The sequence below is a fragment of the Alligator mississippiensis genome, chromosome 7 (genome assembly GCF_030867095.1).
Source record: "Alligator mississippiensis isolate rAllMis1 chromosome 7, rAllMis1, whole genome shotgun sequence".
NCBI lineage: Eukaryota > Metazoa > Chordata > Crocodylia > Alligatoridae > Alligator > Alligator mississippiensis.
In genome coordinates, this window is record NC_081830.1 from 5,803,265 (window position 1) to 5,875,353 (window position 72,089).

Genomic DNA, 72,089 nt, shown 5'->3' on the forward strand with positions numbered 1-72,089 from the left:
CTCTCCTAGTAAGAAACCGCTTTTCTCCCCAGCACTGCTCTGTACGTCCATGGATTGGGACAGGGTTATCTAGGGCCACACCTGAGCCCATCACTGCAGCATCTCAGCATGTCACAAGCCTGGGGGAGGCCAGGGAGAAAACTGCCAAGTGGGAGAACAGGAAAGTGGGTCTGGGGGGAGTGATGGGTGAATGCCAAGAGGCACAGGCTGGGCTCCAGCACATAATACTGGGTGCCCGAAAAGGGGAGAAGCAAAGACCCAAACCAGTGCTGTCTGGGGCCTGTCCAGTGCCTTCCTCACCAAACCTCTCCCACAATGGTGAGACTTGAAGAATCGTCCCCACAGCACTGGTGGAAGCCTCTGGGACTGGCTGGGGTCAGAGATGGAGCCTGTGTTAGGTGGGCCACTGGTCGTATCCAGCCTAGCTAACACCAAACCCAGGACAACACTCATAGCGCAGGGACCATCAACGCAGGGCAGGGGGCTCAGGGTACCTGGGAGCATGGTCCCCAGTGCCTAAACCTGCACTCCTGGGGCAGCAATGCAAGGCCTGGCTTAATTCACTGCTCCTGCACACACCCAAGTGAGGGACAACCCTCAGCCCCAAAGCTCCCAAACACGCTGAGCAGCGACACAGAGTGGGCTGAGAGGAAGGGGAGGAAGCAGGAAGGATTCATGTAAAGAGCAGTCAGTATCTTTGTGGAGACCGCACAGACAGGACCCCACATGCAGACCTCGCATTCAGCCCCTCTGGCCCAGCCCTCCATTGCACTGGACCCTCCTCCTCCCAGGGAGGGGGCTGGAGGGCTGGAGTAGAGCGGGGCTCCATGAGAGCAGAGAGATGCAAATCCAGTGCTGCAGAGGCCTCATAAATGCTGACACCCTCTGGTCCTGCAAGGTTGGGGGGAGCAGGGGGTGAGCAGAGGTCTGTGCCATCCCTGCAGCTCAGCACCATGCTATCCTGGGGATCTCTCCTCTTTCTCCTCATTGCCCTGTCAGGTGAGTCCCCAGCCCCCTGCCACACCCCACACGTCCCCGCACACCCCCAGTGAACAACTACTAATAATCCTCACCTGATTCAAAGGCCAATGGAAAATCTGCAGTGAGTGGCCCCCTGGCTCCATGGGCTTTGGCAAAGGCTGGCAGAGACAGGATCCTGAAACATGCTTTTTTCTCCCCAGGTGCCCAGTCCCAGGTGCAGCTGCTGGAGTCTGGAGGGGATGTGAGGAAGCCTGGAGACTGTCTGCGCCTCTCCTGCAAAGCCTCCGGGTTCACCTTCAGCAGCTTCTCCATGCGCTGGGTCCGACAGGCTCCTGAGAAGGGGCTGGAGTGGGTCGCAAGTATAAATGCTGCTACTGCTAACCTCACCACATACTACAGTGCTGCGGTGAAGGGGCGATTCACCATCTCCAGAGACGACTCCAGCAGCACATTGTACCTGCAGATGACCAGCCTGAGAGCTGAGGACACGGCCCGGTATCACTGTGTGAAGCCCACAGTGATCAGAAGCCTGCTGTGCCCAATACAAAAACCTCTGTGCAAACCTCCTGCCAGCTCAAGCCAGCAGGGCTTTGCCTTCATAAAATTGGCAAAAGACATGTTCGAAAACTCCTCTAGGTCTTTATTTGTTTCTCCAGACTCCTCATTTGGATGAAACTTGTTTCCTGCAGTAATGGTCCCAAACCCCGGAAAGATCTTTTTAGGCTCATTTCAGGCTCACCATTAGGAAAAACTAGTTCACAGCTAGGGTGTCCGGACTGTGACCATTACTCGTAGTTTTCCCCAAGGTGCCCTGGTGAGCAGTTGCTCACCGAGCCCTAGATGAACTCTTCTGATGTAGCGGTAAGCTGCTACCAAGTCCACTCTCAGCCGCCTCTTTTTCAGGCTGAAGAGTCCCAGGTCCCTCAGCCTTTCCTTGTATGCCTTGCCGTGCAAGTCTCTGATCATAGGGGCAGCCCTGCTCTGAGCTCTCTCCAGCTTTACCATGTCCTTGCTAAGGTGCGGAGCCCAGACTGGACGCAGTACTCCAGCTGCGGTCTCACCGATGCTGAGAAGAGCCGAATAGAGCAGGAGATTCACTTCTTTGCAATGGTTTTGCTGCAGACACATCAATTGATGCATGCCAGCGTAGTGTTGGCCCTGCTGGCTACAGCATCGCACTACTGGCTCATGTTCATAATGAGCTCAATTATTAACCCCAGGTCTGTGGTGGCAAGTGATGTGGGATCTTTAGTCCTGATGCCTGATGAGAGACACCAGTTGCACAAGCACCCATGTCACAAGTTTTGTCTGTCAGCAGCTAGGGGTGCAGGGCCCCTGGACCCCCCTGCACTGATCTCCTTAACAGCTGGCAGGCTTCGTGGCCACAGCAGGGCCTAGCAGCCAGGCCGGCAGTAGTTTCCCTCCCCTCCGCCTCAAGACAGACACAGTAGCACAAGCACCCATGACACGAGTTTTGCCAGTCAGCAGCCAGAGGTGCAGGGACCCAGATCCCAGACACCTGCATCCATCTCCTCGACAGCGGGCAGGCTTCATGGCCTCAGATGGCGTGGCATGTGTGAAATTTTGACCCTGCTGTGGCTGAACACATACACCACACAAGTGTGGATCTCAAGGCAAGGGGTGCCATTTCTTGGAAGCCCCTGAAACTATATTCTTGAAAGTTGGCATGCTTTATTCTCTCAGAAGAGGGAATTATTTCTGCTGGTTTTGTCCAAATCTGGTTATACATGACAAAGTTATAAGCTGTTTCAACCTTCCCCTTTATAGCCTATGGGTGAAATGTCGAAACAGCGTCAAAATATATTCGGATGTATGAATGAATTAATGAGGAGTGAATTGTAAAAGCAGAGTAAGCTATATGTCAGCAAAGAAGTTACCAAATGGTGAATCATGCTGAAGTGGCTAAAGAACTCAGACTGTACCAGGAGAAGATTAATCTTATCTTTTCTGTTCATCTTTAAGACAAGGTTTGCAACATCTCAAAGCTAGAGGCTCTGGACACAGCACACACCAGCGATAATGGAAGGATGTTGTAAAACAGAGTGATTGAACAGCAACACTTCAAGACAACGACGCATGAGCCGAACCGCTTGTCAGCATGGAAAAGTACTGAGATTTTAGACAAAGAAGTTACAGAGTCAGGAAAGGTGGACCAGTCACCCAACACCAACTTGATAATCCCTATAAAGGGGAGAGACTGAGCAGTAAGAGGTGGGGTAACACTCTGCGAACTTCACTGGAGAAGTCTGTCTCCCCCATTCCTGATCTCATGCTAACTAGGCTGCCCACCTATAGTATTTGAGCAACAAACTTTGGTAACTATAACATCTGCACAGTGATTTGAGTGAGTGTGTGTGTATGTATGAGTGCTCTTTAGCATATTATAATCAATAAATGAAGCATATTGCCTTATCTCCCTCATAAAGACTCGCTCATCATAAGAGCTAATTGGTAATTTGTGCAGCACTCTCACCTCCCAGATGGACACCTTCCTCTCCAAACTCCTCTTCCCTCGGTTCCTCTAAGCTACAGGACAGGAGCCAGCCCAAAGCAAGAACCAGCCTCCCTGGGATGAGTCTGATGGACCAGCTGGACCTGATGGGCAGGTAATGACTGCAGCTGAGAGGTAATTAGGGCCTCATTAACCCTTTCCAGCCTACTGCTCTTCCAGCAGTCGGGTCTCCATCAGAGCACAGACAAGGTGTGTGTTTATGCACAGGATGGTGAAAGTTGTCCCCTTGGCCTCTGCAGGACCAGGTCCCACCTCCTCACACACTTCCAGGGACTAGGCCCTTGCAGCTCCAAAAAATGGAGACACCCTCCCACCAGCCTCTAATTGCTTTGCAGTGAGAGGGCATCCTCTAGCTCAGCACAGCCTAGGTAGAGAGGCAAAGATGTCCAGAGAGACTCAGTGCCTGCCATGTCAAAGCTTTCTGCAGCATATGGGACAAGGGCCCTCGGGGCAGAGACAGCCCGAACCAGGGACGTTCCTGTGCCCTTACCCCGACCCTGCAGAGACTCAGGCTGAACCAGGCTGATTCCTCCACCAGGGGGCAGCACCTCCCCCACCCACTTGTCACCCCCCGCCCCCCACACCCCCACGCAGCTCCTGTCCCACTGCACCAGCACACGGGGACCCCGGCTCCTTCCCACCAGCAAGGGACGGCACCACACACCCTGCACTGTGTTTGCTAGGCCCCTAAACAGCCTCCTGCCCCTTTCCCCTAAGCATTCCCCACTAGGGATGCAGACACAGCCCCTGCCCACAGCCTGCAGCCAGGCACGGCTCAGCTACCAGGGGCTCTCACTACCCTGGGAGGCAACCAAATCCCCCAGTGTCAGAGAGGGACACAGCGAGAACCCCAACCCCAGGCACTGGGCTCTGAAGAGTGGTTTTACTTTAGGGCTTCGGCACTGAGACCTTAACCTGGATCCCAGGGCAGGGAGTGCAGACACCTCTCCCCTCATCTTCCTCTCCCAGCTGCAGGGCAGGAGCCTGCCAGGAGCAGCCAACAGCCTCCCTGCAGCCTGCTGGAGCAGCTGGGCTGGAACAAGCTGGGAGGTTAGCCCTGCCTGTGCTGCTCCCCCTGGCCTGCCCCTTCCCTCCTCCAGCCTGGCCTGCACAGGGCATGTTTCCGCATACAAGCTGCTCCCCTGCATCTCCCCAACACCTAGTCCCTGTCTCTCAGTCCTACCCAGCCTGAGCGCTCCTTGCAGCACAGGCCTGCTGCGCTGATGCCATCAACTTTTCTGCTGGGAGTGAAACCCCCAGCCAGAGCACAGAGACAAGCAGCAAGGTCACTGTGTGCGCGCCTTGGCAAAGGGTACAGACATGGACCAACAGGCACTGCCTATAGCAGAGGAGAACATGTACACACACATAGAGAAGCAACACACACACACACTCATGCATACACATATAAGCCCCTCCATATTATTCCTAGTTCAGACCCTGGCAACCTCTGTCTGTGTAAACTAAGCTCAGCCTAGCAAACCTGCCCATGTAGCTGCCTCTGGAAACTCAGTGCCACTGCACCCAGGAGCTGAGCTTCCCTCTCCGGCTGTGGTCTCTGCTCCTGCAGTGCCCTGCTCTGCCCCCTGCTCCTCCAGGCCCTAATCCCAGGTGAGGGTTGGGGGCTGCAGACATCTCCACATATTGCACAGGAGACAGGCAGCACAGGCACACAGAGAAGGGCAGGCGCTGGGCCAAAGGGAAGCAGGTCCCTTACAGGCAGCTAGTGTCTTGGCCAGCATTTCCACTGGCTGTGCTCAGTAAGACAGTAGGCAAAGCAATGCACCCCCTGCTCTACCTCTGGCCCCTGCCATTCACTGTAATACTTGCCCTACCCTAGGTGATTCCCAGGAGTACGCGGAAGCCCCATCCTGGACCTGTATCCTCCAAGCTCCATCTCTCACTCCAAAATGGCCTCCCCATCAGCTTGTGCTGCCCCACACCCACCCCACCTGCTGCCTTTGCATCTCCTGCAAGAGCAGGAGCTCCTTGGGGCAGGGCCCTGATGTCTGCTCTGGGCCGGTGCAGCACGAGCACAACAGAGGCTGGACCAGAGCTGTAGCCAGTCAGAGCTGTGAGGACAAGGGAGGACCTGGCATGAGCAAGGGGAAAGCCACAGACATCCCCCGAGAGCAGGGATCAGCAGCAGCCATTGCACTGGACCCGGGGAACAAAATGCACACAAACAGGCGCACATGCATGTGCATGCACACTGATTTACAGCTTCTCCTGATCCGTCCCCCATCCCCAGACCCAAGAAGGGGTGTCACGATGGGGTTCAGGGCTTGAGCTGCCAGCCTAATCCTGAGCAAGCAGAAGCATGGGGCACCATGACATGAAGCAGGACCAGGGTGGGGGGACCTCTCCTCCACTCCCAGCCCAGCCCTCTGAAGACCTGAGCTGGTAACAAGTAGGTAGCTGCAGGGGGGCAGGAGTGAGGGGACCTGGTGCCCCCAGGGCAGACCAGGAGTGGGGTAAGGTGGGGCTCTGAGCAGGTCTCAGGGGTCGGTGAAGCCCAGAGGGGGCTGACTATCAGGGACAAACCTCTGCACTGGGGGCCTCAGTCCTAAGCCCTTCAGGCTCCCAGGCTCCCCCAGCTAGCACTGGCACCTCAGGGAACATCGCTAGGGCCCAAATCCCTACAAAACCCAGGACCCATACCCTAACTCAGGTTACTGCCACCCGGGCACGCACCATGACCTGCTGGGATCTGGCCTCATCCCTGCCAGGTGCCATCGTCTCCTGTTCACCGGGAAATGGGGATGTCTTATCCCAACTAAGGAGAGAAGGCCCAAATGGACCAAGGCTGAGGATCAAGGGCCCCTGAGATACTCGTGCCCTGTCATCAGGAGGGGGGAGAAGAGCAGGGAACTGAAGCCAGAGTCCTGCCCACAGCCTGGTTCAGCCATGGATCCAAGCACCGGCCCTTCCCCTCTGTCTGTGCTCATCCCACCCCCTTCTTCTGTGCAGAGACTCAGAGCCCTGTGCAGAGAGAGGAGGGCCCTGTGCTGAGCACTCCCAGCCCAGGGCTGCTCACACCCTCCTGGCACCTGCATGCAAATCCCTGACCAGGGGCTCCTGCTTAAATACAGCTTCTGGGCCGTGAAGCCTCAGTCCATGCCCGGCCCCTTCTTGCCTTCTGGGAGTCCCCCTTGTTCTAGGGCAACAGAAATGAGATCCTTATTTTTCTTCCTTTCTCTTGTCTCTTCTCTCCCATGTAGGTTATGGGGAAGGTTGGTGGGAAGCCAGAGCGCTGGGGCTTCCTCCCTGGACCTTTTCTTCACCTACTTTCTCTTTTCTTTAGGTGTGCTCTCTGCTGTGCAGCTGGTTGAGTCTGGCCCAGGGGTGGTGAAGCCTGCAGAGACCCTCACCCTCACCTGCACTGTCACAGGTTCCTCCTTCAGCAATTACTATTGGAGCTGGATCCGGCAGCCTCCTGGGAAAGGGCTGGAGTGGATGGGGTACATACATGGAAGCAGTAGTAGCGCAAGCTACAACCCATCCCTCAAGAGCCGCATCACCATTTCCACGGACAACTCGAAGAACCAGCTCTCCCTGCAGCTGCGCTCTCTGACAGCCGCAGACACCGCCACGTATTACTGTGCCGGTGACACAGTGACACAGAGCAGAGCAGGGGCTGCACAAAAAGGGGAAGCCTGTTCTTCTTAATGTGGTAAAATTACAACAGCCCAGACAAGGAAGTTTCCACCTGAAAACCTCACACACATGGAGGGAAACTCTGATAGGATCATCCTTGTCCATCTGAGGGTTGTTATATTTGGACTTATAACATTGCAGACAGCAAAGGCCTGACAGCTTCGCTGGGCATTTGACAAGACAGAGGTTATCAAGCAGTACAAGTCTCATGAAGGCTTCACCACAGAGTATTTGGGGCCTTGTCAGCACGCCGTAGCCAGTGGCATCCCCCAAGGCTCTGTCCTTGGCCCGGTTCTCTTCAACACCTTTGTCAATGATGTGGACATTGGTGTCAGAAGCGCACTCGCTAAATTTGACAAGGACACTAAACTTTGAGGCACAGCATCCACACCTGAGGACAGGCTAGTGATCCAGGATGACTTGGATAAACTCACTAAGTGGGCGGACATGAACCTGATCATGTTCAATACTAATATATGCAAGGTACTTCATCTCCGAGCGGGGGTGGTGTGACGCCTCAGCTCTGTGTTCTTGGGCCACCCTGGCACAGGGTGCAGTCTGTCTGACTCACAGAGGACTCACCCCCTTCCCTCCCCTCCTCTACCTAAACGAAACTAATTAAGATGCAGTGAGAGACGCACCTAAAACCCTCCAGATAAGGGTGACAAGAGTGAAACAACTGCCATAAATCTCATTTGCATCCGAGATGGAACCAGATGACCATTCATTTACATGAGAGATGGAAAACAGAAAGCCTGAAGCAGAGGCTGCAGTGAATTCTGGGACCAGAGAAGCAGAAGAGCGCTGCATGATGGGGAATCTGTGCTTCAAATGTTAATCAACCCATGTTCACACACCCCCAGCTCAGCATTTATCAGACCAGTTCTAATCTGGATTTGCTAAGGACTTTTCCCCCCCCAGACACACACACACAGCTATAAGTTTAATAGGCATCTCGGGCCGTACATTCCCCGGTCCCACTATGGGAGGCCTATTTAAACTTGATTGACTAAAACTCGGTTGCCGGGTTAGGGACTGCTGAGGCAAGAGACCGAGTCCGAGGGGGTATGGGCAACACTGGAACAACGATTAAGGGTTCATCTCAGCATCCAGCCTGCTGGAGCCCTAATCCCAGGTGTTGTCGTATCTTTCCCGAGACGACTGGTGGGAGTCCTCTCCACTAAAGGTTATGAGCACCCCAATAATTGTCTTAAGTCTGTTAAAAGACTATAGTAAAATCTGGAAAAGTCATGCTAAGCTTAGGCTTGTGCACAACAAGTAAAAATCCAAAATCCTGATGCTGCATCTATCTATTGTTCCTGAAGAAACCATGAGATATCCCATCAGTATATCTGCCATCCATAGGAATTTCAAGCTGGCTCCCAAGTATTTGGGTTACTCCCTAATCTTAAGTGTTTCCTGATTATCACTGTTTCCTGAGATGGTCCAAACCAGATAACCCCTTGTCAATAGAAAAGACAATGATTTACACTACTGAGGGTGCTTCAAAGCAGCTGAACTGAGGGTCTAAAAATCTGTAAGTGTGTGTGCTGCAAGAGAGAAGAAAAGAAGGAGGAGAAAAGGAGAAGGAGAGGAAAAGGAAAGAAGAAGAAAACTCCTGTGCTGACACCACCCCCTGTCGTTCTTGGGACGCTTGAAGAGCAGATCGTCTCTCTCTTCAAGGATTGTGCTACGGACTGTGCCTGTCAGCTTTGCAGCCTGAGTACCGTGGACTAGGTGAGACCGCAGTGATCGCTCTCTCTATCTCTTCTCTCCAGGCATAAACTTCTGAACCTGAACTGTATCAGTTAAGCTTGAGCTAAGTTTCCCCAAATACTTAGTGAAACCAGGGTAGTATTGTCATTGTTTGTGTTTGTTCTTCTTTTGCATGTCTATTACTACTAGTACTATTATATATTTCATATGCTTAGCAATAAATAACTTTTAGAGTCAAACTGGTAGTAATTGGGTATATTTTTCCTTCTCTGCTTCCCTTTCCTCCCGTGCTCTGCAGCAACGCTTCTTTTACCTATGCTAAAGATCCCTGTGAAGCCCAAATTATTGTGCGGTCTGCTCATCAAGAGGCCAAAGATTGGGACGTGCCGAGTTTGAAACACATCAGGGGATCAGCTTGTACAGGCTGATTGACCCAGTTTGACTCAGACGTGCCCTTATGAACTGAATGCTGGCCCATGAGGGTGTCAGCTGGACACCCAGCCGGATTCAGAGGGATTCTGTGCACCGGTGTGCTTGTGTCTGACTGCATTTTATTGTTGCTCTTATGAACTGATTCTTGGCATATGAGGGTGTCAGCCTGTCCATGCTGAGCAGCCCGGCCAGGTCAGGCGTGTCACGTTAATTGGTGTGTGTTTGTGTGTATGACTGATTTGGTGACTGGAGGAACCCAGTCCCATTGAGACTGAGTCCTGCAAGATAGCTCCACTGGGGGCGAGGGCTTGCAGAAGGGAGAAATACAGCTCTGTATAGTAACACAAACAGCACACTGACAGAATCACCAAGACCTTAGAAACCATCCCTAATAAATGAGCACTCCCCAAAGTAATGGGCAAATTTGGTAACACAATGCCGACTTTGTCTCCAACACTGACACCCCTGTCCTGCTCCAGACACTACGGCCCCCTCTGCTCAGCCTGACACAGCTGGAGATAGCAGCTGGACCGGACTTTCCCAAGAGCTGATCCTGACCAAGGCCTCCCCTCATCCCAAGAGAAACACACTTTATATGGGTGGTTCCCAGGGTCTCCAACAGGAAAGGAAACTCTCTCCAGTGCTAATGGAGGCACTGAGGGACTCAGAGGATGAGGAGGTACCAAAGTTAGATCTCATGCAGATTCCACCTTACACAAGGAGAGGAGATCCTCCTTAGTCCTGAACCTTCAGTCACTGCCCAGCACCACCCTTGGTCCCTCCTGCCCGCTGGGGACTCTCCCCCATCCCAGGATAATAAGGGTGCAATTGCTTCGGCTTCTTCTGCTCCTCAGTTTTGCCCCCACCTATGGGTGTCCTGGGGGCCAGAGCCATGGCTTGGCACAAGGGGTAATGATCCCCTTTCTCTCTGTCCCTTTCCACAGAAGTCTTTTATGAAATACAGCTCATTGAGTGCAGCCCAGGGATGCTCCCCGACAGCTGCAGACACCAGCACATTATTACTGTGCCAGGAGAGACATGGTGGCACAGAGCAGGGGAGGGGCTCACCCAAAGGGGAAGGAGGCTGAGCACTGCTCCCTTGGGCCCATCCCAGGCTCCTGTCCTGCACTGACTTCCTGCACAGTAGTGACCAAGTGCAGGAGCTGAGACCAGTCCAGGCCCCAAAACCCAGAGCTCCGCTTGCCCCTCCTGCACTGCCCATAAACCCTCCTGGGTGATTTCTGTGAGGTCAGCCCTCATTAGTCCATCCCATGTGGGGAAAGGCTGGGAGGGGGGAGTCTCCCAGAGATGGCACCCCAGAGCTTGCACACACAGAAGACACAGCACTGCACACTTACAATAACTTCCTCTATACCAGAAACAGTGCCTGGGACAGCCCCAACACACACCCACTGTGCTCTGATCTCAGGGCTGCAGCAAAAGCCACCATCCCAGGCACACAAAAGCAGCTGCTTTGGGGTACAGCTGGCCCCCAGAGCTCCTCCCTCGACACTACAGCTGTACTGGGAAGAGCAAAAGTGACTCACCACATCCCCAACACATGCCTGTGCCTACCAAGGAAATTCTACCAGAGACTAGTTGGGAACCAGATTCAACACGTTGCAGTGACCAACTAGAAAGTTGAAAGAAATCCCTTTCCCATTCCTTGTAGCTGTCATCCATTCTCCCACCCGGCACCAAGAACAAGGGGCAGCAACACTGGCCCGGTCCTGTAGGGAGCAGACCAGGAAAGCCAAGGCTGCAACTGAACTCCAGCTAGCTTTGAGCATCAAGGACGATAAAAAGTCCTTTTTCAGATATGTGGGGAGCCGGAGGAAAAGCAGGGGCAACGTTGGACCCCTGCTGAACCAGATGGGGCAACTGACAACTGATGCCCAGGAAAAAGCCAACCTATTAAATGGGTACTTTGCGTCAGTCTTTCATCAGCCCCATGGGATGCCCATGCCCGCTACAGGGCCGGGAAGTCCGGGGGAGGGTGATCCCCTGCCCTCCATTAATGCTGACTTTGTGAAGGAACATCTTGAGAAGCTGGATACCTTCAAGTCAGCCGGCCCTGACAATCTTCACCCCAGGGTACTCAAGGAGCTGGCGAGCATCATAGCCCAGCCCCTGGCACGGATCTTTGAAAACTCTTGGCGCTCTGGTGTAGTGCCCGAAGACTGGCAGAAGGCCAACGTGGTGCCTATCTTCAAGAAAGGGAGGAAAGTGGATCCGGCTAACTATAGGCCCATCAGCATGACTTCTATCCAGGGGAAGATCTTAGAAAAGTTTATCAAGGAGGCCATCCTTAATGGACTGGCCGACGCCAACATCTTAAGGGGTAGCAGCACGAGTTTGTTGCGGGTAGGTCTTGCTTGACCAATCTCATTTCCTTCTACGACCAGGTGACCTATCACCTGGACAAGGGAGATGAGATTTATGTCATATATCTTGACTTCAAAAAAGCCTTCGATCTGGTGTCCCATGATCGTCTCTTGGAGAAACTGGCCAATTGTTGCCTTGGGTCCCCCACGATCCACTGGCTGGAAAATTGGCTCTGGGGCCGGACCCAGAGGGTAGTAATTGATGGAAGTCACTCATCGTGGTGTCCTGTGACCAGTGGGGTCCCCCAGGGCTCTGTCCTTGGACCCATACTGTTCAACATCTTCATTAATGATGTGGACACTGGAGTCAGAAGCGGACTGGCCAAGTTCGCTGATGACACCAAACTTTGGGGCAAAGCATCCACACCAGAAGACAGGCGGGTGATCCAGGCTGACCTGGACAGGCTCAGCAAGTGGGCGGAGGAGAATCTGATGGTGTTCAACGCCGATAAATGCAAGGTTCTCCACCTTGGGAAAAAAAAACCCGCAGCATCCTTATAGGCTCGGCAGTGCTATGTTGGTTAGCACTATGGAAGAAAGAGACTTGGGGGTCATCATTGACCACAAGATGAACATGAGCCTGCAATGCGATGCTGTAGCTAGTAAAGCGACCAAAACGCTGGCTTGCATCCATAGATGCTTCTCAAGCAAATCCCGGGACGTCGTTCTCCCCCTGTACTTGGCCTTAGTGAGGCCGCAGCTGGAGTACTGTGTCCAGTTTTGGGCTCCACAATTCAAAAAGGATGTGGAGAAGCTTGAGAGAGTCCAGAGAAGAGCCACGCGCATGATCAGAGGTCAGGGAAGCAGACCCTACGATGACAGGCTGAGAGCCCTGGGGCTCTTTAGCCTGGAAAAGCGCAGGCTCAGGGGTGATCTGATGGCCACCTACAAGTTTATCAGGGGTGACCACCAGTATCTAGGGGAACGTTTGTTCACCAGAGCACCCCAAGGGATGACGAGGACGAATGGTCACAAACTACTACAGGATCGTTTCAGGCTGGACATAAGGAAGAATTTCTTTACTGTCCGAGCCCCCAAGGTCTGGAACAGCCTGCCACCGGAGGTTGTTCAAGCGCCTTCATTGAACACCTTCAAGATGAAACTGGATGCTTATCTTGCTGGGATCCTATGACCCCAGCTGACGTCCTGCCCTTTGGGCGGGGGGCTGGACTCGATCTTCCGAGGTCCCTTCCAGCCCTAATGCCTATGAAATCTATGAAACACTCACCACCGTTGCTCAGAGTGCAACTGGGAGAGAAACATGCCCAGACCAGAGGAAGGGCCCTTTGGGCTAGAAACTGTGTATAAATTGTTTCCCAAGTGTGCTTTGGGTTGCAATACAACATCTTACAACAACAACAACAACCCTTGCCTCAGACTTTCCCTGGACCTTCCAAGCTACAAGTCTCCAGTCTTGGTTTCTGCTCAAAGAATACCCACAAAAAAACAAAACAAAAAAACTGCAGCAAACAGAACTGATCACAAATCCTTGCTTTTCTTGCTACTTAGCTCTGGCTGCACTTCATTCCTCCCCAGACATTATGAAGTACCTTGGGGCCCAGGAGTTTGTCCAAAACCTCACTGAAATGCAGTATAAACTGAAAGTCCAGTATAAACTATCACCAGATATCTGCTGTCCAGCAGCCAAGTTCACCTGCGCCTGACCGGGGTCCAACCTGGAGACACAGCCTGGTATTACTGTTCCAGGAACACAGCGAATGAAAATGCGTGAGAGCCTGCACAAAAACCAGCCCTGCAGCACCTGCCTGCCCATGTGCAGCAGCAGAGGCAGCAGCTGCCAGCCCCGTGCTCTGCCTGCTGGGTCAGACACATCAGGCCTGTTATATCGCTTGAACCAGCCAGGATTAAATCCAGGGAAGGAGGCTCAAAAGTGACCAGTAGGTCAGAATCTGATATTTAGAAAGGACCCAGGAGTCCTGTCCCAAGCTCCATCGTGCCCCTGCTCTGCCTGTCCTTCTGGCAGGAATACAAGGCAAAGACTCCCTAGTCTGGCACCCAGGACTCAGGCATTGGCCAGCAGACTGCTGCGCTGTTACAGGACTAGGGACACAGCTCTGTAGTCCTGATTAGCACCATCCAATTAACAGCTGACCTAATAGTCTTGTTCCAAGTGAGGAGATTCCTGGCTAAGGAATTAATCAGGTGCGTCTATCACCACCTTATCAATCCAGCAACTGCTTGTACTATGACTAAATAAGGTATCCCATACACTGTTGTGTAAATGAAATAAATTGAATGGTTTATTAATAATATAACAACAAATAAACAACAGGTACAGTAAGTAACAGTACCAGGAGCAAAACCGACACCCAATACAACTATTCTTACAATTCCCCAAACCTATACCTAACTGATCTCATACCTATTTTAGTATTTAATCACCACAAACATTAGGACCTCAGAATCAATAACAACTCAGGGAGAGGTATGAGCTTTATTATGTCAATGGTAAACCTTATTCAACACTGGATCTCCGCCGTCCCAGAACACAGGGAATGTAGATAACACTGAAAGTGATGATCTGATGGCATCTTACTTCCTGCTTTAGGGAAGGGGGGAGAAAGGAACGAGTGATGAGCAGGTGATACATACCCCAGAGGGCTCTTACTTCAGTGCTATGCACACCAAGACAGAAACTGGGAGATCACAAGCAGGAGACCAGCAGCAGTGCAGATGGTTGGAGTCTCAGGCTTAGAGCTCATTGGGGATGAATGCTAGCTCTATGACAGCCTTGCTGTCAAGGCTGTGCTTGTCTCGTCCAACCTCCACAGTCACGGCATAGCCCAAGGCACAACACCACACAACGATCACCCACACCAATACACCACAAAGTCACTTCCATCTCGTTCATTCACCACGCTTCTATTGGTCTCTCTCTCTCTCTCGCACAGGTACCAAAAAACAAAGCCAAAGAGCAAACCATGAAATCCACCAGCCGCACCACACATGTGCTCATGCACAACCAGGCATGCTATCACACACTCGTGTGCTAAGGGTCAATCAACAAAAGTCTTTACAGGGGCAGTGCACCCTGCATGCCAGGGCTCTGCACATGGCACACCTTTGTGCTAGGTACTCTCTTCCAACATCTGATCTTAACTGGGCATGCTCTCAAATAAGAGCTCACCTCAGGCTCAACACATCACCACTTAGACCAGGAAGCCAAACAGGTGAGGCTAAGTAACAATGCCATAGACTCAGACCCATTTTTTTTTTTTCCCCAACACTGATGCAAGCCTGTCTGCTCAGCTTGACACAGCTGGACATGGCAGCTGGACTGGGCTTTCCCAAGAGCTGATCCTGACCAAGGCTTCCCCTTGTCCCCACAGAAATGCAGTATATATGGACGGTTCCCAGGGTCTCCAGGAGGAAAGGAAGCTCTCTCCAGTGCTAGTGGAGGCACTGAGGGACTCAGAGGATGAGGAGGTACCAGAGTTAGATCTCACTCAAATTCCACCTTACACAAGGAGAGGAGATCCTCCTTGGTCCTGGAGTTTCAGTCTCTGCCCAGCAGCAGCCTTGGTCCCTCCTGCCTGCTGGGGACTCTCCCCCATCCCAGAACATTAAGGATGGGATCACTTGGGCTTCTTCTGCTCCTGGGTTCTGCCCCCACCTATGGGTGACCTGGGGCCAGAGCCATGGCTTAGCACAATGGGTAATGACCCCCTTTCTCTCTGTCCCTTTCTTCACAAGTCTTTTCTTAAATCCAGCTCACTGAGTGCAGCCCAGGGGTGCTCCCTGACAGCTGCAGACATGACCACATTATTACTGTGCCAGGAGAGAGATGGTGGTGCAGACCAGGTCAGGGGCTGCACCCAAGGGGGAAGCAGGCTGAGCACTGCTCCCTTGGGCCCATCCCAGCCTCCTGCCCTGCACTGACTCCCTGCTCAGCAGCAACCAAGTGCAGGAGCTGAGCCCAGCCCCGGCCCCAAGCCCCAGAGCCCTGCTTGCCACTTCCGAACTGACCAGATCCTGCCCAGGTGGTGTCCATGGTATGGAGGAAGTTACTGTCAGTGTGCAGTGCTCTGTATTGTGTGTGCAGGCTCCTGGGTGCTGGTTCTGGGAGACTCTCCCCTCCCAGACCTTTCCCAAATGGGTTGGTCTAATAAGGGCTGAGCTCTGGGAAAAATCACCCAGGGGACAGCCCGTACACACACCCACTCCGCACTGACCTGAGGACTGCAGCTTAAGCCACCAGCCCAGACACACAAAGGCAGCTGCTGGCTACAGCCAGGACCTTAGGCCCCCCTGTCTGCTCCCCACCACTGCAGCTGTACTGACAAGCGCACAAGAGACCCACCATATCCCCAACATCTGTCCACCACAGAAATCCCAACAGAGACTAGCTGACAACCAGACTCAACACATTGCAGTGACCAACTAGAAAGTTGAAAGAAATCCCCTTTCCCATTCCTTGTAGCTGTCATCCATTCTCCCACCTGGCACCAACAAGGGGCAGCAACACTCGCTACCTGTGCTCAGAGAGAGTGCAACTGGGAGAGAAACATGCCCAGACCAGAGGAATGGCTCTTTGAGCCAGAAACTCTCTCACACGTCTCCCAACTGTACTTTTGATCAAATACAACATCTTAGAACAACAACATCGCTTCGGATTTGGCCGATTCTGCGGACAGCGATTCAATTTAGTGATTTGGATCACTGTCCTGAATTGATTCGGCCACTGCCGAATCAGCCAAATCTCGGAATCTACTCTTCCAGCCCCATCAGTGGCTGCCCACCTGGCCCCACCTCCTGGCTCTTAAAAAAAAAAAAAAAAAAAAAGCAAAAAAGCTAAGGATTCACCAGCTGCAGCCAGGTGGGGCGGGGTGGCAATCCTTGCTGCCCCCCACTGCATGGGGAGCTCTGCCCTAAGGGAGCTGCAGCAGCAGGTGAGTGCGGTCTTTCTTTTTCTAAGAACCAGGAGCTGGTGTGGGTGGGCAACCATGGTGGGGGCTGAGAGAGTAGGTGGGGGCTGGGGTAACAGGCAGTGGGTGGAGCCTGGCGGGGGTCCCCCCTTGGTCCCTTCCTCCCTCCTCTTCCCCCCACTCCCAACCCGCTACTTACCAGCATGGACTTCAGGTCCAGCTCCCTGCTGCAGTAAACAGTGACTGCCCAAATTGCTGAAGCCCTCCAAATCTTTTCTGAAGAAGTCCATATGATTCAAATTGATTTGGCCCATTTTTTGGTCTCCTGCTTCAATTGAGATTCAGAGATTGGATGTCAAATTGGACCGAATCTCCTCCGAATTGAATCGGCACCTGAAGCTTCACACAGCCCTAATACCTATGTGTCCAATGCCTACCAAGTACCTTGCCTAGCTCCTTCATAGCCAGAGTTATCAGTACTTCTCCAACATGATGGGCATGAGTCCAAGACGACGGGCAGGGGGCACGTGCCTGTGGGCTCATCTGTGCTTGTGCGTTGGGAAAAACCACACCAGGTTGAACCTCAGCTCCTGCCCAGCCCTTGGCTCCCCATTCTCCTTCCTCATCCCAGGGCTTTGCCCCTGCAGTTCCCAAGGGGACCACATTGCCTTCCCACTTCAGAGGCAGATCATGCAAATGCTTAGGCCAAGTCCTGCTCAAACCTGGCACCTGCCCTGCTCCTGCAGCTCTGCATGGGGAAGCCACTGCTTCAGGCTCCCTGCATATTCAGCCCGCCCCAAGAGAGCTCCCCCAGCCCTGACCCATTGCACTCTGCCTTCAGCTCTCACAGGTTTGGGGTTTCCCCAGTGCTCAGCAGGGATGCCTAGTTTTGGGTCTTGGCACTGAGGATCCATGTGTCCAGGCTTCTCATCATGTCTCTCACTGCAGCGGTCAGGGTGCAGGGTGAGCTCAGGGAAACGAGAGGTGCTGTGAGGAAACCTGGAGACTACATGCACCGCTCTTGCAAAGCCTTTCCACCAGCCTGCTCTATCTGCAGATCAACAGCTTGAAAACTGAGGACATGCCCCAGTATCACTGTACCAGATGCACCGCATGGGAAAGGCAGGTTGAGCCCAGACACAGAACTGCCCTTGCACTCTCACACATGGTTCCCTTCAGAGGACATGGCAGGCAGGACAGGGCACTCACAAGCACCCTGCTGTCACATAGCCCGTGCCCCCACTGGGTCTCTATGCACAGTAGCTGACAAAGGAGTCTCAGCAACTTCTGCTGGCCAAGCCCTCACCTGTCCCCTCCCATTGGCATTGAAGGCTCCCCGATCCGCTAACACCCTGTTTTCAGGGCTACAACTGAAGGAATAAATAGCACAATCTCATGAAATCTTTGGGAATGGGCAGCATGTTTGTGTGCATAGAGGTGTGTGCATGTGACAGTTTGCGTGCATGCATGTCGTGTGTCTATGTGCCTGAACATGTGTTGGTGTGTGCTAATGCATGTTTGTGTGTCAACGGCGAAGAACCATGGGCCCAGGAGCGGGTCTGAAATGAGACTGGGACTGGAAACAAACTAGTAGCAACAATGAAATAACAACCAAACCTACAGACCACGGAGGAGCTGACACCATTCACCTCTGCCCCGACTGCATCTTTGAGGACGGACAGAGTCTGTTAGCCACCAACGTACGACACTTAGGGGCACCCACCCAAACACCACACTTCAGCACAAACATCCTCACATCTTTTGAACCACCTGCAGAAAAACCTTCACATCTCACCCCCCTGCCTGCTCCCACCCCAGGAAGAGACACAAAGAGGGTCACCCCTGCAGACGCATCACATGGAAAATTGGAAGCTGCCTTGAAGGACTCTCAGGATCTACTGGAGCTGTTTCTCAATTACTAATCATGCAGGGAGCAAGATTTGTATAGGACACGTTGTTATCAAATTAACCCGATTGTTTAAATCACAAGCGAGACTTTATAAATTGGGATAAGGCAAGATGCTGTGTTTATTGATCACATGAGTCAGACATAGAGGTTCAGAAATACCATTCATACAAACACACACAAATCATTACACACAGGCATACAGACACAAAAATAACATTTCATTCACACAGACACCAGATATAGCTACCAACAAGAGTTCCTCAATATCAGCCCTGGGTGGCCAACCTGGGCTTATTGAGTAGATGGTGACGATTTGAAAATAGCACATTTGAAGATACCAGCTGGAGCGGGGTGAACACATGCATCTGTGCTCCAATGAAACAGCAGTAGAGAAAGAGACTCACCCAACTTGGCATTTTCAAAGTGTTCTTTTATAGGGATTGGCATCCTTTGCTTTGGGGTTTTTCCATACCCAGCTTCTGTTTTTGCGGTTGTTCTTCTTTTGTCTTCAGCTTATCTTAGCCTTGGACGGCTCATCTAGATGAGCGCGCGTGTGCCAAACTTGCCCCGTCTCAAATCCCTTTGAGGTGGGGCAACAGGCACGTGTGGGAACGAAAAAATGACACAGATATTCTCCTTGCACAGAAAGCAAACTGGGATGGAAGGGATAATATCAGGTGACAGGCCAATGAAGACAAAGAGATCACAGCCTTGAGATGGGCCTCTTCAACCTCGCAGCACCTCTGTGGTTAACCCAACCCCGGGAGGGGCGGGGGGGATATAAAGTCCCAGGGCAAGGGGAAGAGGAACCTAGGGCAAAGATTGCACCCAAAGCTGCAACCAGAATCCACCTGCTGGCCTGGGGCCCTTCAGCAGACAAAAGCATCAAAGCACCTGTAAATACAAGTTTCCTCTGACTGCTCACAGTGATTTCCCAGAAGAAAGTATCCCCACCTGGCTAGTCCAATACTAGTGGCCTCCTACAGCAGAATTCACTCTCCTCCCCCGGGCTACTCCTGTGGCTGAAATGAAGTGTAAGTATGTTGAAGTATGTCTACAGCCTGCTTCTGTCTTCTGATGTTTCAGCCACTGGCCACTTGTGAGGGCTGTACTCAAAGTCCACGCTTCCCTACCATAAAACCTCAGGCCCACAACAAGGCACTAGGTGTCAGAGACAGACATGCATGCCCCACCCACTACTCCTCTGCTCCTCCCCAGCCGTCTGAGCTCTCCAAAGAGGATGAAAATGATTTTTCTCCATAGTCAAGTCCTGTTCTCAGCAACACAGGGATAAATGCAGAGGTGACTCCCTAAAATATACAGAACTCTTGTAGACATTAACAGAGCATCTGGGAACAGAGATCGAGACAGCAGTGCAGGCCCCACAGCCTTCACTGTGAAACTAAATCTGTTATTAAAGTAACATGAAGATGTTGAAGGGTAGCTAGAAGAGAATAACTCACTGGAAACACAGGTAATGCTTGGACTAGAGCATGACTCCATCCTCTTACAGACGCATCTAACTTGTCTGTCCTTCTCTCCATCTCCTTATTTTCTCTTCAGTCCTGAAAGCAATTGGGAACCTGGTCCTGTCCTTCTTGCTGAATCAAACCCAACACAGCCTGTGGACATGCAAAGGGGTCAGAGAGACCCACACTTCTGTTGCTCCAAGATTCAAGGAAAGGGCAATTCCGGGTGTCTGTGGGCAACCTCCTGTTTCAGCAGACGAAGCCCCGTGGGCAAGGCCTGCTGTTACTGTGCAGAAACACGTGAATGGGTCCGTTCCGTGTATATCGAAAACCCCAGCTTCATGTGTCTCTTCTGCTGCAGGGCACGGCATCCACAAACCAGCAGCCTTGAGCCCAGAGCTGGAAACAGGCACTGCATGAGCGCAGATCTGCTGGACCATTTCATGTGGGCATCCATTCCCCACCAAAAGCCCTTTTGTTACACAAGACCCTTGAGGATCTGCAGGCCAGAAATCACTCCATTGCTTCTGCTCTACCAGGAAACAGGGAGAAGAGACCACAACAATTACCACATCCAGGAGGAACAATAGAAAGGCGGTGGCAGCCATCAGCAATTAGCATCTAGGTGTGAGCATCAGTAACCAGCCAAGGAGGTTGCAACGGGTCAAGAGAACTCTAGTGTCCCCTGCACGGCTTGCCTGTGAAGAGTATTTTCATGTCCCAAGTGAGGGCATAAAATCTAGCACTTCTACATTCATATCCCTGAGTTTTACCTTCTCACGCCCTAGTACTAGACACCTGCGCACAATATTTGGCCAGCCTGACTCACACTCCTCTCCCACTAAAGTCACCTGACTCCTGTGCTGTCTTGAACCAGCCACTGCTACAGCCATCCTGTCTGCACCCCATGGGGCTTGAGACATTTATGGGATAATGCCAGTACCGAGGAGCATCATGTAAATGCTTTAGTAGTGACCACATGCAAATGAGGCAGAGGAACTCCCCTAATAAAGGAGAGGCTGACCCACACGGGAAAGCAGCCAGCAGCACACACAACTCTTTGTCTCGCAGCCCCCACAGGCTTAATTTCTTCCATTCTCCTTTCTCTGCAGGAGCCAGTTCCCAGATCCAGCTGACACAGTCCAGACCAGAGGTTAGGAAGCCTGGGGAGTCAGTGAAGCTGAGCTGTAAAGCCTCAGGCTACACATTTACTGCTTATAGCATGAACTGGGGAAGTGGGTGGATCAGAACAGGATGCAATTTAACAAGGATAAATGCAACGTGCTGCACCTGGGGAAGAAGACTCTCCAACACACCTGTTGACAGCGGGGTCCCAGTCTGAGCACCACAACAGTGGAAAGAGATCTCGAAGTCCTGGTTGACGCAAACATGAACATGAGGCACCTGTGTGACGAGGTGATAAGCAAGGCTAACCGCACTCTTTCTTGCATCAGTAGGTGGATCACAAGCAGCTCTAGGGAAGTGATAATTCCCCTCTACGTGGCATTGGAGAGGCCGCAGATAAGAGTATTGCATCCAGTTTTGGGTGCTGACTTTCAAGACGGATGTGGATACCATTGAGAGGGTTCAGAGGAGGTCTACTTGTATGATTGCGGGCCTGCAGCTAAGACCATATGAAGACAGACTCTTCAACCTCCACAAGAGAAGGATGAGGCAACCTTGCATCTATGTATCTAGCTATATATCTAGTTGGATCTCAGGTAGCTTACTCACAGGTATCATCCAGAGACAGGTGGAGAATCCCTCTGGAGGCAGGCAGTTCCTTGCTCATGAGTTTTGAGAGAAAGAGCCAGTTTCAGATGGTCCAGCTCTTCTTCGTTCCTGAATATCCCTCATGGCTACTGCCCCACTCCTCCCAGGCAGTCCTTAAATTATATAGCCCTTGTGACCTCATTCACCTGGTCCGATGGAGGCCAGCACCTGTTGGCTGTCAGCTAACCAATTTGAAATACATCACTAGTTGCCAGGCAGACTCTAGCCCACCAGGAAGGAAGTCCCTCACCCAGGTATGTGATGCCGGTCACGTAGGCAGAGGGAGCAGGTTTCCCCGCTCCCTCAGGAGTGTATCCAGCTCAGGTTACCTAAAGAGATACGGTAAAGGCGTGTGTCCTCTCTCTGCTGGGCCCAGACTAATCAAAATGGTCACAGAGCAGTTTTTTGGGGAGTAAAATAAAGGTGGCTTTCTGCCACAGGCTCCGACCCCAGACTGAAGTGGAGGGGGGGAAAGGCCCCAACCCCCACTGAAATTGGCAGGTGGGAGGGGGGAGAACAGCCTCCGCCCCAGCCCCAAGTGGCAGAGTGGAGGCGGGGAGCGACCCTGGATTGAGGCAAGGAGGAGGGGGGAGGAGGCCAGATGCAGGCCTCCCTCTCTGCCTGCAGCCTCCGCTCCTGTCATTCTTGACAAGCAAATTGCTAGTAAATACATAAGGGGTTTTGCGTCAGGAAGCTGGAGACCATCTGTTCACCAGGGCACCCCAAGGGAAGACAAGGTCTAACCGTCACAAACTCCTGGAAGAGCATTTTAGGCTAGACATCAGAAAACATGTCTTTACCATCCGAGAGCTTGAAACAGACTTCACCCACAGGCAAGCACCCACCCCGGACCCTTTTAAGTAATGGTCGGATGCTTATCTAGCTGGGATACTTTGCTCATAGCTGACTTCCTACCCCTGGGCCAGGGGGCTGGACCCAATGATTTTCTGAGGTCCCTTCCAGCCCTAATGTCTTTGAAATCTATGAAACCTCCTACAGCTCTGTGTACAGACCCAGGAAGCAACATGCAATACTCACCACATACAAAGGCTAATGGAAATAGGCAGCTGGTCTGTCCCTGGTCGGGGGGAGAGTCAATTGGGGTGATCGTCCCAGGCCCTGCACTTTGGGGGCCCCCGCGGAGCTGGATGAAGCAGCGGTGGTGCCAAGCTGCGCAGTGCAGCAGCTCCACGTCCAGTTACCTGCTACCCGCCACCCCCAACGCCGCTTCTTACGATCCGGGGCACATGGGATCAGAGTGGAGGCAGGGCCCCACATGGGCGGATTTGCCACAGGCCCAGCACGCTGCTCGGTTGAGCTCTGATCGGCAGCGAGTGGCACCAAAAATAATGCACAGTGGGAAACACAGAGCACCCGGTCCCTGCCCAGCTGGGCAGCAGGGACCTGGCCAGAGCACCCACCCAGCTCCTTGCAGCAGCCGGCTCAGATGCAGCCAGCCGGGAGACGCCAGCTCTGGGGAACTCCCCAGCGCCTCACACAGCCAGGACCAGGCCTGCATGCGCCGTCCCCAGGGAGGCTGGATGGGACTTCTCCAGCACTCACACCCTGGGAAACACCCCCAAGCTGTGGCCCAGGGAGGGGCAGTGCTGGGCTGCAGCCTTCGGCTGGCGGGTGCTTGTAGTCAGACCAGGACAGTCCCACATCCCAACAGCTGGGGCCAAGTGTGATGGGGGTGGACAGGACACTGGAGAAGAAACTGGCCATGCTTGAAGTGGGTGCTCCAGGGAGTCTCAGTGACTCTGTCCTGCAAAACCCACCATGCAGGCCTGGGCACGGGGCTCCCAGTTCCCTCAGCCACCTCAGCCTCAGCCGCTCAGCCAATACTGGGTAATGCAGCCTGTGCACAGCTGCAGCCCCTGCCGGGGGCAGAGCCCTGTGCCTCAGCTGCGTGCCCCCTCCCTTCATGGGGAGCAGGGCAGAGAACAGCCCTAGCCTGGCCCAGAGCACCAGGGGCCCAGCGGGGCTGTGGGCAGTCAGGGCTTGGTGCTGCAGGGGGATGGATGCAGGAGTCAGGAGCAAGCCAGGACAGGAAGCAAGGGGGTAGAGAGCAGTCAGAAGAGCCAGGGTTGTCACCTGGATCCAGACAGAGGAGTCTGTCCTGCTATCCAACCCAAGCTTACGCAGGAGCAGGGGCCAGCTGGGGACTCTGGGAGATATCAGGGAGTGGGGGTGGGCGGTGTCTGGCATCTTTGGCTGTTTGGTGGTACCCCCTGACCCCCCCCCTCCCTGAAAACTCACTGCCTCCTGCTCTGACATGACCAAGCCCATGGGCCATATCTCCATGCCACACAGCAGCAGGGCCAGTCCTGAGCATACCTGCAGAGACCAACCCAGGGACCTGTGGGAGGAGCTGCAGGAGACCCCAGCACAACAAGAGGATGCTGATAGGACTGGACCCAGCCCCAGCCTCCTGTGGCTTGCACACACACAGGGCAGGATGGGGCTCCCCAGCCCTGGGCTCTCCCCAGCATGCAGCACTCAGGGGCAGCTTCTCCATGAGCCATACCCTGCAGGTAGAGGGGAAAGGTCCTGGGGAAGCCTGAACTACTCCAGTAGGCCTACAGACACCCAGGTGCTGGGGTTTCATGCAGCTGTGTAGGACTAGGCTTCAAGGGGTTAACCACCCTGGGCCACTCAGGTTTTCGACATGAGTCAAAATACTTAGGCACCCAGGGTTTGTTGCCCCCCTCCAGATCAGGATCTGTGCATGACAGGATGCCTGGTGAACCTGGTCTGTCTCCTATCCCAGAGACCAGACGAGTGCACATCCACATCCTGTGATGCAGTCGGACACACCAGATCCATGCATGCAGTATCCCCCTGCCCACATAGGAACCAGAGGGCAGAGACACCCAGCTCATGTGCATGGACAGAGATAAGCACAAAGCAATTATGAAGGACCAACTGCTCTCTTAGGAAAGGGAGGGTTTTTATGCTCTGTTTTTTCCTCATTTCCCTCATTTGCCCCGTTCAAATGATAGCCAGTTTCTAGACACAAAGTAAATTCACAGCATTTAACCTTCATGCCCTGGTATTCCTTCTACCTGAATTAAAAAAACATCCAGTTTCATTAGGTTTCTGTATTCTGGTGGTATCGATCCCTCAGCTGCTATGAAACAAGTTGTCACTTCTACCAAAGGTCAGGGACCCTCTGAATAAAGTAATGCATCTCCAAGTTGCTGGGGCTCAGTCCACTCATTGTACATTGGAGTAGCATGGACCCATCCTTCACTGAGAAACTGGAATTGTCCCTGGGAGATCTTTCCCTGGCAGGACTCCGGGATATTTCCATGGACGATAGGGGAAGTCACAGACCATGGGAGGTTTTACCTTGATAAAATCCAGCCAGAGACACAATCTGGAACTCCTCTAGATCTTTATTTGCTTCCCCAGGCTCCTGGTTTACTGTGCCATTTATCTGGTACAATAACACAGCCAACTCCCCATTTCCAGGTTTCCCCATGGCTCTCAAAACCCCTGTAGTCAACAGCCAATCTGCCTTGTGTGAGATCTGTGAAAGGTCCTTATAAAACAAGCACATGCAAATGTTGTTCCCCAATTTCCTACTTAACGCATGGAAGGTTCCTCCTTAAACACCAGCCCTGGCTCTGTGCACCTCAGTGTCTCCCCAGAGCTGCCGCCTCCTGTCTGCTGGGGACACCGGGCATCAGCCACAATGACCATGACACCAGCACTGGCTTTGCTCATCCTTCTGGCAGCTCCACTGGGTAAGCGCCTCCTGTCTTGTAGGACAGGGGGATGCAATGCCAGGATGAGAGAGAGACGATTAGAAGATTGACCACTTGCTAATGCTGTATTTTTGATCATTAGGTATCCTGGCTCAGGTCACGCAGAAGGAGTTTGGCCCAGGGGTGGTGAAGCCTGGAGAGACCCTCAGCCTGACCTGCACCGTCTCTGGATTCTCTCTCACTAGCTATCATATGCAGTGGGTTCGACAGGCAGCAGGGAAAGGGCTCGAGTGGGTTGGAATAATCTGGAGTGCTGGAACCACTGGTTATAACAGCGCTCTCCAAAGCCGCCTCACCATCACCAGAGACACCTCCAGCAGCCAAGTTTACCTGCGTCTGACCGGGGTCCAACCTGCAGACACAGCCCAGTATTACTGTGCCAGGAACACAGTGAATGAAAATGCATGAGAGCCTGCACAAAAACCAGCCCTGCAGCACCTGCCCGCCTGTGTGAGCAGCAGAGGCAGCAGCTGCCAGCTCCGTGCTCTGCCTGCTGGGTCGGACACATCAGGCCTTTTAGATCACTTGAACCAGCCAGGGATTAAATCCAGGGAAGGAGACTCAAAAGTGACCAGTGGGTCAGAATCTGGTATTTAGGAGGAGATCTGCTGCATCGTGCCCCTGCTCTGCCTGTCCTTCTGGCAGGAATACAAGACAAAGACTCCCTAGGCTGGCACCCAGGACTCAGGCATTGGCCAGCAGACTGCTGCGCTGTTACAGGACTAGGGACACAGCTCTGTAGTCCTGATTTTGGTTCTGGATTTAATTAGCACTCCAGCACTCACACCCTGGGAAACACCCCCAAGCTGTGGCCCAGGGAGGGGCAGTGCTGGGCTGCAGCCTTTGGCTGGTGGGTGCTTGTAGTCAGACCAGGACAGTCCCACATCCCAACAGCCGGGGCCAAATGTGACTGGGGAGGACAGGACACTAGAGTAGAAACCAGCCGTGTTTGCAACGGGTGCTCCAGGGAGTCTCAGTGACTCAGTCGTGAAAATCCCACCATGCAGGCCTGGGCATTGGGCACCCAGTCCCCTCAGCTACCTCAGGCTCAGCCCCTCTGCAAAAACCAGAGCATGCAGCCTGTGCGCAGCTGCAGCCCCTGCCTGGGGCAAAGCCCTGTGCCTCAGCTGCGTGCCCCCACTCTTCACGGGGAGCAGGGCAGAGAACAGCCCTAGCCTGGCCCAGAGCATCAGGGACGCAGCATGGCTGTGGGCAGTCAGGGCTTGGTGCTGCAGGAGGATGGATGCAGGAGTCAGGAGCAAGCCACAGCAGGAAGCAAAGGGGCACAGAGAAGTCAGATTAGCCAGGATTGTCACCTGGATCCATACAGAGGAGTCTGTCCTGCTATGCAACCCATCCTCCCACAGAAAACAGAGTTTAGCTGGAGACACTGAGACAGGCAAAGGCAGGTCCTCCAAGACCCTTGCGGTCCATGGTGGGGGATGCCGGGGGGTGTCTGGCATCCTTGTGCAGCCCTGGCTTTTAACACAAAGGGGTGATGGGACAGCTGCTTCTCCTCAGGGGTCATGTCCAGTCTGCCCTAAGCAGGTCCTGGGGCCAGGTCCTGGGGCCAGGGAGGGACATGGCTACTTGGTGGTACCCCATGACCCCCCACCCTGAAAACTCACTGCCTCCTGCTCTGACATGACCAAGCCCATGGGCCATATCTCCATGCCACACAGCAGCAGGGCCAGTCCTGAGCATACCTGCAGAGACCAACCCAGGGACTTGTGGGAGGAGCTGCAGGAGACCCCAGCACAACAAGAGGATGCTGATAGGACTGGACCCAGCCCCAGCCTCCTGTGGCTTGCACACACACAGGGCAGGATGGGGCTCCCCAGCCCTGGGCTCTCCCCAGCATGCAGCACTCAAGGGCAGCCGGGCCATGAGCCATACCCTGCAGGTAGAGGGGAAAGGTCCTGGGGAAGCCTGAACTACTCCAGTAGGCCTACAGACACCCAGGGGCTGGGGCTTCATGCAGCTGTGTAGGACTAGGCTTCAAGGGGTTAACCACCCTGGGTGTTTCAGATTTTCCACATGAGGCAAAATATTTAGGCATCCAGGTTTTCGAGTCCTCCCCCAGCTCAGGATCTGTGCATGGCAGGATGTATCTGTGATGGACCTCACCCTTCTCCTATCCCAGAGACCAGACGAGTGCACATCCACATCCTGTGATGCAGACAGACACACCGGATGCATGCATGCAGTATCCCCCTGCCCACATAGGCACCAGAGGGCAGAGACACCCAGCACACGTGCATGGGCCAAGATAAGCACAAAGCAACTATGAAGGACCAACTGCTCTCTTAGGAAAGGGAGGATTTTTATGCTCTGTTTTTTCATCATTTCCCTCATTTGCCCTGTTCAAATGATAGCCAGTTTACCAGACATGAAGCAAACTGACAGCATTTAACCTTCACACCCTGGGATTCCTTCCATATGAAATAAAAACCATCCATTAGATTTTTTTTCTGGTGGTATCGATCCCTCAGCTGCTATGAAACAAGTTGTCACTTCTACCAAAGGTCAGGGACCCTCTGAATAAAATAAGGCACCCCCAAGCCTCTGGGGCTCATTCGACATTTAAGTAGCATGGATCCTTCCTTCACTGAGAAACTGGATTTTTCCCTGGCAGGACTGTGGGATATTTCCTTGGGAGAGAGGGGAAGTCCCAGATCATGGGAGGTTTTGCCTTGATAATATCCAGCCAGAGACACAATCTGGCACTCCTCTAGATTTTTATTGTTTGGCTCTTGGTTTACTGTGCCATTTGTCTGGTACAATAACAAAGCCGACTCCCCGTTTCCAGGTTTCCCCTTGGCTCTCAAAACCCCTTTACTCAACAGCCAAATCTACCTTGTGTGAGATCTGGGATCTGTGAAAGGCCCTTATAAAAGAAGCACATGCAAATGTGGTTCCCCAATTTCCTGCTTAACGCATGCAAGGTTCCTCCTTAAACACCAGCCCTGGCTCTGTGCACCTCAGTGTCTCCCCAGAGCTGCCGCCTCCTGTCTGCTGGGGACACCGGGCATCAGCCACAATGACCATGACACCAGCACTGGCTTTGCTCATCCTTCTGGCAGCTCCACTGGGTAAGTGCCTGCCTCCTGTCTTGTGGGACAGGGGGATGCAATGTCAGGGTGAGAGGGAGACTGGTAGAAGATTGTTCATTTACTAATGCTGTAGGTTTCTCCATTAGGTGTCCTGGCTCAGGTCACACTGAAGGAGTCTGGCCCAGGGGTCGTGAAGCCTGGAGAGACCCTCAGCCTGACCTGCACCGTCTCTGGATACTCTCTCACTAGCTATGGTGTGAACTGGTTTCGGCAGGCAGCAGGGAAAGGGCTGCAGTGGGTTGGAGCTATCTGGAGCGGTGGAAACACTGGTTATAACAGCGCTCTCCAAAGCCGCCTCACCATCAGCAGAGACACGTCCAGCAGCCAAGTTTACCTGCGCCTGACCGGGGTCCAGCCTGCAGACACGGCCCAGTATTACTGTGCCAGAGACACAGTGAATGAAAATGCATGAGAGCCTGCACAAAAACCAGCCCTGCAGGACCGACCTGGATGTGTGAGCAGCAGAGGCAGCAGCTGCCAGCCCCGTGCTCTCCCTGCTGGGTGCGAGACATCAGGTCTTCAGATCACTTGAACCAGCCAGGGATTAAATCCTGACTGGAGAGGGAAGAAGAACGCCTCAGGACCTGATTGAAGACTGAAAACTGTCAGGTTTGGGGGACTTCAGGGGCGGAGCCCTGGGGCATATCAAAGGAGCTGCGTTCCCAGCAATAAGGGTACAAATGCTTGGGCTTCTTCTGCTCCTGGTTTCTGCCTCTACCTATGGCTGCCACCAAATCCCCACAAAGTCTTCTCTTCTCTAGGTTGAACCTTTCCTTTCTCTATCAGCCTTTCCTTGTGTGGCTTGCTCTTCAGGTTTTTAATGGACTAGGGATCAAGCGATCCATTTTCTGTTCCCAGCTCTGCTTTGGACTTGTTCTGTTATCTTGGACAATTAATTCTGGTCTTTTCTCTCCTATTCTTCATGCATGTGAGGTGAAGCAGCCCAACCCCTGAATGATCCTTCTGCAGAAGGGCAAGGACCAGGGAGTGTCAGTTGCTTGGCAGGACACTCCAAGATCTTGGGCAAGAAAGAGATATTTCTGATGCCAGCTTTACTACCAGTTTTACTGAGGAATCCAGGGCTTTATTAAGCCAGGTGTTGTGCTTGCTCTTAGGAAGAGACAGTCCTGGTTTTTTTTGCTTGCATCTAAAATGAATTAGGACAAATAAGGGCTCATTATTTTCCACAGCAGGGAATGAAGGATCAGAGAGTTAATGCTGAAATGTTTAGACTTCCTTAAGGACTTAGTTCCTGGAGTGTGGGAGATGGGCCACTGGTGGCCTACGAGGTCATAGCAAGTGGTCCACAGATACTGATTTCAGTTTTGATGTCTGATGATGAAGGTACATGGTTGAAAATTGTTCATGGGGCCAACATTTTGGGAACTGCAGGCCTAGGGATTTAGAATGGGTAATGAATGGGACAAGGGCATCTTACTTCTTCCCAAACTCTCCTCCAAGGTGCAATGCCCAGAAGTTACAGACAAAGTCTAAAGAATAGCCAAAGTAATCAAATTGAGTGTCTTGAGTCCTTGATAGGTCTTGAGTTGTCCTGAGTCTTGAAATGTCTTGAGTTGATACCACAAATCTAGTTTACATGTGCCAAGGCCAGAACAAGCTTCTTTATTAGACTAACAACAACGAAGATGTGCAACTTAAGGATAAAATTATCCACACCACATGTCTGAATTTTGGGAAAGTGAAATTCATACAGGAGCTTAATTTAAGATAACAGGTGCTCAACACTTTCTGAAAAAATCATCCCTTCCACCATTGTGTCTTTGTTTGAGCACTTGATCTCTTAGACAGTCTCAGATATTCACCAACTCCTGGAAACCAGAAGCAGAGCCTTTAGACATACATGTGTCTTTATTTAAAATAATGATCACAATAAATTGAGTGAGGACTGTGCTACATATCAAGAGAGCAGAGTGTGAAACCCATGCAGTTAAACTCTCTGGTGTAGTTTGTTTAATTCCTACTGAAGGCAAAAAAGTTATACTACCAATAGCAGTAAAACAAAAGCAGACTAAAACCAAGACATTTCTTAACATGAACACACAAAAAGTCACATGGGAGCTTCCTCCACAGGTAAGTGAGCGAGAGGGGACCATATATAGAAGATTTAGGCTCAAAACTTCACTGACAAGCAGTCATAATTTCTCGTGATGGGTATATTATAAAAGATATGGAGAGGCATGACTAGTTTGTGTTAGGCCTGAGGATGCTCTCCTGGGAAGAATTTGGATTCTCTATTCTACAGCAAATGGGATATGATTAGATGAGATGTAAGTAGCCCATGCTAGAAAATACTTCCCTAACCTTGGATATTAACCTAGAATCATAGAAAATTAGGGTTAGAAGGGACTTAAGGAGGTCATCTAGTCCAATCCCAGCTCAAAGCAAGGACCATGTCCAACTATATCACCCAGCCAAGGCTTTGTCTAGCCGGGTCTTAAAAAACCTCCAAGGATGGATCTTTTACCACCTCTCTGGGCAACCTGTTCCAGTGCTTTGCTACCCTCCTAGTGAGAAAGATTTGTTTCTAATTGCTAACTTAAACTTCCCTTAGTATAAATTGGACTAAACTAGGCTTGAAAACAAAAGGTAGACTTGAATAGCCTTTAATACTCAAAAATAAACTTGTCTGGCTTTCTAGAATAAAACACTGCAATTGCTTCATTTGTATGCTTTTGGTGAAGGCACAGGACATCTTTTTGCTCTGTATTCGTACAGCATCCATAGAACAGCTGGGTATTTCTACACAGCACAATAAGCATGCTACCATAACACATCTTCATTTAAACTAGCAACACTCTGGACAAATATAGCATTGGACAGGTGGTGTGGCAAGCTTTAATGTGTACTGCAAATCTTTACAGGCCAAAGTGCATAACCTGGTTGCTAGTGTCTGGGTTTCAACGCTCCGGTTATCTGTTCTAGCTAGTATTATTTAGCAGGTACTATAAATCACACTGTCATTTTGCTTTGCTTACACTCCTTAGGATGAGGGCTTCCTGACATGACTAGTTTAAAGAAGTAGAGTAGCTTAGAGTACAGTAAACTGGAGCAAGATAGGATAAAAAAAGATTGTTATTTGAAATAAGATTTGAAATTGGCCCAGGATTCCCTCAGGACCTCTTTCACTTTCTCATTCCTCAGGCTGTATATGAAGGGGTTGAGTAGAGGGGTCACCACCGTGGTCAGCACGGCCGCCACCTTGTCAAAGTCCAGGGAGTAGCTCTGCTCAGGACAAACACACGTGAAGATGGAGCTGCATAGGCAATGGTGACCACAATGATGTGGGAGACACAGGTGGAAAAAGGCCTTCTTTCTCCCAGTGGCAGAGGGGATGCTGACAATGGTGGAGATTATGTAGCTGAGCACTACAATGGAGGAGGAGATGAAGGCCAGCATCTCAAAGAAGTGCATGTTGTCACATGAGGCTTGGATCAGGGGAGCAACGTCACAAAAGAAGTGGTCCAGGATATTCACATCGCAGAATGGCAGCCGGGAGAGTTCAATGACTGGGGTGAGAACAGAAAAGAAAGCTCCAGCCCAGCACCCCAGCATCAGGAGCAAGCAGACCTTGTTGTTCATGATAGTAGTGTAGCGCAGAGGGTAGCAGATGGCTACATACCTGTCCACAGACATGACCGCCAGCAGCATGAACTCTACCGTCCCCAGCAGGAAATAGAGATAACACTGAGCGACGCAGCCACCATACGAGATGGGCTTGCTATGCATCATGAAGTTTATAAGCATCTTAGGGGAGATGACTGAGGTGAACAGGATGTCCAAGAAGGACAGGTTGCTGAGGAAGAAGTACATGGGGGTCTGGAAGCGGTGGTCAGTCCATATAATGCTGATGATGGTGAGGTTCCCAGCCAGGGTCATTATGTAGGTGACCAGGAGGACAGCAAAGAGAAATACCTGGACTTCCAAGACCCCAGTGAACCCCAGGAGGATGAATTCATCCACGGTGGTTTCATTTTCCTTTTTCCCTTCATGTTTTTCCTGCAGAAAGGATAAATGAATTCTCAATTACTTCAGGCTCAATAAACACAACAGCAGAGGCCAATCCCACTATTAATGCATCACTCTGCATATATGCACCATTCCTTTAGCAGCATCTACCAAGCAGCTGGATAGCTGACTGCCTATGCCGTTAAGGGCTAGCTGTTGACCCATACAGTATACCATTCCCTTACACTCTTTTTATACAGAAAGAAATCTCCCTATGTTAATAATAGAAATACAATGTTATTTGAAATGAGGAAACCACTGCAACCTCACCTTATTTCCCCCACCTACATTGCACAATTAATTGATTCAGGTTTCTCCATTTATCCACCCATCCATCTATTCCTCCATCCTCATTCACAGTCATCTATCTGTTCCCATTCAATGTTGATAGGCAAGCCTCTCTGGGTATATACAAATGTATACTGTAGTAGTTTTAAATGGGCCTCTTGAACTTCTTGCAAAGGCAAATAGGAGAGCTAGGCACTGCAGTTGACTTTCAGAAGGTGCCCCGCTAATTTCCATGCCTTTCATGCCTTTGGAAGTGGTTTTCCATTATGGGAAGTCTCCAGGAGAAAAGCCCTCTGGTTTATCCAAAGGCCTGTTACATCACAAAAGTAGACAATACCCACTTCGGGCACACATGGCACTTTCAGACAGCACAGAACCAGCAGGAATATGGAGTCTTAGCTGTAAAGGACAAATCCATGCAAAGAGTAAGGCAGGAGCAGGGCAGAGAATAGCACTCAGGTGTACTGCCTGCCTTGCCTGCCTGCCTCCCTTCTCAATATACCAACCTCACTCCCCTCCTGCAGCCCAGGACTCTAATCTAGGGCCAGCATCTTGCATTTGTTCAGGTATTCTCTTCTAGGAAATACAAGCACAGATCAATGCTAGGTTTAGAGATCTCAAAAAGAGAGAAGTAAGAAAAGTATGCTTAACTACCAAGTGTTCATTTCCATAACGCTACTACCAGTTTCTGTGATATCACACTTTCTCCCTTAGCTATTTCCTACCAGCAATGGAGAAAGACAACTGATACACATCCCACCAAACAGAGCCATTCACAAATACTTACAGAAGCGATTTGCCACAGCTTGTTAGAGTCTTCAAGAGTAGTAAAATTCATAAAACCTGGGTTACCTAACAACTGCCTGCAGTAGTGGATTGCCCCTTCCAGTCCTATGTTCCTTTAGGTATTTCTTCATTTAAACAAAATGCACTCTCTTTGCTCCACTTCTGTAAACTAAACTATTGAATAACTTAAGCTCCTAAAACTGTCTATGATTTGATAGCTTAATTACTCTTTGCATCAGTTCAAGGTGTGGGGAATGGAGGACCTCTGCAAAAGTATCCAATTAAAAGTTCCCACTAACCTACAGGTCACTGGATATTTATTATTTCCATAATATTTTATTTCTTCTGAAAATAGACCAAAGATCACAAATGTATTAAAAGCTGTACATCCACCAGCGACATGCAAAAACTAGGACAAGTTAGATGCTATTTTCTATATTCTAGAATAACTAACTGTCTGGAGAAGAGCTGTTTCTGAAAAGGATCTAGCTGTGAAATTACTGCTAGGATGAATGAGGACTTACTGTCCAATCTGACTAGGATGAAGTCCCTTCCTTAAGGGCTGAGACTTTCCAAGGTGCTGTGGGTGCTAGGTCCCTCTTGCAATTGGACTTGCGTTCTAGGTGTCTAAACCTCTTAGTAAAATTTAGCATCTAAAAACAGCATGAATAGTTTTAACCTCAGCACTTATATCCATAGACTGCAAGGCCAGAATGACCATTGTATTCACCTAGTCTGACCAACTATAAAAACAACCCAGAAAATCCTATGCAGCCACTCACAAAAATACCTAAAGAGTGTATGACACAAAGATAGCAAAATTATGGGACAATGGGAGTGACAGGGTGATTTTATAGTCACCCCAATGCAAATGCAAGTTCCTCTTTCCCTATTAAAAGCAGCCTGGAAAAGGCCTTTTCTTTTGCCTTTCCCCTCTGGCAATTTTGTGCCGTCATTTTCCATACCCTTCACCATGTGCTCCTTCCTTTTCATCTCCGTGCTGCTGAGCTGCTTTTGGGGTAAGTAGAGCACCATACAGTGGTCGCATGGTCCTCTTGCTTCCCTCCCGCAATCTCCTGTTCCTTTCTGCTGAATTTTTAATAGTGCCTAAGTAGAAAAGAGATGGGAAGAAACAGCTAACGAGGCACAAAAGAAGAGCAGTTCAGGCAATTCAATCCAGCTTCAGAGGTGTGAGTTCAAGCCTTGGTTATTCAAAGTTGTGGCTCAAAGGCAGCTGGAGGCATAACAGCTCTATGTGCAGTTGGCTATAGAAGCTGGCATGTATTATTTGATGGGACCACTTTGACCTTGGTTAAACCTCTACTAGTATATATATCCAACTAGCTCACTATTCCTATCCATGAATCTTACTGCAGTACCTAGCAATTGTTGCTTTTCCTTCGGTCCCTTCAGGGACTGTATGCATCTCTGCCCTTTCAACATGCATCTTTCCACCTGCTATAATCTGTCTCCACCACTTCCTACTCAGCCATCTGCTAACAAAGACTTATACCTTCAGCTGTCCAGAGCCAAGGGTCCCTGATCCAGCCACCATCAGAAGTTAAACGACCTGCGGAGACCCTGAAACTTTCCTGCAAATACTCTGGCTCTGATTTTACCAAGTACTGGATGCAGTGGGTCCGGCAGCCCCACAGCCTGGGACTGAGCTGGATTGGGGAGGCTAACAAAGATGCCACATCTACCAACGTTCGGCGGGCTTTTCAGGAGCGTGTTAAGATCACCAGGGACAATGCCAACAGCTTGATTCACTTGGAAGTGAGGAACCTGCAGCCTGAGGACAGTGCTGTGTATTACTGTGCTGCCCACAGTGACTGGAGGCTTGGACAAAACCCTGAGACCTAACGCATCCTGGCCCAGAACCAGCCTTAGAAACGTGACTGTAATGCTGTTCCTTGTTGAGGTACCAGCCCAAACCAGGAGGCATTGAAGCCGATGTGGTCTCCCCAGTGACTTCAGCAGACATATCCTTAGGCCTTAAATCCATCACTCCCAAAGTCCCAGGATAGAAAGGACCATCTGACCAAACAGTCCAAACTCCTGACATCTGTGGTCTAAATTTAACCCCATGACCTTCACAGATAGTCAGCTACCTTGGTTTGACTCCAATTATCCAGTCCCAGTGTGAAAACAGCAAGAGTTGGAAAACCCACCACTCTCCTGAGAACTTTGTTCCAGCGTTTCCTTGCTCCCCTGTTAAAATAAAGTACACCTTATTTTTAACATGAATTTGCCTGTCTTTTAAAAAAAAAAATACTTTTGTTCTACCTTTCATTGCTACAAAGAAGAGCCCTTTGCTTTCCAGTACTTTCTCCCTATGAACACCTTTAGTCTTTCACTGCTCCTGGCACCAAAAAAGGTAAAGGAGGGGGAGACGCAAGAAGTGGCATCTAATCGAGGCTTTGATGTTAACTGCTATGTAATTTAAGGCCTGTCACCTAACTGCTGGATTTTCCCTGTCTTGACTATTTAGATGAGCTCTTTGGACTAGAAAGTATATTTATTCAGATGGTAGGGGTGACTTCTGGGCATGGCCGTAAGTCCCATGTTAGTCACATTATAGGTATTCATGAGAGGAAGTTGCTATAGTCTTCTGGTGCAATTACTATACTTTCCCCACATACCACGCAAACCTTTTATAGCCCTCCAAAATTGAGGTGAGTCATAAGTGGGGAAGTTGATTTGTTTTTGCTGGACAAACATGGAGACATTGCTGCATGGTGGCTGCCATACATTTCCCTCCAAGGGGCAGAGTTTATCCTTCAGGGGCAGAGCTAATATTAATCCACACAGAGCCACAGCTGCTGCAGTCAGCTCCCCCAAAGTCAGCATTCAGCTACAACTAGAAACATCTTTTTCCCCTTCATTCTGCCTCCCTCAAACAAGGTGCATATCTTACTAGGAGGTATGTGATATGCAGTTAAATATGGTAAATAAATGCATTTATTCTCTGCAGCTCTTTCTATTGATACCTTGCTACATATTCCTAGATAAAATGCAAGTAGGTCTTCTGACAAACTATGTCTATTGTGTCCCCTTTTGATTTTAAATGGGGTTTTCACTTTTAATTCATTAAATGTGATGGTTAGTATTATGTAATGTAGTCTCAGAGTCAAATAAGTTGAACTCCATCCCTCAGTTTCCCCAACCCCAATGGGAGGGGACTGTGGGAGGGATATTAGCTTATATTAGCAGTACTGGACCAAAAAATAAATACATCGATTTTGAAGTGGATATAAGCACAATGATACCGCTGCTGCCCTGAGAAGCTTGATCTACATAGGCTTCCTAGATGATGCCCTTCATCATGGTATCTTAGAAGCATTTAATATTTCATGATTACATCATTACATCATGATTACATCATACCTGTGAATTCAGGGAGGGTGATAATCCCCACTGGACACAGAGGAAACGGAAGGATCAAGCTGTTATGTGACTTGCTTAAACCTAAACAGGAAGCCTATGGAAGAACCAGTCTTTCAAGTACTGGGGTTGTGCCCTTACCACTGAACCATCCATCCTCTCCAAGAGTGAAGCTCATGGTTTCCTGAGAACATCAAACCCTGCAGCACCGATGTGCTGTGGCTTTTGAGATGACTACATTATCCATATGCAAATAGTCTAGGACAGGGGCGGGCAATTATTTTGGGTGGAGGGCCGCTTACTGAATTTTGGCAAGCCATTGAGGGCTGCATGACAGGCAGCCAGGGGCAGCTAAATATTAATTTTCTAAATTTTTTAGGGGTCCCATGGGCCAAATAAAATGGCCTGGTGGCCCGCATCAGGCCCGTGGGCCATATTTTGCCCACCCCTGGGTCTAGGAAGACATTCACTTTTGATTTGGGAAATTCAGCCATGTCTGCAGTGGCTCAAGTCAGAAGCCTGGGGCGCTAAAGCACAGGTCTCTGGCACATAGGCAGCATGGGATGTGTGCTTGCTTCCTCCTCCTGCTGCCCCCAAGGTCTGTGGGAATGGCAGTCCACAGTCATTGCAGCAGGACTCTGCAGGGTTTCTCATTACTTCCTCTTCCTGCTTCCAGGTGTCTCTGGGATTTGCATTCCCCAGTCACAGGCAGCACTGAGGAAGCAGGGCAGGGAAGCTCCGTATTTGAGGGAAGGGAAATTTAACCCCCATCCCTGGCCCCAGACCCCAGCAGGCATTTGTCAGGGGTGGGCAGTAAGCCAGTCAGTGAGGCCATCAAGCCAGCCCTCACTGCTCCATCTAGGGAGCAGAGGGCAAGGCCAGCTCTGCTCTCTACAGCAGGCAGCACAGCACAGCCCAGTGCTGCAAAATGCTGGGATGCTGGGAGACCCTGGTTTAACTTGAACTAGGAAGGGGTCTGGGGCAGAAATTTCATAGACCAGTTTGACCCAAATGATTTAACTTTGATGCTATATTCAACCAGGTTTATGTTAAACCAGTTTCAGGCATTTTGAAAATGGTTTCTGTGCACTGAACTTCTAGGCTAGGGACAGAAGTTACACATAAACTGCTTTAAGTGATGAGAAACTGGTTTAAACCTGTAACAGAACAGAAGCTCAGTGCACATAAAGCGGTTTGAAAATGTCTGAAACTGGTTTAACATAAACCTGGTTGAATGTTGTATCAGCTCTGACACGCGGATAACTTCCACATCACACAGCCTAGCACTCCCCAGCAGCTTCTTCACACACCACAGGAGCCCTGAGGCCCCTCAGAGGCTGCAGCCAGAGCAGGGTAGGGCTGGGCCAGGCCTAACCTGCACCATGTCTGCGTTCTCACAAGCTGCAATATGTACTGGTTTTCCAGGTAGAGGGAAAAGGCTGGAACTGGTGTGTGTGGGGGGGGGGAGGGGGGGGGCCCTTATTACAACAATGCTCCAAGGAGCCTTCTCGGATTAAGTGGAGACACCTCCAGAGGCCAAACACACCTGTGACTGAATAGGTCACAGGTGAATAGCCTGAATAGCCTGGACTATGGAGACAAAGCCAAATTCAGGGAAGCCCATTACAGCTGGCTCACAAAGCACCTCTGCAGGATGCTGCCTTTACACAAACTCCTGCCCAGTGCAGGCAGGAGTCCAATGCTTTCAGCTCTTATCCTCCCAAGGGAACTCGCATGCAAATCCCTGCCCAGGGCTCCTGGGTAAATGTCCCAGAGCCTCAGTCCCTGCCCAGTCCCTGTTCGGCCCCTTTCTGTCTGCCAGGAACTGACTCACCCCATAGCGGGATGGCTGCTCTCCTGCTCTTCCTCCCGCTGCTCCTTGCTCCCACAGGTCAGTTCTTGGCGCAGATGGGGAATGATGTGGGGACACACCCCAGGCGCAGCAGGTAGCTCATTCTGTTTTGGTCTTGTCTTTTGTCTCCCAGGTGCCTTCGCAGGGGTGACACTACTCCAGTCTGGCACAGATGTGGTGCGGCCTGGGGAGACCCTCACCCTGCAATGCACTGTCTCTGGTGTGTCCCTGACTGACAACAGCTATTTTTGGCTCTGGGCCCGGCTGGGACCTGGGAAGGGGCTAAATGAGATTGAATGGATTGGAGCATATTCACCGGCGGTGGGAAAAGCACTCCCCAACCCATTGTTCAAGAACCGAACGAACATCTCTGCAGACACCTCCCAGAACCAGCTCTCCCTGCAGATGCACTCCCTGACAGCTGCAGACACCGCCACGTATTACTGTGTCAGATCCAGCACACAGTGATACAGAGCAGAGCAGGGGCTGTGCAAAAAGGGCAAGCTCTTTCCAAACTCTGCCCAGCTTCCCAGCTCCTGCTGCCTTGGCTCTCAGGTCAGGTGTGTGGTACACAGCTACGTCTCATCTGCTCACTCGCTGCTCCACGTCTCAGACCGGGGTCCCCAGTTGTCCATCATTGCACCCTCCTCCACTGATGTGCATCAGAAGAGGAAACCCTAGATGAGATGCAGGATGGACCCACTAAGGGCAGTGCTTGAGGGTCAACCGTGGGCCAGCCCTGCCTGAGCAGCTCCCATCACATGCATTTCTGGATCCATGGACAGTGGAAAAGCCTTGCCTACCAATGGCTCAAGGCATCAGTAGCTCTGGGGCCCCACCTCCCAGGCCTTCTGCTGTATGGACACCAGGGTAGTGTTCATGCTCGGGGAAGCTGGGCGTCTGGCAATCACCTAGGCCACTGAAACCAGGCTCCTGAACCCCCGTGACACACTAGGTTCTGTCCACTTTCACAGGATCCTCCTCTCGCCAAACCCCGTATCCATGCTCAGACTTCTCCACAGGGATAGCTGGGGTCTCATCACAGCTCCTAACCTGGGACTCCCTATGCTTGACCAGTGCTAATGAAGGGTTGAGGCCCCCCTGTATCCCTAAGGCTCTGGGGAGCTTTTCACCAGGAAGAAGCTGTGAGGCCCTTGGAGAAGGCATCATTCCTGGACACCAAGTCCAGAGGCAGCAAGACAACAGGCCTTGCAGGGATGGAGACCCCAGCATGGAGCCAGCACTCAGGTGACTGCAGACAGAGCCTGGTCTGAGTGCAGGGCTCCTGGGGGGCAGCAGCTGACCCATCCCTCCCGCAGAGGGTGATCAGGACCCAGTGCTGGGAGCTGCAATGCTGAGGCACATGTCAGCAAGGGAAGGGGGACCAAAGAAACTTTGCCTGGTGACATGAGAAGTGTGCACTTAGTGGAGATCATTTCCTTGAGGTCTGAGGGGCAGGAGGGGCCTCCACAGGCCATCCCCCCAGTACCTACATAGAGTCAAGTGCAGAAATGGCCCAAATGCCTTGGGAAGCCCCATTCCCCACAAACATATGCAGTGAGGCCCCTCCTCAACCCTGATCATCACGACATTTCCTGTGGTGCTGACCCCTGGGAAAAGACAGCAGTGCAGGGAAAGGGGCCATGGAGAAGGAGTCAGGGGCTCTAAGGAGGGTCGTTCTGTGTGCCTGCTGCAGCAGCTCCAGGGACACAAAACAGGTGCAGCAGCCCCTGAACAGCAGCTCCCTGTGCCCATCTGCCTGTCTGTGCCCAGACTGCACCTGAAAGGATCACCAGGGAAGGGAGACGTGGCCCCACCTGGTTTTCATTGCACCAGTTTTGGAAGATGCTGCTGCCCTGGTCTGGGCAGTCTCAGGCCATGGAATGAGGATCTTTTTCTTAATACATTTTCTAGACAGGTCTTTTTTCTCCCCAGGACCCCATGTACAATCCCAGGCTCCCCTGGGGGTGTCTAGAGGGGGTGGGAAGAAGCCACAGACTTTTCTCAGCCCTTTTGCAAAAACTCTGGGTTCATCTTCAGCTCCCATTCACTTTCACTACAGGGACACCCGATACAGACTTCTTCTCTATGCCTGAACCGGCCCGAAGCCAGCGCTTCGATCTGGACACGCTGCTTTGGACGCCAAAGTGTCTGAAGCTTCTTCGGATCTGAAGTGTGGTCTGAAGCCTCGCACAGCCCTAGTGAACACCTGTCTCCCCATGAAGCACAAGCTGAGCTCCTGTCTGCCATGATACAAAGGGGATCTTCATCCCTCAGCAGACAGCACAGTGCCTCGAAGGCTCCCAGCTTGGCACCTCTTATACTCACAGCAGGAACCCGCATGCAAATCTCTACGCAGGGGCTCCTATATAAATATAGCCCCTGGACCCCAGAGCCACAGTCACTGCCCAGCCCCTTTCTGCCCCCTCCTGCATGCTGCGAAACTTCCTGTCTTGTAGGACAAGAGAAATGGGATTCTTATGGCTTTTCCTTTGTTTCCTCTCTGCCCTCCAAAGTGAGTGTCCATGTGGGGGGCTGAAGGGGGTGGGGTGGGGTGGGGGGTGTACATCCAGTAAAGTGTTGGCTGACTTGGTTTCCCTCTTCTCAGATGCCCTGGCTGAGGTGCAGCTTGTCCAGTCTGGGCCTGGGGTGGTGAAGCCTGGAGAGACCCTCACCCTGACCTGTGCTGTGTCCGGAGTTGCGATCACTACTCGCTATAACTACTGGCACTGGATCCGGCAGCCTCCTGGGAAAGGGCTGGAGTGGATGGGACAGATCTATCCCTATAACACTGGAGAAAATAAGTACAACCCATCACTCCAGAGTTGAACCACCATCTCTGCAGACAACTCCAAGAACCAGCTCTCCCTGCAGCTGCGCTCCCTGGCAGCTGCAGACACCGCCACTTATTACTGTACCAGAGACACAGTGACACAGAGCAGGGCAGGGGCTGCACAAAAAGGCAAAACTCTTCTTACACACGTCCCAGCCCTCTTTAGAGCAAAATACTCATTAGATCCTGAAAGGAATATTGTCCTTCGAGGAGAAAGAGAGATCCCAGAGGAATCGGGAGGGAAAAGTCCCTTCTATGCCCAACTCTGCTCTTACAGTCCCAGGTTTGAACAGGCAGGAGAGGAGAGAGAGGGGCAGTAGTGGATTTTCAAAAGCATCTTCACAATTTAGCTGCTTCAAATGAATAGAAATGAAATCAAGTTGGCACTTACCTCAGCCAGCTCAATTTCAAGCCCAACTACAAGTAAGATCTTGACACTCCTGCAGATACCAGCCTTACCATAAACTAATGGTGATCAGGAGCTGAGGCATCTCATTTCCCACAGACCACTGCACCAGGCATTGGCCCAGACACACAAAGCCAGCTGCCAGCTCCAGCCAGAATGACCCCCACCTTGCACTGTGGAGAGCATGGGACATGCACTGTACCCCTGACACCTACCTGTGCCCAGCACAGATACCCTATTAGAGACAGAGCCCAGATGCACCCTACAGTGACCAATTGTAATACAGAGAGTAACCTGACCCTGGATACCCCTTGCTCCCAGCCTTCTCCCTGGTAGGCAATGGCCTCTTCCCTCAGATACTCCCTATTTCTTCCCATCGAAGAGACAACTTTGACCTCACTGGGTGCTGGGACTCCAACAAGTTGTGAGGAGGAGGAGGAGGAGGTGAAACCCTCTCATCCACCAGACCCCAGCCAGTGCCAGGGCTTCGAGTCCCTGAGGAGTTACAGCTGTAGGTGATTGCAAGCTTAGGGGTGTGCTAGGACCCAAGATAGCCTGCTGTCCTCCTCCCCACTTCTCCTGCAGGGAAGGCTATGCCCTGTGAGCACATCTTTATAAGCTCAGTGCAGCTTTTACCTTGACAGTATGAAAAGGGTGCCTGTCCTAGAGGCGATACCACCCTGCATTGCCTGGTCCCAGCCTGGCATCTCTTAAATCCAGCTCAGGATCCCATATACTAATTTTTTTCATGAGGGCTTCTGGCTGAATACAGCCCCAGAGTCCCAGACCCTCAGTTCCTGCCCAGTCCCAGCCCTGCCAAATCCTTTCTGGTAGGAAGTCTCCAGCACTCACTGGGAAGGAGAAAGAAAACTTTTTTGAGTTCTCTTTTCCCTGCTGTCTCCTCCCAGCTGAGAGTCCAAGGGAGAGAGAGGAGAGAAACAGGGAGCCCATGGGGGTCAGGTGCCTGGATCTATTGTGCTGCAGATTATTTCCTTGGATGGTTTACGGACCCCAGGTGCCCACTCTGCAATGGCACTGGTCCAGCTGGAGTCAGGGATGGTGAAGCCAGGAGAGACCTGTGCTGTCACTGATTCTTCCATCTCCAAATGGTACTATTGCAACTGAATCAAGCAGACTCCTGAGAGAAAGGGCTGGAGTAGTTGACACAGATACTTTCAGACACTGGGGCCATCTCAGCTCCACCTCATTTCCCCAGAGCTGAACCTCCGTGTCCAAGGACACCTCCCTGGAGCTGTGCTCCCAGCTGTGCACCCATTCCAGCCTTCTGCCCTGCACCAAATCCCTTCTCAGCAGCAGCCAAGGGCAGGAGCTGAAGTCAGCCAAGGCCCTGACCACCAGAGCCCTTCCTGCCCCTGCAGCACTGCTCAGTTCCCACTCTGGGGAGAGTTTTCCAAGCTCAGGCCCTTCACCTTCTTGAAAAAGGCTGGGAGGGAACAGTCCCCTGGAGCCAGCACCATGAATCTAGACACTGACCCCAGGGAACCATGCACCAACATCAGCTATCTAGACCCTGCCACCTACATCCAGATGGTTCTTCCACACACCTGGTCACATAGATTCATAGATTCATAGATGTTAGGGTCGGAAGGGACCTTAATAGATCGAGTCCGACCCTATGGCCATATACATGACATGGGCACTGTACTGATGGCTGCAGCACCAGCCCAGACATACCAAGGCAGCTGCCAGCTACAGCGGTGCCCCCAGAGCTCCCACAGATCCACAGGGGAGATCATGAGACACCCATTGCACCCTCTACACTTGTCTGCACCCAGCACAGACACCTCAGCCGATACCAAGTTCAGGCTTGAGGGGAAGTACCCAGGCTCTCCTCTCCCACCCCACATTTTTCTGCAAAGCGTGAAGTATTAGCTCCCTTTGACTCCTGTAGAAATCCTGGTCATAGCCATCAGAGAAGAGGATTTATCTCATCTACCTCCTCAAATCCTCCTATGCCCTCACATCCTCAGCAACCACTCAGGACCTTCCTTCCTGATTTGTATGTCATCCAGCAGTTCAAATGGCCCTCAGGAATGCTTGTTACACCAATCCTAAAGGTTATTACAGAATCAGGTTATCCAAATCCCTTTTGAATCTTGGGAGCTGATCCTTTGTTCTGAGCTCAATCTACTCTCTCAGGTGCAAACCTCTTCAGGGACCATTCCCAGCTGGAGACAGGATTCAATCCCAGTCCTCGCCTGTGCACACTCTGGGCACAATCATGCAAACAGGACCTGCTCTTTTGCACGTCACATGAAAAACAAGCCCTAGTCTTCCATGGAGTTTAACTCAGGCTGCAGTTGGCTCTTTCACTAGCTCTGAAGAGCATGTTGTGTCCAAAACTAGCTGCACATTTCTCCAACTGCACAGATGGGCTAAGAAAAGAGATCACCATATAACCCTTATGTCTGGGATATAGCCTGGACTCGCACAGACATAACAATACTCTGCCCCTACTATATGATAGAAGCCAGTATGAGCACTGAGACACTGGCAGGGAGAGCTCACACCAGATACATTGCCTGAGACACCTGCCCAGGGTGTGAGAGACAGACATCCCAGCAGTAGCAAGCATCTCACAGGGCCCAGCCCAGGGCTGAAAGAGGATCTGGTCCCAGGCAGAAGAGGACTGAGCAGATTGCCCAGCAGACACTGTCCTCCTCAGGGCACAAGGCTCCAGCTGCTCCAGCAGGGCCAGCCCCAGAGCTCCCTGCAGCCCAAGGCCAAATGCTGTGGGAAAGCCCCTGGCTGGGATCTAGCCTGAATCCCCAAGAGTGCAGGCAGGGAGGGGAGGAGCTGCAGCAGCTCTGCCACCTCCTGTCAGTGCAGGACCATGACTCAAGGGCATCTCAGAGTAAGGATCCAGGTCTCACGCCCCATCGCTGCCTCTGCTGTTGCATGGGTTGCACATTCCTATCAACATCTGGTGCCAGCTCCACTTACAGCCCAGGCCCTGGAGGAGACAGACCTGGGGCAGGACTCTCTTTGTCCCTCACTGTGCAACTCTGCCAGGCAGCTGAAATCTTTGACTAGCATGCAGGGAAAGGAGGCCACCCTCCAGGAAGCCCCTCCTCTGCTGCTCCCCTTATCCTCCCTGCAGGAAGTCACATGCAAATCCCTGTCCCCAGGGCCCCTAGTTAAACACCAGACCCAGCTCTGAGCACCTCAGTGTCCCTCCAGAGAGGAACCTGCCCATCCCTGCCTGCTGTGGACACTGGGCATCAGCCAGAAGGACCATGACACCTGCACTGGTTTTGCTGTCCCTGCTGGCTGCACCCCTGGGTGAGTGTCTCCTGCTGGGGGTGGAAGAGCAGAGTCAGGTGCTCGGGAAGAGAAGGAGGGTCCATTAGCTAATGCTATGTCCGTTTCCCTTTAGGCATCCTGTCCCAGGTCACACTGAAGGAGTCTGGCCCTGGGGTGGTGAGGCCTGGAGAGACCCTCACCCTCAACTGCACCATTTCTGGAGATACTGTCACCAGCAGTTACTGGGACTGGGTCTGACAAGCTCCAGGGAAAGGGCTCGAGTGGGTGGGCCAGATTGACTGGGTTAGCTCCAGGTGGCGCACATCCTACAGCCCGATGCTCCAGAGCCGAGCGACCCTGTCTGCAGACAAATCCAAGAACCAGTTCTCCCTGAAGCTGCAGTCCCTGACAGCTGCAGACACCGCCACATATTACTGTGCTGGGGCACAGTGACACAGAGCAGGGCCGGGGCTGCACAAAAAGGGGAAGGAAGTTCAGTCTGAACAGCGCAGAGAGCGCATTCACTACCAGCCCCTGAACAAATGCACAGGAGCAAAAACACGGATGAGCCAGCGGGTGAATGGAAGCAAAGCAAAGAGGGTGGGCTGTTACAGGAGGTAAGAACACCTGCTCCATCTTCTGCCACAGGTCTCCCATATCAGCTCAGGCAAATTATCCTTTCCCTTCTAATTGGAAAAAAAAACCAAACCCAAACAATCATGTTTCCAGCCTACTGGATGTCTATGTCCAAGAGATAGCCCCCTCACACCGAGCCTGGCATCAGGCAGATCCACAGAGCTTCAGGTGTCCCTATTGAGAAAGCAAACTACCACACATCTGTCATTATGAAGTTTCAAGGACAGATGGAAGATGCTAGGTTGGCCCTTCACAGACCAGGACAGCCTCACCATGACTAGAGGCAATCAGTACTGGCCTCATCTCACTTCCACACAATCAAAGCAATGCAAAACTAAATGGGGGGGGGGGGGGGTGGGGGGGCGGAAAGAGGTCCCATCTAGTCCAGCCCATTGCTCAAGGTGGGATTCTCCATGTCTCAACCATCCATCCGATGTCTGACAAACCTGCTTTTAAGAAACTTCCAGGATGAAGATTCCCCATCCTCTCTAGATAATCCATGTCTATGCTGAACCACCCTCAGAGCCAGACTGTTCTCCCTGGTCTGCAGCCTATGTTTCCTTTGCTGCAGGTGAAGACCATGACTCCTTGTCTTGCCCCCATGGCCACAAAGAATTGTCTACCACTGCTTATCTTAAAACTGCTCTTCAGATATTTGAAGCCTCATCAAATCCCCTCCGTCTTGTCTTCTGAGTAAGTCCTTCCAGTACCACCAGCTATTTCTCCAATGACACATTCCCTCATTCACTGCTGGGTTCCTGGTATGGCCACTCTTCTACTGACGTGCACTAACCAAAATAGGAACCAGTGCTCCAGGGGAAGCCTCATCAGGGAAGAAATAAGTGTAATATGGGTCCCAGAACAGACCGCTGAGGACGCCCATTTGTTACCCCCTCCTCACTAGACATTGAGCCATTGATAACTTCTAACTGAGCACAATGATCCAACCAGTTATGTATCCACCATACAGTAGTTACAGTCACAGCTGCAGGTCAAGACCAAGGTAATAGATGGTCAAAGGGAGAAAAGGAAGGAGGCAAGAAGGGGAGGGCACTGCTGAGATACCCACTGGGGAGGGGGGGAGCTTCATGGTGCTTTGCAAAGTGGGGTTTTAGGCTCCCAGACCAGCTGTGCAGACCTTGGATGCCCTGGCAGTGCAGGGGCTCCACACAAAGGAAAGGCTGGCTTTATCCAGGCACTCAGTTCCCTAAGACAACATGCTGTTCATCAGGGGTGAAACAATCTCTTATTTCCACTGGACATGTCCTTTTCCCAGGTGACTTGAGATGGAGGGATCCCTAATACCCCCAGCCTTGTCCCTGCAATGCAGCCCAGGCTTGGCAAGCATGCCTGGCACCCACAGCCAAGAGCTCTGGGACTGCCTCTGAAGAGACTGCATACAGTGTCTCTGCAAATCAGTACAGGGAGCTTTCCGGGAAATTGGCAGCAGTTCACATTGAGTTACTTTAAATTTAAGCACTGGCCAAAGGCTCTGCTCCTTCAGGGACCAAATCTGCACCAAGTCAGCAGCAACAACTGATTCAGCCCCCGTCTGGGTCCACCACATCAAGCACCTACTCTACTTCTGCACATCTGAGCATGTGTTCAGGACAGGGCTAGGTACCTGAGTGCTCCCTATCCCTCGGATCTGGGGGTCTGGATGCAAGTGACTCCCTGGCCCAGGCTCCTGAGGATGCAGGTGGGAGACAGGAGAGGTTTCAGGAGGGCCAGGACTCCACCTGCTCTGACTTCTAGGGGATTTGGGTATCATGGAGCCTCCGTAGCTCTTCCCCATCTCTAGCATTCTCCACTGCCCTGTTCCTGGGCTGCCCCATCAAAGGGTCTGTTTGAGACCCCCACTTTCCTCCTAATTCTCTCTAATTTTTGTAAAATATGGTGCTACTATTTGGGGAACTTAGTGAAACCAGGGTAGTATTGAAATTGTGCGTGTTTGTCTTTCCTGTGCATGTCTATTGCTACTAGTGCCATTATATATTTCATATACTAGCAATAAATAGCTTTTACAGTCAAACTTGTAGTAACTGGGTACATTTTTCCTTCTCTACTTCTCCTTCCTCATGTGGTCTGCAGCATCGTTTCTTTTCCCTAAGCTAAAGATCCCTGTGAAGCCCCAAAATACTGTGAGGTCTGCTCATCAAGAGGCCAAAGACTGGGACGTGCTGAGTTTGAAACACATCAGGGGATCAGCTTGTACAGGCTGATTGACCCAGTTTGACTCAGACGTGCCCTTATGAACTGAACGCTGGCCCATGAGGGTGTCAGCTGGACACCCAGCCGGATTCAGAGGGATTCTGTTCACCGGTGTGCTTGTGTCTGACTGCAGTGTATTGTTGCTCTGATGAACTGATTCTTGGCATAGGAGGGTGTCAGCCTGTCCATGCTGATCAACCCGGCTGGGTCAGGCGTGTCACATTAGTCTGTGTGTGTTTGTGTGTATGACTGATTTGGTGACTGGAAGAGCCCAGCCCCATTGAAACTGAGTCCTGCAAGATAGCTCCACTGGGGGTGAGGACTTGCAGAAGGGAGATATACAGCTCTGTATAGAAACACAAGTAACACAAGCAGCACATAGACAGAATTACCAAGACCCTAGAAATGTATCCCTGATAAATGAGCACACCCCAAAGTAATGGGCAAATCTGGTAACACTGGTGGAGTCTGGAAGAGGAGTTCAGAAGTCTGATGGGTCTCTAGAGGCATCTCCCCTGCTAAGCCTCTGGATCCACTTGCAGCAAGTACTACATGCACTGGACCTGTCAGGCTCCCAGGAAGGGGCTGCAGTGGGTTACATTCATACACAACCTCCAGAATGGTCTCACACCAAACAATAATAGTGCCATTAAAGGACAATGTACCATTCTCCAGGGATGACTCCAGCAGCACCATGCAGATACACACAGACATCCTCAGAGCCAAGGACATGGCCGGTGATTACTGTGCCAGACACACAGTGATCAGAAACTTGGTGGTCTTCAGACAAGCTTCAGATTGGAAAGCACCAGCAGAGAGCAGCAGTCCCTGCTACCACCAACACTAACTGTCCAGGTGTGATGTGGGTTCATTCCTCCGAGCTGTGCAGGGGAGATGCCAGCCTCATGGTGCTGACCAGAGGGAGGTCGCTGGGTTTCTGGGTTTCAATGAAGCAAGAGAGCCCACCTCCAGTCACAAGTGTGCTCCCTGTATCCCTCTGGCAAGCAGACCCTAGCCCCCACAGTCATGGGAGAGGTAGAGAGAAAGGATCCAGTGCTCCACACAGTGACGGGCTGGACAGGGGGATTGGGAGCCAGTGACAGCCAGGCGGTGCCCCGGGGCCAGTGCCGGTCGGGACCAGAGCAGGTTGGCAGGAGCCCGGGGTGCAACTGGCTGGGCTCTATGGAGTTGGGCTGGGCTGCCCCAGCAGGGAGAGAGGAGAGCCATCCTGCTCTGGGACCCACTGGCACTGGCTCTTGCATGCCCCTCACTCCCAGCACCCAGCAGCAGGAGAAGGGCTGGAGCGGGTTGGAGTTATCTGGAGTGATGGAAGCACCAACTATAACAGCGCTCTCCAAAGCGACCTCAGCATCAGCAGAGACACCTCCAACAGCCAAGTGCACCTGCGCCTGACCAGGCTCCAGCCATCAGACACTGCCTGGTACTAGTGTGCCAGAAACACACAGGGAATGAAAACCCATGAGAACTTGCACAAAAACCAACCCTGCGGCACCCACCTGCCTGTGTGAGCAGCAGAGTCAGCAGCTGCCAGCCCTGTGCTCTGCTTCCTGGATCTGAGACATCAGGCCTGTTAGATCACTTGAACCAGCCAAGGATTAAATCCAGGGAAGGCTCAAAAGTGACCAGTGGGTCAGAGTCTCTGATACTGAGAAGAGAACCCAGGTGTCCTTCCCTGGTCTCCATCATGTCCCTGCTCTGCCTGCCTTTCTTGCAGGAATACAAGGGGAAGACTCCTCACCCTGGCACCCAGGACTCAGGCCATCACCTGATCAAGACCTCCACTTGTCCCCCAGAGACACTCTCTGTATGGACAGTTCCCAGGGTCTCCAACAGGACAGGAAACTGTGTCCAGTGCTAATGGAGTCTAATTTATATATATTTTAATTTTCCATATTCCAAGCCAAATTAGCCAAATCAGTTCCAAATCTGTGAGTCAGTCTAGAGCCATAAGTAGCCCTACCATCTGGGGCTTCAGATGTTCCCAAATCCTCTGGTAGGCATCCTACTTGGAGGCCAAAGCCTGGAGGCTTGGGGTTCAAGTGCCCCTGAGTTTTGCTTGTGAGGCCCTAGGAGTCCAGTGCTAATGGAGTCACTGAGACCCAGAAGATGAGGACGTACCAGCACAGGTAGCTCTCAGTGCCTCTGCTCTTGCCCTCAGTAATGCTGCAGCCCCCTGCTCTCTCCAAGTGCAAGTGAATGTGGGGATAAGTGAATGCATCTCCAGACAACGGCACAGACCATGACCCAGTCAACCCATTTTCTTGGCAGCCAAGTCCAGCCATTTCACTGGGAGGGGCGCAGACCAGGCTCCTAGAAAGGATGTGCCTGCAGAGAAAGACCCTTTTCAACCTCAGAGTAACCACCGTGTGCTGTGAAGCAGGACAGCCCCTCTTACCAAGGCCACAGACCTTCACACTTTCTAGAGCCACCTGCCTTGCTCTGCCATGGAAGTGAACAGGATAGAGGCAGCCACTGCCCTGGGGAAACTATAAGCTCTCACCATTCCCAACAGCAGCCTCCACTTGGGAAGCGTGGGGCTGGTGGGAGAGGGGGAAGAGCAGAGTACTCGTCTCACTGTGCAGCAAGAGATCTTTGTGAGGACCTGCCAAAGCCACCTTCAGTTCTCTGCAGACCTAAGTGAGGCTTGTGGCTCCCCAGAAAATGCAACAAGGCCTGGGATTTCCTTGAAGCCTAAAGCTTTGCTGTCATTTTGAAAGGCCACCAGAGTTAGAGCTCATGTGAATCACACCTTAAACAAGAAGCAGAGATCCACCTTGGTCCTGGAGCCTCAGTCCCTGCCCAGCACCAGCCTTGCTCCCTCCTGCCTGCTGGGGAATCTCCTTCATCCCAGGACAATAAGGATGGAAACACTTGGGCTTCTTCTGCCCCTGGTTTCTACCCAGTTTGGGCTCCCTCAGCAATCCCCACTCACTGCTTAGCTCCCTACCCTGCATAAGGGGAAGGGTCTCCTTCACACAGATGACCCCAGTGCAGGCAGGAATCAGCAGCTCCCTGCTCTTACCCCCCCAGGGGATTCTGCCTGCATATCCCTGCCTGGGGGCTCCACAGTGGTGTGGTCAGGTGGGGGCAGGTCCTTTCAGCAAAGGGGGAGTATGGCCCCAGAGCCCGGTATGGGAATTGCCCAGACATGCAGGATGGGAAGGTCCAGCAGCAGCTGCCTATGCCCAGCACAACTGATCCTCATTGCAGGGAATGCAGCAGGGGCTGGTATAAGTCAGACAAGATGCAAATCAAGGACAAGCTGTGATATATAAATTGCTCTGTCCCACTGCTCAGGCAGTAGCTCCACAGACAACCCACAGCCCCTTGAATCTGGGCAATGGCCACCAACATCCAAGAGCTTCCCCCAGCACCAGGGAAGATGGGACTTGGGCTCCAGCTGCTTGTCCTGGTCACAGCTCTGAAAGGTATTTCATCCTCCTATATGGGAGGAACACGGAGGGCAGCGTTGCACTGATGCTGCCCTGATACTAGTTACTCTTGGATGCTGCTTTGCTTTTCAGGTGCCTGGTCCCAGGTGCAGCTGCTGGAGTCTGGAGGAGATGTGAGGAAACCTGGAGGCTTTCTGCGCCTCTCCTGCAAAGCCTCAGGGTTCACCTTCAGTGACGAGCATATGGACTGGGTCCGCCAAGCTCCTGGGAAGGGGCTGGAGTGGGTGGCTGGAGTGAACAGTGTTGGCTCCACCGAGTGGTACTCCGCGGCTGTTGAGGAGCGATTCACCGTCTCCAGAGACAACTCCCAGAACATGGCGTACCTGCAGATGAGCAGCCTCGAACATGAGGACACAGCCCTGTATTACTGTGCCAGAGACACAGTGACTCAACCCCTATTCATGGCAATACAAAATCCCAGCTCAGATCCTCCCTTCAAAGATGCCAGGAGGGGGCAGCCACGCTGCACAGCACAGCCCTGCACAGAGGCAGGAGGGTATGCAAGGGACAGGGGAGAACAAACTCCAGCCTCAAGCCTTTTTTTCAGTTCCAGGAGCCCTGACAAAAGCCACCCCCAGACCCAACTCTGCAGACATGGCTCCAGGCCACAGGAAATCCCAGGCAGGTCCTTCTCAGTGCATGTCCCAGCAGGTAGCAACTTCACAAGAAGCATCATCCTGGGCAGAGGTGGGTGCACCAGGCTTTGGAGGGGAAGAAGGAGGGTTGAATTGGAAGAGCCTTGGCCACATCACCCACTGCTGCCCAGGTCTTGGCTGCACAAAGCCCCACTCTCTCTGCTGGCCATGGAAAATCAAGTTGCGACTCCCAGCTGGAAGCAGGGCTCCTATTTCCAGAGTCCATCCATGACACAGCAGCCTCCACTCTCCCCTTCTTCCATCTCCTTCCAGTCCCCAAAAATACATACCTGCTTCACCAGCAGAGCCTCTCCGGGCCCAGCCCACACCTTGCTCACCTCAAGAAACCCACCTGAGCAAACTGGCACACATTCCAGCTCTCAATGCACCTCAGGCCACAGGACTGGGGCTCACACCAGAGCAGCGTGTGACCCAGCTCCAGGGCAGGGTGCTGGATGTCAGACGCTGGCTGGACAATGCAGCTGCTGCCCATTGTGCTGTGAACCCTGGTACACACACCGAACCAGGAGACACAGAGTATCCTGTGAGCATGGGGACATCAAAGGTCCACCAACAGAGCTTGGCAGAAGCTGTTGTTTCCCTGGGTCCTACCTGTCCCCACTCTTGTATCTAATGTGACTAACCAGTCACCAGGGACTGTCCATCAGATCATACCAGTTTCCCTGGAGGCAGCACCCCTGGGGGTCATCCCCCAGCACCAGCACCTCCCACACACACACACACTCACCAGCACCTGGGAGAGGAGGTAGGGCTCTCCCATACTAGCCAGTGTCCAGAGGCAGAGCTGCCCTCCTAGTTCCCTCCCTTTGGGAATCTCCTGCACAAGCCTCCCCCACAGGATCCCCTAGGGTCCCTACTAGGATAAGACCCCCACAGCCCCTGTCCATGACATAGCAAGGGGAAGGAGTGTCTGGGCCTCAGCTAGGTGCCTGGTGCCCTCTCAGTTTCTGATGGAATCAGGGTGTCCGAATCCTTTGGGCAGACATTTCAACCACGTCCAAGTACAAGGGGCTGAGCCTTTGATAAAGGAGGTGTTTCAGCTGCTGGACACACACACAAACCCAGTCTCAACCCAGCTGGGACTCTTCATGCGCCCAGGGGCTGCAGGCAGAGTGGGGACTCCAGCCTGGGAATAGCAGGGCTGTGGGGACCTGGGGCTCCACTCCCCAAAAAAGGATTGGGGGCAAAGCTGACTCCAGCCATGCTCTGCAGTCCCTGGTCCTGGGCCCCTCACACTGGGGCTCTGCCCGCTCACACTGGGGTTCTACATCACTTGGGGCTCTACGTCGCTGCCCCCCCCCCCACAGCCATCTTCCTCTCTCTGGCGGTCCCCCCGGGACCTTCGGCACCTAGCCCTGGCCCACCTCCAGGCCAGTCGGGACCCCAGGCCCCCGGCTCTTGGGCGTCCCTCGTGGTGGGCCCCTGGCCCTTTTGACTCTCCTAGTCCTGGCCCCAGCTTGGGCCAGTCGAGGGTACTCTCCCCTTCGGGCTGGGTCTCTAGCCCCTCACTCTATCCCCTCGGGCTTCACTGCGCTGCTATCCCCTCTCCACTGGGACAACCGCAGTGCCACAGCATCTCTAAAGTAATTAGTCTATAAGGGGCAACTCTACCCTTCCTCCTTCAAACCTGTCCCCAGGCAAGAACTCAAGCCATAGTCCTTGCTGCTGAACAAAGCCCAATGGGGCTGCTTGTGTAGGGGAGACAAGAACACACCCACCCACACCTGCTCTGTATCATTATTCTGTAACACAGAATAACACCACCACATATTATTGTACTGGGGACATGGAGCAGAGCAGGGACTGCACAAAAACTGGAAACAAAGTCTGAACGGATATGGAACAAGCATCTCATGCTCCTGCCCTGCACTTTGTCTTTGCTCAGGATTCACTAAAGACAGGAGTTCAGCCCAGGCCAACCTGCAAGGCCTGTCTGTCCCTCCAGCATTGCACAGCTCCAACTCCAGGGGAATATCCAAATCTCAGGCCCCATCCCCCCAACCATCCTGGGAAAGGTCTGGTTGGACGGAAGAGTTCCCTGGATCTCTTATCATTATTAATGATAATGATAATAGTGAAGAGTAAAGCATCCATGGACCTGACTGTAATGGCAAGAAAGGGAAGGATGCCTAATGATGGAAAGAGCTATGAAAGAACAAGGAAACTGAGAAGGAAGGGAGACACAAGGCAGAAGGAGGGAAGGAGGAGGCTACACAGGTCAAGAGCAGCTGAGAGTAGTTGATATGACCCAGAGTCCCCGGGTCTCTGCTCTGTGCTGTGTCAGCTCAGAGCAGCCCCCAGGGCAGCTCCGTTTGAGCTGTCATGAGCAGAGCACTGGGCATTTCCTCCCTGCTGCACGATGCATCTGGATCCCAAGGGGAAGTTCGTTCAATAGGTCGACTCCTCCCTGCCAGCACTGCTCACCAACCTCTGGTACCTACCCCGAGACACCCCATGCAAATCCTGCTCGGGGGTCCCTTGTTAAATACCAGCCTATGGACTGCCCACTCTCAGGCCCAGGGCTGGCAGTGGGATCTGGCTAACTCCTGCCCCGCACACCATGAAGCTCCTGGTGACCTTTGGGTTCCTGCTTTCTGCCCTGCCTGGTAAAAAAAGTTTGGGGATTGTTAAAAGAAAACACCAGGGTTGTGTCCTCAGCCTGAATCCAAAGGAGGAAGCATGTGGAGAGAGCACAGCCTGTAACCATGTTCCCTTTTCCCAGGTGCCCTTTGCCAGGTGCAGCTGGTGCCATCAGGCCCAGGGGTGGTGAAGCCTGGAGAGACCCTCACCCTGACCGGCACCGTGACTAGTGATTCGGACAAGATCATCTCCAGTGACTGCTGTGGGTGGAACTGGATCCAGAGCCCTAGAAAAGGCCTGGAGTGGATGGGGTATATAGTTACAAGTGGAAGCACAAGCTATGCCCCAGCCCTGCAAAGCAGGCTCTCCCTCACAGTGGATTCCTCCAGGAACCAGTTCTCCCTGCATCTGAGTTTCCTGACAGCCGCCGATACAGCTACATATTACTGTGCCAGGGACACAGTAATACAGAGCAGAGCAGGGCTGTGCAAAAAGGGGAAACAGGCAGTGAACACCACAGAGGGAGTGATGCAACTCAGAAACAAGCCCTCACTGACAGAAACCTGTATAAATGGAGAGAAAATTGTAAGAAGTGTATGAGGAGGTAGGAGGGGAGGAGGAGACGTGACCTGTAGAGGCTAAACTTTTCGTTTCCCCCAATGTGACAGATAAGAGGGGAAGACACTGGAAAAGAGAGGAGCAATAAAGGAGACAGACTGAGGGGGCTGGATGGATACAGGGGGCATGTGGACAGGTGGGAAGGAATGAGGAGTCACAAGATGTATTGATGCTTAAAGGCTCCAGGAAGCAGTTCTGGAAATACCAGCTGTAACTTCTGACCTACAATGAGCCACATTCACCCACAACCAGCTTCCCATACCAGGCCCTGCCCAAATGTAAAAGCAATTAATCATAGAGCAGCTGGGCTGGCAGGAGGTCACATCTAGACCAACCCCCTTCTCAAGACAGCATGAGCCATATCTGAACCAGGTCAGACAACTACCTGGCTAAAATTACACAAAAGCCCCGTCACAAAACTACAAGGCCCGTTGCCTCCAAACACCAGGAACGCCCCAAATTACCCAAAGTAGTCAAGAGAAAAGGGCTGGCAATATCCCTCCAGTGCAGAGGATGTTCATATATACTTAGGAGAGCCAGAACAACCCTGATAGGACAGAGAAGGACAGGATTTCCCAGCCCTGCACTCTGCTCTTGAAGATGCCCCATTTCCCAGCACTCAAAGGCAGCTGATGACCCAGGGAGATCGCCAGCACCAACATCATCTGCTTTTCCTGCTCAGAGTGAGGTCCCTGCACAGGGAGAAGTGGCAGGGTCACTCTGTGTGTGCCCTGAGCCAAGGGCAGAGACATGAAGCAACAGGCACTGCCTATACCACACGGGCACATGCACATGCACATAGAGAAGCAACATATGCACACACATATATGCCCATCCATATTACTCCTACCTGGCTATGACAAACTCTGGCTGTGCAAACCTAGCCCAATCCCCTACTCATGTAGCTGCTCCTGGGAACTCAGAGCCACTGCTTCAGGAGTTGAGCTGCCCTCTTGGGCTCTGCTCCTGCTGTGCCCTGCTCTGCCCCCTGCTCCTCCTGGCCCTGGTCCCAGGTGAGGGTTGGGGGCTGCAGACATCTCCATATATCATTGCACAGGAGACAGGCAGCACAGGGACACAAAGCAAGGCAGTGGCTGGGCCAAAAGGAAGCAGGTCCCTTACAGAAAGGCAGTGCCTTTGCCAGTGTGGCATACTTACTGATTCAGCCCAGTACATCCTGGGCTTGGAAAATATTCATTTTGATTGGTGGATGGGCTCAGGTAAGGTTTGGGCAGAGCCAACCCCACCCTGCCTGGGGGGGCGGGGCGAGGAGCCTCCTAGACCTGAGTGAAGCCTGCATTTTGCAGGTCTGGCAAGACTTCAGGGGTGGATCCTCTGAAGCAAATAAAAGGAGCCATGTGCTCAGCACACAAGAGATGTGTCAGGGGAAGAAGGGACTAAGAAGAGCTCGGGGAGAGATGCCCAATGGGTGAAGCAGCACCCAAAAGAGCCCCCCCCACCACCACCACCACCGGGACCGATGCCTCAGCCCCATCAGTGCACAGAGCCCAGACCCTGGGAGCCGTTTGCAGCTTGGGTCTGCAACCCTGGCAGGTGGCCAAGACCGCAGTGCAGAGATCATTGCACAGAGGGTCAAAGAGCTTACTGGGACTCTGGGAGGTGTTGGCAGCTCGGGTCCCCAACTCCTGGCATGCGGCCAGGCTGCCCATGCGGCAACACCCCCCAGCAGGTGTAAGAGCTGATCAAGCCATGCTATTGCATGAGGCGGCCTGGGCCTCCAACCCTGCTATAAGAAGTGAGCCAGACAGTGCCCAAGCCAGTGCACAGGGCTGTGAGCAGGCCTCAGGATGGGAGAGAGCCCCGGGCACTGGCCAGCCACCATGCCAGGAGAGGCGCCTATCCCACAGAGCTAGAGCAGCCCCACATCACCAGGGGATCATGAGTATTGGGAATGAGGGTGTCCCACAGGGGAAGGAGCCCACAGAATGGTTCTAGCAGGGACCCCTGTGAGGTTGGGGGTCCCATCCCAGCCCACAAGGGCTTGGTGGGGCCTGGAGCATCAACCCCTTTTCCCCTGGCAGTCAGGGTTCCCCTCATTGAATGGGGAGGCCCTAGCATAGTAGCACCTTCAACACCCGGAAGGGTGAGTGAGTGCCTCATAGTTTGTCATTTGTGCCTTATATTTTGTCAGCAAGGTTTCACTGTTACATGAGTACAAGTGTATTTTCTCTTTGATTTTCACTGCATACATGATGATGTTCTCTCATGGACTGTAAACAGTTAATTGTGTTTATCCCTGTTGACATGCTGTATTTATCTGTGTTTGCTTATACTTACCGGTTCCAGATCTGTTACTTACCTGTGTGGGTTGAAAATCTATAGAATGTATAAGTCATGTATATAATATAGTCCTGTATCATTGAGTAAGTGATTACTTATATCTATCTATCTATCTATCTATCTATCTATCTATCTATCTATCTATCTATCTATCTATCTATCTATCTATCATATAGTCCTGTATCATTGAGTAAGTGATTATCTATCTATCTATCTATCTATCTATCTATCTATCTATCTATCTATCTATCTATCTATCTATCTATCTATCTATCTATCTATCTATCTATCTATCTATCATATAGTCCTGTATCATTGAGTAAGTGATTATCTATCTATCTATCTATCTATCTATCTATCTATCTATCTATCTATCTATCTATCTATCTACGTGTGTGTGTATAACTTTATTTTAGTAATTAATAAAGCTGCATATAGTTAAGTATTTGGGTCCTGGCCTGAACCTATAGGGAAATAAGGGGAAAATGTGTGTGGTTGGTAGTTCCCTCCCATAGCCCCTCTGTCTGCTGGCACTCCCCTTCAATTTGCAGAAGGCGGGTACATACCTTGTGTACACCCAGGCTACACCAGCATTTCCATTAGCTTGGATCAATAAGACAGAAGGCACAGAAATTAGGCCCCCTGCTCCACCCCAGGCCCCTGCCATTTGCTGCCCCAACCCTGGGTGATTCTCAGCAGCACGGGGAAGCCCCATCCCAGATCTATGCGCTCCAAGCTCCATCTCCTACTCCAAGATGGCCTCCCAATTGGCTTGTGCTGCCACACATCAACCCCATCTGCTGTCTCTGTACTTCCAGGAACAGCCAAAGCTTTTTGGGGCAGGACTTAGCCGTCTGCTGTGGGCTTGTGCAGCAGTACCCATACCCTATCTCAGGTTACTGACACACGGGCACTGATCATGACCTGCTGGGATCTGGCCTCATCCCTGCCAGGTGCCATCGTCTCCTGTCCAACAGGCAGATGGGAATGTATTATTCCAACTGAGGAGAGAAGACCCAGAGGGACCAAGACTGAGAATCAAGGACCCCTGAGAGACTCACACCCTGTCATCAGGAAGGTAAAGACGAGCACGAGATTGAACCCACAGCACATGCCCACAACTGTAGATCCTGAAGGTGCTTAACCCACTGTGAAAGCTTGGGGTGCTTCCTTTAGCCTGAAACACAAAAAAATAGCCTCCCTTAGACAGCCAGACCAAGGGGGCACAAAGTCATACCTCTCCCAACAAGTCCACCATACTCGGTACAGTGAAGAACTTTATTGGTTAACAAGGGAAGGCTTGGGGAATGGTACAGGATAGAGAAGTATTACAGAATAACCCTGGAGCAAACAGTAGCTAGGTAACCTTTGATCATGCATCTACCATACAGCAAGATATCTATCTAGATAGGTTACAGCAGTTTACTCACTTCAGCATCAAGGGGGTGGGGGCTTCAAATGGTTCAGCTGCTGTGTGCGTCTTCATCATGGCTGCTGCCCCTCCTCCTGTGTAGTCTTGGCTTATATGGACCTGTTGACATGATCTACCTGATCCAATCCCAGCCGGGTGTAGTTGGACACCAGCAAACTAATTTAAAAAGCATCACCGGTCAACTCAGAGATAGACATCTCTGGGGCCACTACCCCTCTACCATGAGTTCAGTGCTTAAAACAAAAGAGAGGTAGGGCCACCCTCCCCACCTCCTCACCTGGTCCAGGTCAGGTAGGCAGAGCTGGTTCCTTAGCAACCAGAGTGATAGACAGGTAAGAAGACACTGGCAAGAAAAAAAAGTGGTAAGAGAGACATGGATGAGGCTGGAATGGAGATTTTTCACACCAAGGACCAGCCCTTCCCCTCTGTTCATACTAACCCCAGCATCTCCCTCTGTGCCAGAGACTCAGAGCCCTGTGCAGAGAGAGGAGGGCCCTGTGCTGAGCACTCCCAGCCCAGGGCTCCTCACACCCTCCTGGGACCTGCATGCAAATCCCTGGCCAGGGGCTCCAGGTTAAATACAGCCTCTTAGCTGTGGAGCCTCAGTCCATGCCCATCCCCCTCCTGCCTGCTGGGAGTCCCCCTTGTTATAGGGCAGCAGCATTGAGCTCCTTGTTCCTACTCTTCTTTCTTCTCTCTTCTCTCCCATGTAGGTTGGTGGGAAGCCAGAGCGCTGGGGCTTTCTCCCTGGACCTTATTCTTCACTTACTGTCTCTTTTCTTTAGGTTTCCTCTCTCTGCTGTGCAGCTGGTTGAGTCTGGCCCAGGGGTGGTGAAGCCTGCAGAGACCCTCACCCTGATGTGCACTGTCACAGGTTACTCCACCAGCAGTGGTTACGAGTGGCACTGGATCCAGCAGCCTCCTGGAAAAGTGCTGGAGTGAATGGGGTACATTTACTACAGTGGCAGCACACGCTACATCCTGTCCCTCCAGATCCTCTGCTCCCATGCTGAGTCCATCCAGTCCTACAGCAGGGATCCTCTGCATAGTCCTGAAAGGTCTGAACCTAGGGCCTTGGCCAAACACACAGTAAGGCCTATGTGGGCATCACCCCAGGAGCCTGGAGTGATTCAGCTCTGCAGAAAGAAGGTGCAGTGTGTGGTGCCGCTGTCTGTATACCAACCAAGACCCTGTCCAAGCCAGCCCCTCCTGGTAGACCCATTTCAGTGCCCTCTGGGGAACTAGGCTTACAGTCTGCCACGATGCCCTGCAACACACTGGCACACAGCAGTGACCTGAGCTGGGACTACAGGGTGAAGACAGCGCAGGGCAGAATAATGATCATTCAGGCATTAAGGGGAGAGGTGGATGGTCAGAGAGGCTGGAGGGGGCACAGAAAGGGCTCTTCCCTCCACAACAAACTGAGATGGGAACAGAGGATGAGAAACAGCAGAGGAGCCAACCCTTGAGGCTGCTACAACCCCATTTGTCCCTGCAGCAGGATGAGCCAAGCTGCACCAACTCAGATCCTCCTGGCAGCTCTTGTACTGCCCAGCCCCATGGAAATAACTGAGATGGATGCACCACATACATACAGACCCCAAATCTAACCAGAGCTGAAGGCAGAAGGGATATTTATACACTCTGTGCGTCAAAGGACAGCACCAGGGGAGAGATGCTCAAATGCATTTAGGTGCCCAATACCCACTCAAACCAAAGGGAGTTGAATGCCTAACCCCCTGCCAACAACTGCACCCTCTCATCCAGCAGATCTGTTCCCAGTGACCCCAGCCCTTTGGGAATCTCATCAGGCCCCTCTCACTGTCCATCCATTGCCCCCTTGCTTCTCTGACACCCTGCCCCAACCATGCAAATACCATGATTTCAGAGGACACTGATGGGGCAAGACTGTGTTATGATCTGAGCTCCTCGTTGGAAAAGCAGAGGGATTTGCCATGTTCCTGGCACTCGGTGCCCATTGCAGTCTGACAAGTAAAGACTCCAGGAACACCAGGACAGCCTAGGTGTCGCTTCCCCTCTATAGCACTCTTATGGGTCACTCAGTACTGGCCCTGTGAGCCCCACTCCCTGGCAGCTTTTGTCCCGTCAGCCAAGCTCTTCTCTGCCACTCGAATCAGCCAAGTACCCTGGGAAGAATGGGCCATGGCAGATCAGGGCCCAACTAGGATGCTTGAGTAATAAATCTGTGTACATCAGGGTAACCTGCCCCACCATGAACGTCAAAGTCTATGAACTACCCCTGAGTTTTGCAATGGGGCCACATAAACTGCAGAGACAAGTGTCTCCAGCCCTTGATCCAAGCTCTTCTGCTCAGATCTTTAAGTAAGCAGGAACCAGGCTGACTGACTGAGGCAAGATTATGACCCGCTGCCTCAGTAACACATAGGGGAAGCAACCCCCGGAGGGGAGCAAAGTGCACTGCCTGACTGAGTGGGACTTCCATCTCATTGCTGGAGTTTCCAGATGGCAGGTGCTGTCTGAAGCATTGAGCTTTGACCTGGGCCTCTGGGAGACTCCCAGAACCAGCACATTCCCTTCAGGAGCTGGGGCTGGGAACAGAAATTCACAAGTCCCCTGGCCACCCAAACCCATGGGTGAAACAAAGACACTAGCTCTGCGGCCCATCATTTCTTCTCTCTCACTTCTCCTTCTGCCCACTGAATCCAGCTGATGATCAGAACTGGACACAAGTTACAGCAAGTACTGGGAGTGAAGGCAATGTGGTCAGGGACTGTCATCAGCCTCCACCTGCCACTTAGACCAGCCCTATGTGGACTAGATGCAACAGCCTGCAGATTTGCAGATTAAAAATGTATTAGTGAGTGTGAAACATCACAGTCACTTACATGGCAGGGATATAGGACTCTGTGCATGGTAGCTGCATGGGGACATAGTAAAGACTGACACAGTGTAATATATGCAGTTAGTCATGCAGCCACTATAGCTAAGTCTGAACTAAACAGGATTTCACAGGGCCTGAGTGATTCAAGTGCCAATTTCCTACCAGTGGAAATCCATTCCTAACTCCTTGGGCTCCTCTCAAATTCCAGCCATCCGCACAATCACCCACTTCATGGCCCTTCTGTTAAAACCCCTGCCCAACTTTGCAACCGCTCCCTGAACCTTTGTTTACCTACTAGTTTCCAAAGAGCCCAAAGGATTTAGGCAACCAAGCCCCTTTCTTTGGCTAAAGGACATCCTACTGAATCCACTCTCTCATGGGACTCATGCCCCAAGCAGAGCTGCTCCCATGTATACAGGGTCCCCCCCATGACCTCTCTCATACCTGCCCTGGGAAACCACATGCAAATAATTGCTCTGAGCTTCCTGCTTAAACAACAGCCTCTGACCCAGGAGTTCCTGTTCCTTCCCCGACACACAGCTGCTCTGTGCTGAGAGACCCTTCCACACAGACCAACCATGACTTTGCTTCTGCCTCTCCTGGTAATGCTGGTCGAGATGATCAAAGGTGGGGGCCCGCGAGCTCGTGGCCACCAGCAAGAAGCAGCCACAGCCTGAACAAACAGCTTAAGCAGGGCTGGAAACCCAGCCCCAGGCACATTCCTGTCTCTGGACTCTAGCCCCTGCCATGGGCAGGAAAAATTATGCACAGTGGGAAACACAGAGCACCCGGTCCCTGCCCAGCTAGGCAGCTAGGACCTGCCAAAGCACCCACCCAGCTCCTTGCAGCAGCAGGCTCAAACCCAGCCAGCCAGGAAATGCCAGAATCTGGGGAACTGCCCCAGCGCCTCACACAGCCAGGGCCAGGCCTGCCTGCACCGTCCCCAGGCAGGCTGGATGGGACTTCTCCAGCACTCACACCCTGGAGAACACCCCCAAGCTGTGGCACAGGGAGGGGCAGTGCTGGGCTGCAGCCTTTGGCTGGTGGGTGCTTGTAGTCAGACCAGGACAGTCCCACATCCCAACAGCTGGGGCCAAGTGTGACCAGGGAGGACAGGACGCTAGAGAAGAAACCGGCCGTGCTTGAAGAGGGTGCTCCACGGAGCCTCGGCGACTCTGCCCTGAAAATCCCACCATGCTGGCCTGGGTACCAAGCACCCACATCCATCAGCCACCTCAGCCTCAGCCACTCTGCAAACACTGGAGCATGCAGCCTGTGCGGAGCTGCAGCCCCTGCCTGGGGCAAACTCCTATGCTTCAGCTGCGTGCCCCCTCCCTTCATGGGGAGCAGGGCAGAGAACAGCCCTAGCCTGGACCAGAGCACCAGGGACGCAGCGTGGCTGTGGGCAGTCAGGGTTTGGTGCTGCAGGGGGATGGATCCAGGAGTCAAGAGCAAGCCAGGGCAGGAAGCAAGGGGGCACAGAGTAGTTCGAAGAGCCAGGGTTGTCACCAGAATCCAGACAGAGGAGTCTGTTCTGCTATGCAGCCCATGTTTACACAGGAAACAGGGTCCAGCTGGGCACACTGAGGCAGGCAAAGCCAGGCCCTCCCAGACTCTTGGGGCCCATGGCAAGGGATGTCAGGGTGGGACTTGGCATCCTTGTGTAGCTTGGCTTCTAACAGAAAGAGGTGATGGGATGGCTGCCTCTCCTCAGGCAGAGGCACACAGCCTGGCCAGGGATAAGCTCAGAGCAACCACGAAGGACCAATTGCCCTCTTAGGAAAGGAAGCATTTTCAAGCTCTGTTCTTACCCTCATTTTCCTTATTTGCCCAGTTCAAATGAGAGCCAGTTGCCCAGACATGGAGTAATTTCACAGCATTTAACCCTCACACCCCGGGATTCCTTCCACCTGCAAAAAAAATGATCCAATTTAATTATTTTTTTGTATTGTGGGGGTGTCACTCACTTAGCTGCTATGAAGCAAGTTGTCTGTAGCAGGGTCACCTTTCACAGCCTCACCTTTCAGAGCCTCACCAAGGCGAGTACAATGGGAGAATGATATCCTGGGATTTGCTCGAGAAGCATCTATACATGCGAGCCAGTGTTTTGCTTGCTTTACTAGACGCACTATCACAATGTACAATTCGTCTGGTACAGTAACAAAACCCGACTCCCCATTTCCAGGTTTCTCCATGGCGCTCAAAACCTCTGTAGTCAACAGTCAAATTGGTGTGATCTGTGAAAGGCCCTTATAAAAGAAGCACATGCAAATGTTGTTCCCCAATTTCCTGCTTAACGCATGCAAGGTTCCTCCTTAAACACCAGCCCTGGCTCTGTGCACCTCAGTGTCGCCCCAGAGCTGCCGCCTCCTGTCTGCTGGGGACACCGGGCATCAGCCACAATGACCATGACACCAGCACTGGCTTTGCTCATCCTTCTGGCAGCTCCACCAGGTAAGTGCCTCCTGCCCTGTGGGGCAGGGGGATACAGAGGCAGGATGAGAGGGAGACTGGTAGAAGATTGTCCATTTGCTAATGGTGTATTTTTCTCCTTAGGTATCCTGGCCCAGGTCACACTGAAGGAGTCTGGCCCAGGGGTGGTGAAGCCCGGAGAGACCCTCAGCCTGACCTGCACCGTGTCTGGAGTCTCTCTCACTAGCTCTTATATAACCTGGGTTCGGCAGGCAGCAGGGAAAGGGCTCGAGCGGGTCGGAGTTATAGAAAGTGGTGGAAGCACCTACTATAACAGCGCTCTCCAAAGCCGCCTCACCATCACCAGAGACACCTCCAGCAGCCAAGTGCACCTGCGCCTAACCGGGGTCCAACCTGAAGACACAGCCCGGTATTACTGTGCCAGGAACACAGTGAATGAAAATGCATGAGAGCCTGCACAAAAACCAGCCCTGCAGGACCTGCCCGCCTGTGTGAGCAGCAGAGGCAGCAGCTGCCAGCCCCGCGCTCTCCCTGCTGGGTTGGACACGTCCGGCCTTTTAGATCACTTGAACCGGCCAGGGATTAAATCCAGGGAAGGAGGCTCAAAAGTGTCCAATCGGTCAGAATCTGGTATTTAGGAGGAGTTCTGCTGCATCGTGCCCCTGCTCTGCCTGTCCTTCTGGCAGGAATACAAGCCAAAGACTCCCTAGACTGGCACCCAGGACAAAGGCAATTGCCAGCTGACTGCTGTGCTGTTACAGGACTAGGGACCCAGCTCTGTAAACCTGATGATGATACTGGACTTGATTATCATTCAACCAATTAGCAGCTGTCCCAATAGTCTGGTTCCAAGTGAGGAGATTCTTGGCTAGCAAATTATCCAGGTGTATCTATCACCACAATATCAATCCAGCAACTGCTTGTACTATGTTCACACACTGTTGTGTGACTAAAACATATTAAATTGTTTATTACTAATGAAATAACAAATACAGAACAGGTACATTAAATAACAGCACTAACCAGGAACGAAGCCCACACACAATACAAATAATTTTATTATTCCTAAAACCTATACCTAACTGATCTCATACCTATTTTAAAATGTGTTCACCACAATCACTAGCACCTCAGAATCAATATCAACTCGGGGGTGAATATGGACTTTTTTATGTGAGCAGTAAACTTCATTCCACTCTGGATCTCTGCCGTTCCAACACAGGGAACACATACCACGCTGAAAGGGATGAGCCGATGGCAGCTTATCTTCTGCTTTAAGGAAGGGAAGAGAAAGGAACAAGTGATGGGTGGGTGGTACTTACCCCAGAGGGCGGAGGGCAGCTACTTAAGTGCTATGCACCCCTGCAGAGAGAAACTGGGGAGCCCACCCTAAGCAATCTTACTGGGAGTCTCAGGATTCGAGGTCATTGGGGATGAATGCTAGCTCTATGGCAGCCTCGCTGTCAAGGGTGCGCTTGCCTCATCCAACCTCCACGGTCACGGCACAGCCCAAGGCACAACACCACATAACGATCACCCACACCAGCGCACCAATACACCAGAAAGCCACTTCCACCTCGTTCATTCACCATGTTTCTATCAGTCTCTCTCCCTCTCTCTTTCTCACAGGTATCAATCAACAAAACCAACCAGCAAACCAACAAACTCACCAGCCAGACCACACACGTACCACTCACACCCAGGCATGCTATCACGCACTCACGTGCTAAGGGTCAATCAACAAAAGTCTTTATGTGGCAGTGCGCCCTGCGTGCCAGGGCTCTGCACATGGCACACCTTTCTGCTAGGCACTCTCTTCCAACATCTTCTCATCTTAACTGGGCATGCTCTCAAATAAGAGCTCTCCTCAGGCTCAACACATCACCACTTAGGCCAGGAAGCCAAACAGGTGGCTTGGCACAAGGGGTAATGATCCCCTCTCTCTGTCCCTTTCCATACAAGTCTTTTCTGAAATCTAGCTCATTGAGTGCAGCCCAGGGCTGCTCCCTGACAGCTGCAGACACCACCACATTATCACTGTGCCAGGAGAGACATGGTGGCACAGAGCAGGGTAGGGGCTGCAACCAAGGGGGAAGTAGGCTCAGCCCTGCTCCCTTGGGCCCACCCCGCCTCCTGCCCTGCACTGTTTCCCTGCTCAGCAGCAACCAAGTGCAGGAGCTGAGCCCAGTCCAGGCCCCAACCCCCAGAGCCCTGCTTGCCGCTCTGCACTGCCCATAAACCCTCCTGGGTGATTTCCATGAGGTCAGCCCCTATTAGTTCAACCCATGTGGGGAAGGGCTGGGAGGGGGGAGTCTCCCAGAGATGGCACCCAGGACCTTGCACACACAGAAGACAGAGCACTGCACACTTACAGTAACTTCCTCCATACTGTGAACAGAGCCCGGGACAGCCCCAACACACACCCACTGTGCTCTAATCTCAGGGCTGCAGCAAAGGCCACCAGCCTAGGCACACAAAGGCAGCTGCTTTGGGGTACAGCTGGCCCCCAGAGCTCCTCCCTCGACACTACAGCTGCACTGAGAAGAGCACAAGAGACCCACCACATCCCCAACACATGCCTGTGCCCACCAAGAAAATGCCACCAGAGACGAGTTGGGAATCAGACTCAACACATTGCAGTGACCAACTAGAAAGTGGAAAGAAATCCCCTTTCCTATTCCATGTAGCTGTCATCCATTCTCCCACCCAGCAGCAACACTCACCACCTGTGCTCAGAGGGAATGAAACTGGGAGAGAAACATGCCCAGAACAGAGAAATGGCCCTTTGGGCTAGAAACCGTGTGTAAATCGTTTCCCAAGTGTGATTTTGGTTGCAATACAACATCTTACAACAACAACAACAGCAACAACAACCACCACCAAATCCTTGCCTCATACTTCCCCTGAACCTTCCCAGCAACTCTCTGAAATACACACTTGGTCCACATAAACTATCACCAGATATCTGCTGTACATACATTTCTTGGACCATCACAACCTTAGCCACACTGCAAGCCTGCTATGGGATAGAAGTAGATCCAAGGAAAAGGTCAATGGAATTGAGACAAGACGTGTAAGAGCTCACAACAAATATATCACGTTAAGAAACTTTGAAATGCGTAGGTGCAGATAAACAGCTAGGATGCAGGTTTAATGGTCTAAGGGCCAAGGCCAGGGTGCAGAGGGGATCTGGACTCAGGCAGCAGAGGAGCAAGGGCACCATCATCCTTGGGACACAAGGCTCCAGCTGCTCATGCAGGGTCTGCCCGGAGCCCCCTTCAGCTCAGAGCCAAACTCCCTGGAAAGCCCCTGACTATGATCCAGCCTCAGTCCCCTGGGAGCCCGGGGGGGTGCGGGGGTGGGCAAGAGATGCAGCAGCTCTGCCACCCCCTGCCAGGAACAGGCCAGGGCTGAAGGCGTAGGGGACAGACTGTGGTGAACAGCATCACTACAACAGGCTGCAGTCTCAGATCCGCACATCAGACCATGAGAAACAATCCCTCTTGCCTTAGGGACCCAACCTGGCTCTGGGGTATTAGGGGGTGGGAATCTCTCTGATTGAAGATGTTTAAATTTGGGTAAAGGGGCAGGAGGAGGGGCTGGAGCCCACGTCTCCAGGGAGCATCTGCACCACTAACAGAGAGAGTCAGTCTCTGGCTAATCCAATGGGACCCAGAGGAGCACAAACCACTTCACAGATGAGTTTACACCCTGTCTATATGGAGCAGAACCTGTGTTGCTAAAAGTCTGAGGGCCCCCACCTGCTGTGGCTGCTCCCGGCTTGAGAACCTGCAGCCCCGTGCGTCTCAGTGTCACCGGCTGCCAGCAGGATGTCATTGTTTCTTTCGTTGCAAGCGTCCTATCCCAGATCCAGCTTCTGGAGTCTGTGGGGGTCACGAAAAAGTGTGGAGATTCTGTGTGCCTCTCCTGCAAAGCCTGTGGGTTCACCTTCAGGGACACTTGGATGACTTGGACCTGGCAGCCCCTGTGAAGGGGCTTCAGTGGGTTGGGGGAATCAATGGGAATTCAAATAGTACTGGATACATGCCAGAAGTGAAAGGGAGATTCACCATCTCCAAAGTCAATGCCCAGAACCTGCTGTGCCTGCAGATGAGCAGCCTGAACCCCACCGACCCAGCCCCGTATTACTGTGCTTGGTACAGAGCAAGAGAAAGCCCCTCTGAGCACAGGCAAAAACCTGCCAGGGCCATTTCCCAGCCTGTTCCAGCAGGTGGTGATGACAGTACATGATTTGCAGCAGGAGAAAGGACAGGGCAGGGGCCTGGAAACATCTGTCTTCATCAGTCTTCTCTCTGGATTTCACACCAGTTGCAGTGCTGTGTTGAGATCCATCTTGGCCATCTCCTGCCCTGTCCACCCTGTCTCCTCCACTCCCGTCCAGCCCCTCCTCCTGCCCTGCTCTGCATCCCCACATCTCCCAGGGCACCTGACAACACAGCCCCACAATCAGAAGACCTCACGACTCCCCAAAGCGCCTCAGGGCAGAGCCTGCCCCTTTGGGCGAGCTTCACCCTGAGTCCCAACGCCATATGCCTCTTTGCTGCCTGGCCAGCCCATCAGTGGGATGCACATGGTGCCATGCTGCTTTCAAAGGCTGCAGTGAGGCACGGAGGCAGGGAGCAGGCAGAGCGCAGCTCCTGCCCACCCTTGCCCCATGCAAAGATTGGGAGCCACATGCTGGCTGCTTATGAGCTGCTTCGGACTATATCCTTCTGCATACAGATGGGTTTGTGGCAACAGACTGTTCTGTCAATGCAGCTATGTGACCGCATCAGTCCACACCATGAAAATTTACTGTATAGATTTAATTTAAAATGGAAAAAAAGTCAGGTTCTTTCTTTACAAGGATATATAATTTTATTCAGTGTTTGATGACATTTTCATATTAGACTCATATGCATATTTGTCATCAAGACACTGAAGAATGAGAAACTGGTGCCAGTGTCTCAAGACTCTTTTCTCCCAAATGATTCAGTTTTGCAGAATTGCCAAGAGTGCATATTTCAAGGTTTTTAAATAATTGGGTGAGCATAGTAGCAGCAGGATCAGTTGTTAATTTCTGCAGGTTTAACACCAGGGTGTATGGCATTTGAGAACTCAAATCAGCGTGAAAAAAACTGAGACCAGAATCCTGCTTATCTTACAGTTGATAAGATAACTAATCAACTGCAGTTGATAAGTTGGTCCCCCCTTCTCCCCTTCCCCCCCACACTTGCCAAAAGGGGGAGGCAGGACCGAAGCAGCGTGCTCACGGACCGAAGCAGCGTGCTCAAGGACTGAAGTGACACGCTCGAGGACCAAAGCGGCGCACCTACAGATCACTACACCTTACAGAGAACATTGGACCTGAATCTCTTCCGCCTCCACAAGAGAAGGCTGAGAGGTGGTCTTCTGGCCATCTATCAACTCATCCGGGGTGCGGGGGAGGAGAGTAGGAAATAGGGGATACGATGTTTACCAGGCCCCATCGGGGTAACTAGAAACAATGGCCACAAGCTGAAGGAGAGCAAATTTAGACTGGGCATGAGAAAAAAAACCCTCTTTACAGTGAGGGTTGCCAAAATATGAAATATGCTTCCAGGAGACATCTCTCTGGTCACTGCACTCCCCTGAGCCTGCATGGCCCTGCGTGGTGTGCAGGGTTCAATCCAGAGTCCAGCTCGGAGGCACAGGTCTCCTGGGAAGCCCTGGGCAGGGCTCCAGGCACTGAGGGCAGCACTGATGCAAATCCTAGCCCAGCTCCCTTGCTAAAATCTGCAGAGCTCTGACACCAGCCCAGCACAGGGAACTGGGATGCTGAGGAGGAATTGTCCCTGTCAGCACACGATGGCATCACGATTCCTGTTTCTTTCCTTCCTCTTCCTCCTCACCCTAGGTCAGTGCCTCAGTGGGGCTATTCCCCACAGCCCATCCTGATAGCTAGTTGCTGAAGAGCCAGGGATTCAGGTGCCCTCACACCAACATACAAGATGAGTCACAGCAGATTTCATGCTAATGTTTCCCTGTTCCCAGGTGCTTGGTCCCAGGTACAGCTGCTCCAGTCTGGCCCAGGGGTGGTGACGCCTGGAGAGACCCTCACCCTGACCTGCACTGTCTCTGGACAAGCTATCGCTACAAGCAACACATGGTGGCACTGGATACGGCAGCCTCAACCAGAGTTAGAGTCCATGGGGTATATTAGCTACAGTGGTAGCACCGGCTACAGCCCATCCATGCAGAGCCGCATCTCCATCTCCAGAGACACCTCCAAGAACCAGTTCTCCCTGAACCTGCGCTCCCTGACAGCCGCAGACACCGCCACGTATTACTGTGCCAGATGCACAGTGACACAGAGCAGGGCAGGGGCTGCACAAGAAGGGGAAGTGGGTTCAGACTAGATAGCAGTGGCAAATATCCCTGTGAGGGGAAACAATTGATAGGGACAAGAAGCAAAAAGGGCCAAACTGGGGAAACTGCCCTGCAGGAAGAAATGTCGCTATTTGCTGAGAATCGCTGGGCACTGCCTGTGCCCAGAAACCAGCTGGTCCTGCTGGGCCACAGGACAGAATTGGGAATCATTGAGCAAGTCACAAGGGAAGTCAGCCCCTAAATAAGCCCCTTGGTTGCTGCAGAGGGAGGCAGCTGGGACTCAGACCCGGGGCCTGTCCCTCACACATTGGGCGCAGCACCTTACACACAGCATGGTCTATCTGTCTCCATAATTTTACCAGGTCAAAATTAAATGCTTATCACCATGATAACTGTTTTGTAGACAATAAGCCAATGTGATCCAATTAAGGGTCACCCCCTGAGATCCTTTTCCCTCACTCAAACACCTGTATAGCAAATATCTGTTCTGGGGGTATCACTCCCTCTGCTCCTATGGAGTAAATTGAGACTTCTAGCCCAGAAAAGTCACCTTCGGAATAAAGCAAGACCCCCGTTTCCCTCCCCTCCCCCTCCCCGAGATCCTGGGGCTCAGTCTATTGATTGTAACATAAAACAGCATGGACACATCCCTCCCTGAGACCATCATAAGACAAAAGCAGGGAAGGGTTTGTTCCCTGGGACAGAAGGGAAGGTCCCGAGCTAGAAAGGATTCACTTCGACAACTCCTGGCTCATGCACTTTCCATAATGCCTCTAGGTCTCGATCAGCTTCTCCACGTTCCTAAACCCCTTGGCATTCAAAAAGCCAATAGTAAATAGACAGATTTACATTGTGTTCAAAGAGATCTACAGCAAGGCCCTTATAAAACAAGCACATGCAAATTGTGCGACCCAATTTCCTGCTTGACACCTGGACGTGTCCTCATTAAGCACCAGCCCTGGCTCTGGGTGCTTCAGTGTCTCCTCAGACCTGCCACCTCCTTTCCCTTGGGGACACCGGGCATTAGTCAGAAGCACCATGACACCAGCACTGGC

General features: G+C 52.1%; 1 long non-coding RNA gene and 1 pseudogene across 1 annotated transcript; both read right to left on the minus strand.

The window, feature by feature from the left end:
- Positions 1–30,230: 30,230 nt before the first annotated feature.
- Positions 30,231–34,125, minus strand: LOC132251558 (olfactory receptor 6M1-like; annotated as a pseudogene).
- Positions 34,126–34,687: 562 nt separating this feature from the next.
- On the minus strand, positions 34,688–40,088 carry LOC132251333 (uncharacterized). The gene is made up of 2 exons (XR_009463314.1): positions 38,942–40,088; positions 34,688–35,934 (listed from the first exon to the last, which is right to left on the minus strand). It is a non-coding gene; the product is annotated as an uncharacterized LOC132251333 (long non-coding RNA).
- Positions 40,089–72,089: the final 32,001 nt, after the last annotated feature.